The sequence below is a fragment of the Zonotrichia leucophrys genome, chromosome 11, assembly GCF_028769735.1.
Source record: "Zonotrichia leucophrys gambelii isolate GWCS_2022_RI chromosome 11, RI_Zleu_2.0, whole genome shotgun sequence".
Lineage (NCBI taxonomy): Eukaryota > Metazoa > Chordata > Aves > Passeriformes > Passerellidae > Zonotrichia > Zonotrichia leucophrys.
In genome coordinates this window covers 2221220-2281126 of record NC_088181.1, presented here as the reverse complement: position 1 = coordinate 2281126, position 59907 = coordinate 2221220, and the positions used below count along the sequence as shown (strand labels likewise).

Sequence of the window (59907 nt, the reverse complement as noted above, 5' to 3'; positions counted from 1 at the left end):
GTCATTTGAGGTCATGATTGAGGTTACTTCAGGTCATAGGGGTCGTTTGAGGTCATGATTGGGGTTACTTGAGGTCATTGGGGTCATTTGAGGTCATAGGGGTTACTTGAGTTCATTTTATCATTTTTCGTTCATCCAGGGGTTACTTGAGGTCATTTTGAGTCCCTCTTTGGGGTTACTTGAGGTCATTTGAGGCCCTGATTGGGGTTACTTGAGGTCACAGGGGTCATTTGAGGTCATGATTGGGGTTACCTCAGGTCACAGGGGTCATTTGAGGTCATTTGAGGCCCTGATCAGGGTTACTTCAGGTCACAGGGGTTACTTTAGGTCATTGGAGTATTTTTTAATTGATCTGGGGGTAACTTGAGGTCATTTATGTCTCCTTTAATTAATCTGTGTCTCCAGTAATTGGTTGTCCAAATGTGGACACAGGGGTTCCTTGGGGTCATTTGTGTCCCCGTGAATTGATTGTGGGGTCAAATGTGGACACAGGGATTGATTCTTATGAGCTGTGGCCAAATGGGAAGGGACACTTTGGTGTAATGGACCCAACAGTGGCAGTCCAGTCCAGGGGTCCCCAAGGGCTCAGGTGACACCAGGGGCCTGTGGTGTCACCCATCCTTTGCCCTCTGTCCTCTCTGACAGAGGCTGGTTATTAGCTTTATTAATATTTCTTATTAATTAGTAATATTTGCTTATTGTATTAGTATTTATTATCATCTCCTGTAAGCAGCAGCATCTATGGAATTGGTGTTAGCTGTTAATACAATCATCAATAAATTCTACTCTTGGGATTACATTAACAGTTAAATTATCTATTAAATCTATTATCTAAAAAATATCTATTAAAATTATCAAAAAATTACCTATTAAATCTATTAAATTCTATTTACAATATTATCTTTTAGGATCCAGTAGTACAATCATCAAATAGTACAATCATCTATTACAACCTAAAGCTATGATTATTTCTTATAATAAAGAGATTTATTAATATTATAATAATTATATAATTATTGTAATATGTTAATATATTATTATAAGAAATAATTATATATTATAAAAATTATATAATTATTGTACCATATTAATCTATTATTATAAGAATAATAATATAGTTATATATATTTTATATATATATATAATACATAGTTATATATTGTATATATAGTATATATATTATTATATATAGTATATATAGTTATACATATAACATATATAATTTTATATATATCAGACATATAGTTATATATAATATGTTATAATAATTAATATTATATAAAATAATTATATAATATTAATATATTATATATCATTATATAATATATTAATATTATATAATTATTTCTTATAATAAAGTAAATGTATTATTATTGGCAATTAATGTATTATTAACTGCCACGGGGGTATAAATGCATCCTATTGGAACCTCCATGGGATTATGGAATCCCCTTCCCACCCTTCTGTTTGTGGGAGCAAACCCAACTCAGGAATCTTTATTTTTCACACAGAAAAAAAAAAAAAAAAAAAAAAAAAAGCCTTGCAAGTATCAGACCAAAAAAATCCCAACCCCAACCCCTGGAAATGTTCACACAATCCAAATAAAAATATATCCAAGCCAAATCTTTTTGCTGGGACAAAACCCCTGATATGTCCCTGACTGCTCTGTCTCATCTTGATTTTCTTGATTTTGGGGGCTGTGCTGGCTCCAACCTGGCTCCAGCCTTTCAGGTGGGTGCAGAGAGTGAGAAGGTCTCTAAATATCATCCCAGATTTCCAGAAATTTCCCTTGAGGCTGCCAGAGCAGGCAGGGAGGCCCTGCTTTGCAGCCTGATGAACCAGTCCCTCCAAGCCTACAAAAATCAGCAAATCTTTAAGTTCCCTTCCCACCCAAACCACTCCAGGACTCTTTGCCAGCTGCATCAGTGGGTTTTTTTCCCAGTTTCATCCCCAAACTGGGGAGGATGGGAGGATGCAGCCCCAAAGCAGAGGCCCAGCCCTGCATTGCAGATCCTGGCCAGCCCCAGATTCCCTGCAAGCTGCTGCCAGCCCTCCCAGCAGGGCCCTAAATCCACCCGGCCCTCCCTGGCTCCAGCTGGCTGAACAAGCTGGCAACAGCAGAAAGAGAGGAAAAGCCTCTTCTACTGAGGGAAAAAAAAAAGATTGGGAGAAGTCTCCATAAATCCTGAGGCAGTTACTGGTGGAGAGGACTCCCCTCCTCCTGCTCCACACTGCAGCACAAATTATGGCCCCAGCTTCGCTGTTGTTCAGTGATGAACATCTGAAAAGGCTGTGACAGATGAGAGGAGGGATGATTTAACAGCCATAAATCCAGCCAGCTTAGAGGTGTTTTTACAACCAAACCCATCTTGAATCCCCTCTGTTATGAATACTTATCACTCCCAGACACTGCCACAATGGAAAGATTTTTAACAGCTTTAAGAGAGAGGCAATAAAACCCCCAGAGCCGGGCGAGCAGCCGTCCTTTGATCCCTCCCGAGGGAGGGAGAGGGGCTGGGAGCTGCTCCCTGGGCTCAGCCTTGAAGGAGCAGAGCTGCAGCAGCCTCTGGGCTGACCCTGCCTTTAATGGATGGGTGGAATCACCCCAGAGCTGGATCAGCTTTCCCAAAGCTGCTGCGTGGTGTAATTAATGGTGTAATTAACACCGTGCAGGGATGGGGGACAGGGGACAGGCTGTGCCTGTGACATCCAGTACCTTCTCCAGGGGCTCCTCCTGCATTCCCACCTGCCCTGGCACACCTGCAGGGACTTAAACCAAGGCTGCTTCCAGCTGACCCTCTTGGGTGTGGTGACACCACTTTTAAACTTTTTAACAGTAAGGACTAAATTGGCTCAATGGCCACCACCTGAGCAGGACAGGGACACTGTCCCTTGGCACTTCCCAAGCACGACAGGGATGCTGTCCCTTGGCACTTCCCAAGCAGGACAGGTATGTTCTCCCTTGGCACTTCCCAAGCAGGACATGGACACTGTCCCTTGGCATTTCCCAAGCAGGACATGGACACTGTCCCTTGGCACTTCCCAAGCAGGACATGGATGCTGTCCCTTGGCATTTCCCAAGCAGGACAGGGATGTTCTCCCTTGGCACTGCCCCAGCAGGACATGGACACTGTCCCTTGGCATTTCCCAAGTAGGACAGGGATGTTGTCCCTTGGCACTTCCCAGGAGATCTCAGGAGATCTCTTCTCAGGAGATCTCCCAGCTCCAGGGTAACTGGTCATTCATGGATCTCCCACCCTCCCAGGCTGGGATTCAGCAGCCCCAAATCCCATCCCCACTTCCTAAAGTGCCTCCCAAAACAATTCTAAGCAACCCAGGCAGCAAAACCAGGAAAAGGGAGGTGCCAGGGGGCACCTGCTGCAAAGGGCACGTGGAGCTGGGCAAATACCTCAGGAACAAGCCCCTCCCTTTCTATACACACAAACTTATCAGGCACAGCCGGGTGATAAGGAACTCAGCAGGTGGAGGGAACAGAACTGATCCCAGGCCCTTTGTTTTCCACAGCTGAGCAGTCCACGCCCAGGGAAAACACCAGGGAAAACATCCAGGCCTTGGGGCTGGTGGGTTTCCCTCCTGCACAAAGCATTTTTATTTAATTCAATAAAAACAAGGAGCAGGGAAAGCTCCTTCCTCAGAAAAACGTGGCTAGCAAGAGAGAAACCAGCCCTGCAGGACGAGGAACAGGCTCAGCTTGGCCACACAGAGACCTGAGGGGACGTGGACTCTGAATCCTGGGTGGAATGTGACATTCCCAGCCTGCTAACCTAAGGGAACAGCTTTTCTTTTAATAAGATAATACTGAGTAATTGATTTTTAAATACACTGAAATCAAATGTCCCGAGGCCAGAGCAGGATCCCAGCTCTGCCATCAGCTCCGAGGCCGCTGGCAGAGATGGAAAGCACAAGGGAAAAGAAAATAAAAATGAAATCTCCTTCAAGTGCCTCTCTGGCTCCGGGGCAAATGTGAATATCTCTGTAAAAGGTACAACAATTTTTCTCTATTAAAAAATAGATCATCAAAAGGGAGAAACTGGTGGAGGCACCAGAGAACCACTGAGGTCGAACAATGTGGAGAAAATCCATCTGCTTAAAAAACACAACAACAATTGAGAGAAAATATTCATTTCTAAGATAATTTATTCCAATCTCTCTCTCTCTCACATCCCATCCTTCACACAGTCCCAGTCAGGGAGGGTTTATGGCTATTTTTTATTGGATTTTAATTGTTTTTATAGAAAAATACACATGCAAATAATATATATATATACTTCAGCGCTGAACCTTTCTTTTCATGTTGGAAAAAATAATAATAATAATAATAAAGAAATGAAGGAGGATTTGGGAAAGACCTGAGTGGAGACAGAGACAGGGAAGGCCACGGGGATGGGATGCTCCAGGAGCTGCTCATGGTGCAGCACATTTTATCCAGCAGGAAGGGGTTTTTGGGGATGAGGGACCAACATCAGCCCCTGACCTCAACAAAAACCCTTCTTCATTGACTCTGCCCAGGTTTGGGAATGGCCAAGGAAAAATTGGTGCTGGATTTGTCCTTCCTACAAGACGCAGCACGGATCCCATCCCCAGCAGCAAGGGAAGCCCAGCTTAGGTAAAAGCATCACTTTGATGCTTGGAAATTACACCAGAAGCCAAGAACTAGATGGAAAAATTATCCTTTTATGCTATTTCCTATGGGATACAGGGAAAAGGGATTGTTGGAAACCTGGACTTGTATTTTAGGATGATGTTTTTGGGGTGAGACTGTTGGACCCTTGGCTGTGCAGGGCTGGGAGTTTCTGCTCCTTGCAGAGGGGAGCAGTGATGGCCTCGTGTCCCCAGCGATGTCCCTGTGTCCCCAGAGATGTCCCTGTGTCCCCAGCCTCTCTGCAAACACCATGCCAAGGCCCAAGGGATAAAACAGATCTGCAGCCCCTGGAGCAGAGCAGGAGGTGTCCTTTGGACAGGGCTGGTTCAGGTTTGATGGATGAGCAGCTGGAGCAAAGGAGGGGGCAGAGAGGAGCAGCCTGGGGAAGGAGGACATTAATCTACTGCCACAGGATGCCGGGAGGCTTTGGGAAATGTCACAATGCAGCAGCATCCCCGCACTGACAGGGCAGCAGGGAGAGGGATGAGGGATTTTTGTCATCTCCTCCCAAGGCAGGCAGAGCTCCTCTGCCTCTGCCTGCAATCCTGCCCAAGGCCATGGCTTTTTTCCTACTGATCCAGGCTAATGATATGGAGCAAAGTGCTGTGCCTCTGCCCAGAGGTGCAAACCCACACAGGCAGCACGGTGAAGGCTTCCCAAGGGAAGGATTTCCTTCCAGCTCCCAGGGAGGGTGGCAGCAGCGCTCTGCCATCCCCACCTCTGTCCCCAGCAAGGTGCCACCCTGCCCATGTCCCCAGGCAGTGGTGCCACCCTGCAGACAGCACAGAACCTGACTGAGGGGTGGCTGGGGGCAGCCCCAGCTCCTGGCTGTGGTCCCTGCCATCACCTCCAGCATCATCAGCGAGGGGACTCCAGCAGGGAAAGGCAGCCTTGGACCCCTCTGGATTTACCACCAGAGCCCTCATCATGGGCATGCTGCACACACAGCACCTGGGGGCTGCACTGCCACGCTCTTCCTGCCTTCCCCTCGTGTTTTGTTTTGCTTTTTAACCAACCATATTCACTTTTGGGAGCGTCTACTCCGACAATAGAGGCGGGAGGGTCTGGCGAGGGCGGGGGCTGCTTGGCTCCTATGTCTACAGGCTGCCCTGGGGCAGCTCTAGAGTTTGATGGACGATCATGCAGGTTTTATTGCAGCTCGTGGTGTGGTTTGGTTTGTCGGTAGCCCAGCTGCAGTCTCAGGTAGCCCCGGGGTGGGCTCCTCTCCCTCCCCACCTGGCCGGCCGCCGTCTCTGCCTCTGCCCAGCAGCTACTCCGGGGCCATCTGCTCGATGTGGTCACTGAGCAGCTTGTATTGCTCTGGGAAGGAGAGAGAGAAGGGCTCAGGGAGGCTGCTGAAGCACCCCATCCACGCTGCATCCCCCCAGAATTCCGGAATTCCAGCTGCACATCCCTCGGGCTCTGCCCTACCTTCATCCAGGTTGCCGATGGTCGCCTGCTTCTTCAGGAAGTCACTGCAAAGCTTCTTGTTGAGGCCAAAGGCCAGCATGTTGTGGATGAAGGTGCTGAGGGAGGACAGAGATGCTCTGGGTGAGAGAATGGCCGGGCTGCACCTTCTTCCCCCACCTTCCTCTCCCTCCTCACAGCCCCTTGCATGGGATGATGCTCAGCTCGGTCCCTTTGGGTGTTCAACAGAAAGGGCAGGAGTGGTCCCAGGGAGAAGCACCAAAGATGCTCTGCCCCATAAGGGATGTGCCCAGAGGGGGAACAGCTGGGGGGTGTCCCCAGGGGGGTCCCCATGCCCTGCTCACCCCAGCTGCCCGAAGGTGATGTTCTCGTTGAAGCGCAGGCTGTCGTCGCGCTCCTCCTGCGTCATGTGGCACCACTTCTCCCTGCAAGGAACAGGCCAGCCTGGCACCACTCTGTCACCACTGCCACCTCAGCACCCCCTGCCTGCTTCCTCCCACCCTGGGCCGCGCTGCTGGGGGACAGCAAGGCACCAAGAGCCCCTTGGAGCACAGGAGAGCAGGGGTGTTGGATGAGCTCACAGCATGGATCCATCTGCAGAGCTCTTGCTCTGGAGCAAAGCAAGAAATGCCCCAGGAAAAAAAAAAAAAAAAAAAACCAAAAAAAAAAACAAACACTTATTCAGCCTTGGCTTTGCCTGGAAAGGCCCTGATTAAGAGCTAAAAAGAGCATTGGTCCCTCCAGCACAGAGCTCACCGTGGGCATGATGAAGAAGCAGGGATGGCCATCCCAGCATTGCCCTGCTGAAGCCCCCCAGCCTGGGAGGGTGACAGGGGGACACCAGGCCCCTGTCCCTCATCTCCAGCCCCCCAAATCCCTGCCAAGGTGCTCCCCAAACATACCTCCCCCTCAGACAGGAGCTCCCACACCCATCCCCACAGGCCAGCAGTGCCCTGAGGCTGCCCTGGCCCCACTCTGGCTCCCCGCAGCTGCAGCAGCACCTTCAGGGCTGCAGGGTTAAAGCTCTGGGTGTTTGCAACCAGCTCTGGGCAGGGGCAGAGTCCCCACCCCGGGAACGAAGCCTGTGCCACAGGGATGGCACTGGGGTGGTGGCAGCAGGGCTCAGTGCACGCATGCCAGGGAATCTACAGCTCCAGGGTGAAGGCAGCCCCTTCCCAAAAACCAGGTGAGGTCACAGCCAAGGATAGGAGGAGGAGAAGCGAGGAGAAACAGGGATAGGCAGAAGAAAAATGGAGGAGAAGGAAGAGGAGAACACCAGGAGAAGGAAGAAGGGACACTTGTAGCTGGCCAGAACAGCAAGCAGGAGGAGAGAGCTGTGCTGGGGGGAAACTGAGATATAGGAGATCTCACCCAAAATTCAGAGAGGCTGGCTCAGCCCCAGTGTGGCTGGAACTGGGAGAAAATGGGTGGTCAGCCAGGCTGACCCCACAAAGGGAACCAGTCCCCACTAAATCACCCCAACCCAGATGTGCAAAGTGCTGAGCTGAGCCTGCAGCCAGCAGCTCATTGTTTACAGGGCTCTGGAAATGCACACAACATGTTTCAGGGGAAATTTTTTAAATAAAAGAAGGTGTAATTTCTCTCAGATAAAGCTTAGGATAACAAATAAAACCCACTGCCAAATGCAGAGGCTGAAAGGAGAGGGGAAGAATCGAATTAAGGGGCTTTGAAATCTGGAAGCAAAACTTCACAGACCCCACTGGCTCACTTACAGAAGAGGCATGTTTGTAACTCTTTTTTTCCTGCCTTTTTATGTTTTGGAGGAAGGAAGAAGGGAGAAAAAACATTATCAAAGTACCCTACAAAAAATCTGGACGTGTTTCTGGCTTATTACTGGAGAGTAACATGCCTGGGAAGGGAGAAAACCCACATGTGGCTCCACTCAAAGCCTTTGATGTCCACCAGCAGGACAGGAACAGGGATGAGGAACCCCCTGGGCTGTGGGGATGTATTTTGGGGTATCCAGGGAAGCCTTGCTGTGCCTGGAAGTGCTGAGAAGTTTCCATCAACTCCTTTCTCTTCCGGCAGCAGCAAACCCCAGCAGTGACATTTACACCATCCCTCAGCCAGGACATCCCTCAGCCACACAGAAAATTCACTGCCAGGCTTCCAAAACTCCTCATCCCCTTGCTGATGCCATCACCTGGAGGGATTTGCCCCCATTCCCCTCACTCCAAATGAGCAGTGACTGCTCCCAGCTCATGGCCCCAAGGACACGCTCCCAATTGTGACATGCAGCCCTCCCCATCTGCAGTTTTAATTTTGTTAAGGGATGGCAGCAGAAAAGCGCATTAAAAATGGAAAAGGAGCAGCTTTTCCAGCTGGCAAAGGATCCCCAGCACCTCTAAGTGGCGGCAGAAGCCAGGAGCAAGCAGGAAGGACAGGAGAGGGGGATGCTTTCTACACAAAGAGACTCAGTTCATGCCCAAAACCTGCCCAGAGGGATGTTCCCAGAGAAATATCACAGCTTGAAACCATTCAGGCTCCTTTTTAAGAGCCACATGAAAGAGGAGCCGATCTAAACCCCTCAGGCCCTTGGGGAGGGCGATGCTCACGCTCAAACCTCCATGGAGAAAGGGCCTTGCAGTGCCCCCCAAAACACATCCCCACGTCCCCAGGGCAGGATCTGGACCTGAAGGGAGCCTGTGGACACTAAGGAAGGACAGGGAAGGACAGACACACCTCTTCTCCTCTTCCTCCCCAGGGTTCCCTCTGGAGCGGCGGCAGAAACGGGGCCCACAAAGGTGGCGCGAGAAAAGGTCATGCAAGACACAGGGGCGGGGGGAACGGAGAGAGGAGGAGATGGAAGAAGGTTGTTAGAGGCAGAGAGAGAGAGGAAAGAGAGAGAAAAAGAGGAGTTTAGTTGTGATTCCTTCCCCCCCTCCCCTGCCCTCCCCTCCCAGAGGAGGAAAATCCTCCCCAAAGGTCTCGCAAAGGACAAAGCCCAGCCACCCCAGAGATGTCCTGGTCACCCGAGGGATGTCCTGATCACCCCAGAGATGTCCCGGCCACCCCAGAGATGTCCCGGCCACCCCAGAGATGTCCTGATCACCCCAGAGATGTCCTGGCCACCCCAGAGATGTCCCGGCCACCCCAGCACAGAGGTGGCCTCAGCCCCATCCTCATGGATCTTCTGGGCATCTGCCATGGCCAAGGGCTGACCTGGAATTCCAAATCCAGCCCCAATCCCAGCAGGGATTTCAATCCTCAGCTCACTGTAAGGACTCTGCATCCTCTCCAATGACTCGGGGGGGTCACCACCACCTCCCAACCCCCTGAGACACGCAGGATTCTCCAGGCTGCAGCTCCCAAAGCTCCTTTGTCAGCCAGGCTTGCTCCAGCTCAGCCATCAGATTAATTGGGAGAGGCACCGGGAGCAGGGAGCAGCTGCCGGTGGCGTCTGTCCTTGTGAGGCACTTGCTGCTGCTAATTTGGGGCTTAATCAGAGCAAATGCAGTTATGGGCACACTGCTGCTCTGCAGGCTCTTCCCTGCTTGCTTGGGAGAGAAAAAGGAAAGCAATAAAGGGGAAAACAGGGATTGATCTGAGAGCTGAGGCTGGCACAGCATCCCGGGGTGTGAGCCAGGGCTGCTGCGCTCAGCTCGGGGTTTGGGGCACACAGAGGGGGCTGGCAGAGCTCTGAAAGGGGGAAAGGGGCAGCTCCAGGGAGAGCTCAGAGCCTCAGGCACTGCACGGACAGCGGGAGGGGCTGGCTGGGAGTGGGAAACTGCTGCCAGGAGAGGAGGGAGAGGCCGGAGCCCTCACACAGCTCCGGGTGCAGCAAGAGACGGGCACAAGCTTGGTGAGTGTCTCACCCCCTTCTGCACCCCCTGACACGAGCAGCCCCTTCCCTGGCAGGTTTATCACAATTTTGGGGGCTGGCAGTGCCACCATCCCCAGCTTCTCTCCTTGCTGGCTGCTCCTGGCGACAGCTGGGACATCCCCTCCATCCTGGTGGCTGCACCGAGCACCTCCCAGACCCAGTTTGCCACCTCCCTGCTGGCAAACTCAGCACCAGCAGCCCGAGCCCTGGCTGGGATTTCTGAGCACATCTCTAGGGTTTGGTTCCCCCAAAAATGCTGCACAACAAGCAACGACCCCTTCCTGTTCCCAAAGCCCTGCCAGGCTGCAGATCTCACCAGCACTGCCCAGTGCTCCCGGCAGGATTCCAGTGGGAATGGAAAGCAGAGCTTTTCCCCAGGGCTGGACGAGCTCAGGGCTGTTGGGGGGAGCTCCCTGGGGGGCTGGAGGGGACACAGGGTGTCCTTTTCCCACAGGGACGTGTCCTACCTGGTGGTGGGGGATCTCTTCCTGCGCTCACAGTGCACGGCGTCAAAGAAGGCGGCGTTCCAGAAACGGAGGTTGTGCCTGCAGGGAGGGAGGGAATGCTGGGAATGGCTAATTGGGATTTGTAATTAGGAACCACAGAGTGCCCAGAGCAGCTGTGGCTGCCCCTGGATCCCTGGCAGTGCCCAAGGCCAAGTTAGATGGGGCTTGGAGCATCCTGGGACAGTGGAAGGTGTACCTGCCATGGCAGGGTGGGAGGGGATGGAATAATGGGATGGAATAATGGGATGGAATAATGGGATGGAATAATGGGATTTAAGGTCCCTTCCAACCCAAACCACTCCAGGATTCCCCAATCTCACCCATTCTGTCCCCGAGTCCTCCCAAGGGTCAGGGTGGGCCCAACAAACCTGGCAGATTTCTGCACCAGCCCTTTGGTGGCTGCAAACACACTCTCATTAGCACAAGGGATGTGCCAAAGCCAAGGCCAGCTCTGTTAGGGGCACTGGTGACTGTCTGGGGACACATGGACAGCAGGACAGACCCTCCCCAGGCAGGGCCAGCTCATCCAGGGGCTTTACCAGATCGGCTGCTGCTTGAGGTGCATGTACAGGTAGATCTTCTCCCCTTTCTTCTCCTCCTCTGGGCTCTGCAGGGACTCTGTGGGGACACACAGTCACACACCAGCACCTGGGGACTCCCAGATTCCCACCCACGTGTGGATTTTGGTGGCTGAGCAGTGGGATGGGTTGCAAACCAAACACATCCCTGCAATGGGAGGAGGAGCTCTGAGTGCCCTTGGAGGGCAGGGATCAGCCCTGAGGATGGCAGGGATGTCCCAGGAGGACCCTGGAGGGACTGAAACACTTTGGGAGCACTCACAGGTGCTGGGATATTGGTGCACCACCAAAGCCCAGTGACAGTGAGTGCCCAAACCTCTGCAGCCTGTGACACTGAGGACAAGATCCTCGCAGGACGAGAGTTGTGACTGGAATTTCAAAGCCAGCCCCAAGGAATCCCAGCCTTTCCACCCCTCTCTCCTTCCCCAGGGGTGCCTTGGCCATTCCTATTTCACCAGTGCTGGCTGCACTCACCTGTCTTCTTCAGCTTCTCCTTTGGTTTGTCTTCACCTTCTCTGTGGCACAAGAAATCAATGTCAGCTCCACAAATCCTGTCCCCCCAACAACCCATGGCCCCCTGGCAGAGGGAACCTCATTTGAGAGACCGCCTGATCCCATGCCACCATCCCCAGGGCCAGAAAGGTGACAAAGAGACAGTGAAACAGTGACATCCCTCCCCTCAGCACAGAGATGATGCACAAGATCACCAGCTTGGAACCACATAATTCTGTGGCTGTCTCGGTTTTGAGACAAATCAGGAGGAATCAGGACAATGGCCAAGGGAAGCAGGACTCCCAGCCCATGAGGTGACAGTGACTGAGGATGGGACCAGGCTCTGGTGGCCATGGCAGCCCCATGGTGACCCCACACCCCTGGTTCCCATGGTGCCAGCCCAGCCCCACAAGGGAGTGGTACCCACTCGCTCTTTTTGCTGCCAGGACCCTTCAGTTTGGTCTCCAGGCCCCCAAAGAAGCCCTTGACGTTCTCTGTCTTGGCTGAGGTGTTTTTCAGCAGCCTCTCTGCAATGTCCTTCTTCTCAGCCAGCCACGTGTTGGCTGACTTCAGGTACGAGTCGATGCTGCCCGTGGGCTTCTCCTTGGCCTCCAGGGGCAGGGCCTGGGGCTTCCCTGGGGAAAATGTGCCAGGAGCTCAGTGGGCACACGGCCCTGAGTGCTGCCAGCTGCTGGGGACCTGCATCCAGCTCCAGGCTGCAGATGGAACACCCCAGATCCCATCCCAGCTCCTGGAGGTTTTTATTTTTATCCTCCCCGCTCCCATTTTGGATAGAAAATCCAGCCCCCTGTGGAGGAGCAGCCATTGCACACCAAACAATAAACCAAGGTGTTTCTGGGCTGGGGTGCTCACATCCCACCCTGGGGGCTGTCACACACAAATATTCCTTGCTGGAAGTGAGCACAAAGCAGCATCACCACCCCAGCAGGAGCTCTGCCAGGTTTGCATGGATTCTGGGCTCTTTTCCACCCCTCCAACACCTTTCCCATGCACAGGACACATTTTGCAGCAGCAAAACTTCCCCAGGGGCGCAGGCTCCCTTACCTATGTAGTAATAGGTGAAGCACATGGTCATGAGGTTCTTGGCAGGGCTGAAATCATCCATCTGGTGACACCTGGCACGGAGGGAGGGCTCAGTGAGGACACCCCATGATGGGAGCCCACAGAGCTCTGCCCTCAGGGCCTTTTTGGACCCTTCAGTTTGGTCTCCAGTTCCCACCAAGCCCCAGAGTGACCCCAGGAACTTACTCAAAGAGCACGAGGGCGAAGGACTGCATCAGGCGGTAGAAGGTCTGCTCTGAGACACACTTGGAGTTGCAGCGCTGCAGGGACAGAGCCCAGGGTTCAACAGCAGCAGGGACAGAGCCCAGGGTTCACACAGCACAGGGACAGAGCCCAGGTATCACACAGCACAGGGACAGAGCCCAGGTATCACACAGCAGCAGGAACAGCCCCCCAGGACCCCCCCCAAGGCCAGGGAAAAGAGCCCTCATGGCTGAGATTCCCCTCATATTCAGCGTTGTGCCTGTCTGGGTTTGGGGTATTTATTTTTAAGGAATGGGATGTGTCTGAGTGCTGGTGAGATTTAATTTTAAATAAACTGAGTGAATTCTCTCCCACGTTGCACCAAGGGTGCATTTAGCTGCTCAAAATGCATTTATTCACTCCTGTCTGTGGTTCCTCACTTTCCTTGAGTTCCTGCCTTCCAAAAATACTTCTCTGGGGTATGATTCAATCCCCCTGGCCTGAGGCTGTTTCAGGATCCCTGTTCTCCCCAGCACTGCCCTTACCTGGGCGCTCACGTATCTGGCAAACCACTCCCTGCCCTTCCCGTCCTCGCTGCTGCACAACTCCCCAAACCTGGCCTTCTCCTCTTGGTCCAGATCCTCTCTGCAGCAGGGAAAGAATAAAAAACATCATTAAGGCCAAGGATGTGACCTGCACCCCCCGTTGGCATCAGCATGCTGGTGCTGGAGGAAGGCAGAGGAAGGGGAGGAGAGGAGCATCCATTTTGTGATCCCTCGCCTTGTGCTGCTCTTTTCTCCCTCCCTGGCAGGAGGGAAACCAAAGGCAGGGGGAGAAGGGAAGAGCCAAGGACAGCATGAGCAGAAACTGAGCTCCAGAGACAGGCAGGGAGCCCCAGAGCAAAACCAGGCCCTGTTGCTGCTCCTCACGCTCCATTTGCTGCATCCAGCCTGACACGGAGAGCTGGGGGATGCAGGGCTGGGGGCACAGCCAGGGGCTGCCACAGGGTCCCTGGGCACGTGAGGGCCACTGGCACTGCCCTCAGCATCCGTGGGGAGAGGGGATGGGGACAGTGAGCCCCTGGCATGGGAATGGGGACAGAGAAGGGAGGGAAGCTGGGGGTGGGAGATGCGGCCACGAGAGGAGTGCAAGGAAAAAGCCACTGTAGCCATGATATTTTCTGAAAAATCCTTTCCTTAGGATTTTTTCTCCTAAGAAGCTGAGAGGCCTCAGGAACAAAATGTAAACAATGATTATCTGCTGGTGTGGAATGCAACAGGTGCATCTGTGATTGGTCTCATGTGGTTGTTTCTAATTAATGGCCAATCACAGTCAGCTGGCTCGGACACTGTCTGAGACACAAGCCTTTGTTATCATTCTTTCTTTTTCTATTCTTAGCTAGCCTTCTGATGAAATCCTTTCTTCTCTTCTTTTAGTATAGTTTTAATATAATACATCAAGCCTTCTGAAACCTGGAGTCAGATCCTCATCTCTTCCCTCATCCTCAGACCCCTGAAAACACCGTCACAAACCACATCCCCCCGACGCCATGGAGGGGAAGGACAAACTGCTGCTCCTGGGGTGGGACAGCAGACAGATCCACCTCTATCCTGCGGGATGTGCCTGGCCCTGCTCACTCACCCCCCAGTGAAGATCTTCTCCACATAACTCCGCATGAACTCCCTGCGCTCGTCCCGCGGCGCCGACTCCGCGCTCTGGCCGGACGAGAGGGACTCGTTGGATGAGGAGCGCCGGGGGCCGCCCCAGTGCTGGGGAGAGCCCCCCATGTCGTTCTCGCTGTCTGCCGACTCAGTGGCATCGCTCTCCTCCGCAGCCACATCCCCTGTGTCCCCCGTGTCACCGTTGTCATCCCCTCGGTGGCCGTTGTCGCTGGGGGCAGCGGGAGGAGCCGGCTCTGAGGGGTCACAGGCGGGCGTTTCGCTGTCAAAGTCAATGAGGTTCCCTACAGGCACATCCAGAGGGGCCTCCATGGCTCTCCCAGGGGATGTGGCACTGTTGGGGACACTTGCTGTTTGTCCTTTTGTCCCTCACTGGGGCGTTGAGGCCATGGCTGGCAGGATGCTGGCTAAGGCAGGCAGGAGCTGCTGGCAGGGCACGGGTTACCACAGCACATCTGAAAGGCACAAGGAGGGCAAAAGTGAGGACAGGACCCCAGGGAGCCACCACCATGGAGCTTGGGCGAGGCCACCACCCACAATTGTCCCCAAGATGTCTGTCCACAATGCAGGGACAGACAGAGCTGGCTCCTCTCCAGCAGCCACGTGAATCAGCAATCCCATGGAATGCTCACATGCTGCCGGCACCGCTCGAGAGGGTTTTCCATCCTTTAGCCCAGAAAAGGGACAACCGGAGCCTCAGCTCCATATGGCACATTTGGGATGTGACATCTCGTGGCCTGACGGGCAGAACTGGGCTGGCAGGAGCCAGCAGCTGGCAGGACACTGGTGGCTCTGCAGGGCAGCCCTGGCATCCTCCTGTCCCCGGCCTCTCTCTGCTCAGGGCTCTGTCTGACCCCGTTTGGAAATGGGATCATCCCGGGGTGGAGCATCCTGGAGTTTAACACACATTGAGCTGGGAATGGGAAGGGGATGCTGGACACCACAGGAACTGGAATGGGAGGAGGAAACAGAGTTCTGGACTGCAGTTAAGGGGTTTGGCACCCCAGATTGCAAAGGTCCTGCAAGGGAGGTACAGAGAGCACAGGGATGGGGATGGACGGGGATGCTCCAGCACGTGCCCATCCTGGACAAAGGAGGCAAAGACAAGGCCACCCTGAAGCTGCCCCTGTGTCAGAGAGTCACAGAGAACTCCCTGAGGGTGTTTCTGCCCCAGGAAGGGGTGAATTGTAGTGTCTGAAACCCAGCACACACTGCAGCATCCGGGGACAGGAGCAGGGACAGCAGCACAGGTGACAGTGACAAACCCAGGGCACCACGACAGCAGCACTGCCACAGCCCCACTGCCTTCCAGGGAACTGATCCCAGGACACAGACAAGCACCCCCAGAGCAGAAATCCCCCAAAGGACCGATGTCCAGTTCATCAGACAAACAGGAGATGAAGCTGAAAGCAGATCTGACGTGTTTCACCAAGCACAGCACAGTAGGAAAACAACCCTGGGCTGCAGGAGCAGCTGCTCTTCAGCAGCATCCCCCTCCTCCTCCTCCTCTCCTGCAGGGGCCCTGTGGGCACTGGACAGTGAGAGAAACACAGCTCCTTGAGTGGCTGGGACAGCAGGGACAGAGAGAAAAGTCACCTGGGCTGGCAGCTTCTGTGCCAGCTTCCCTCATAGAGGGAAGAGTATCCATCCATCCATCCATCCATGGGCAGAGTTTGGCTCCTGAGAGAGGAGCAGCCCGAGGCTGCAGCACAGCAGGGACTGGCAGTGTTCCCACAGGGATCCAGCCAGCTGCAGCCTGGCTCCATGCCCTGGCAGTGTGACCCATCCCAAAGCATCCCTCCAGCTGCAGGGACCTGCATCCATCCATCCATCCATCCATCCATCCATCCATCCATCCCTTAATCCATTCCCCATCCATCCCTTAATCCATTCCCCATCCATCCATCCATCCATCCATCCATCCATCCATCCATCCATCCATCCCTTAATCCATTCCCCATCCATCCATCCATCCATCCATCCATCCATCCATCCATCCATCCATCCATCCATCCCTTAATCCATTCCCCATCCATCCATCCATCCATCCATCCATCCATCCATCCATCCATCCATCCCTTCCCACTCCCACAGCAGCTGCAGTCCCTGATGCAGAGAAGGCTCCAGGGAGAGCTCAGAGCCCCTTTCAGTACCTAAAGGGGCTCCAGGAGAGCTGGAGAGGGACTTTGGATGAAGGCATGGAGTGACAGGACACAGGGAATGGCTCCCTCTGCCACAGGACAGGGTTGGATGGGACATTGGGAGGGAATTCTTGTGGTGAGGCCCTGAGGAGGACTTGGAGTCCAGCCCAGCAGCCCCAGGAGTGCATCCTGCTCACAGGGGGATGGGAAAGGTTTAACCCCTCACTGCCCAGCTCGTGGTAAAGCCCTGCCCTTGAGTGAAGGCCACCAAGGTGTCCCAAGGCGTTGGCAGCTGCCCAGGCTCCCCCAAAGGCTCTCACCACAGAGCACAGAAGAGCTTCAAACCCAAAACCAGCTGCAGAACCAGCCCTGTCCCCACTCCACAACCTCCTCATTGCTCCAGCAGGACAAATCCAGGGAAGGAATAGCCAAAATTCCAAATGAGAGCCTCAGATCCCACAGCTGGCACCATCCACTCATGGACTCAGCTCAGCTGCACATCCCAGCACTGCCCAGGGGGCTCCCATGCCTGGCTGGGTCAAGTCTGACAGTAATTGAGGGTTCTGCAATAAAAAGGGACTTTTAGGCTGCTTGGGAGCCTTGGTACAACATCATGAGCTTCAGCATCATCCTGAAATTCAGCAAGTCTGACTTTAACCACAAAACTCAACCAGACCAAATGGAGACACCAGCCCAGGAATAAAATCCATGAATGTGCTGAAGCCATGCTGGGAACGCCACAGGAAGCCCATGGTGCCCTGAAACTTTGGGAAATGCCTGATTTTACTAAAAAGAAACGCTGGGGTAGATGTGAATAATTCACCTACAGCTGCACATTGTACAAGCAGCTTTTATCCATGACCTGCCCTTGAATCCAGCATTCCTGGCTGGATCTCCCAGCATCCCTAAGCCGTGCATGGAGTTTTCCCTGGGGGCTTTTTCCAGGTGCTGAGGTCAGGTTTGCTCCAGGCCTCAGCGATTCACACCTGGGCAATGGGATCCAATCCAGTGGAAATCCCAGTGGGGAGCAGGATATGGCCAAGCTGTGTCCCAGCTCTCCTGTCTCTCCAGCCCAATGCTCTGCTCCCAGCCTGTCCCCAGAGCTGGATGACAATCTGAGATAATAATCCCTGTTATCAGCTCGGCTGTGGGTGACACTGCTCCAACCCACACACTGCATCCTGCACAGACAGTGCTCCAGCCTGCAGCTGTCAGGGATGACTAAAAACTGTAATTAAAGCAAAGAAACCCCTGGCTGCCTCCTCCTGGCCTCATCCCTGCAGGCTGGCACCCAGACACGGAGGGCAGGAGCTCTGAGAGCCCTGGGGCCACTCAGCTCACGGAAAGGGGAAAAGCCACAACCGATGTTGCTGCAGGACTCGAATTGGCAGCACAGAGGGGACAACTCTGCTCGTTTGGGCAGAGCCAGAGCTCTGCAGAGCCCTGGCACTGTGTCCATGCCAGGGGCTCCTGCATCCATGCCAGGGCTCCTGCATCCATGCCAGGGCTGCCTGCACCCCGCTGCTGTGCAGGGATGAGGGATGCTCACCTGGGCAGCACCTGACCCCGGCCAGGGCAGGGTTTGTGCCCCGTTCTGCTGCACAGGTGATGCCAACACATCCCACGGCTCTGTGCCAGCTGTGCCAGGGCACAAACCCTTCCCATCCTGCAGGAAAGGGGGCAGAACGCTGATGCCTGCAGAGGAGGCAGCCCTGGGGACAGGCCGGGAGGGGTTTTTGGTGTCACCGCTGCTCGGGGGCTGGCAGAGCGCCACTGCTCGCTGCTGGCATCTCTCCACGCTGCGGCCCTCCCTGGAAACCCTCCCTTGGCCCATCCACCCGGGGGTTTGCAGTGCCCCGACACGGGTCTGGCACGGGGGTGGCACTGCCGGGGACACCCGCTCTGCCCCAGCCCGGCCGGGCTCTGCAGGGCACCCCGGGCACGGCTGAGTGAGCGCCTGCCAAGCAAAACTCCGTGTGCCGGCCGGGAACAGCGTGTGTCCCGCCGGGAACTGGTCAGTCCTGTTCCCGTGTCCCTGCCCCGGGCAGAACACACCGGCACAGCGCACGGACCCGTTCCGTGCCAGAGCCCCAAACGTGCCCCAAATCCGGGGGTACCGCGCTTATCCCGCACCCAGCGCCCCGCTGGATTTAAACACACAAACCTCCTCGTTTAAACTCATCCTGGCGCTTTGGAGAGCTGAAATTTCCCCTGGCTGGGCTGGGCGCAGATCCCGGGGTCGGGATGCGCTCCCGGCTTTATCGGGGAGGCTCCGGCTGTGCCCTGGCCAAGACACAGCCCTGCTGCAGCTCTGCGACCCCGTAAAATAATGCCCTGCATGCCAGGGGGTACCTGAGAGCGGTGCCAGGCGGGGCAGAGACCGCACACACTCGGTGCAAGCCAGGCTCCGCTCCCAGCCCATCCCGAGCCGCACCGGGATCCCAATCCCTGATGGAGGAGGATTTTGGCGTGTGATACGCGTAGGTTTAGAGGATCTATTCCCCATCATCACCTCCTCTCCCGGCCCCAGCGCTGGGAGATCCAGGCGGATCCTTCCCCTCCCCAAGCCCGGCTTTGGCTGGCACGGAGCGCTCCCAAACCATCACCCAGCCCTCGAACCGGAGCCATTTCCCGGCAATCCGAGCCCGGCGAGCTCCCAGCTTGCCCCGCTTCCCTTCCCCGAGCGCTTTTCCCTTTCCCCCGCTGCCATCAGACACCAGATGGCAGCTCCCCATCCGCCTTGCGAGGAGAATTAAATGTCCCTTTAATAAACCCGAGCTGCGCAAGCCGGGCTTTTGTGCGAGCTGCGGTTTCTCCTTTCACACTCCGCAGCCTCGCAGCTCCCACACAGCCACGGCCGCATCCCCAGGGAACCCCAAAACGGGGCGAATTATTCCGCAATTCCCATTTTTACCTGGCTAAAATTCCTCCTGGGAGGGGGGGGCGTACCAGGCTGTGTTTTGGAAATCATCCCCCCAAAAAGCACACGCGTGGATGAGGGGGTTCCCTGCCCCGACCACCCTCAGCCCCTCATTCCCATGGGAAATGGGAAATTGTGCTTCCAGCTCCGGAGGGGGATCCGGGATGGAGCCGGGGGGGACATCGGGATGGAGCCGGAGCTGCAAACGGAGCCGGGGGACACCGGGAGCACCCGGGCACGATGGCTGCACCCCCGGGATGCTGAACCCAAAACCAGCTGGAAAAAAAAGCGGGGTATCCCCTCCCGAGCGGGATATAGGGTCAGAAACACGGATTAAAGCCCAGCCGAGCGCAGGCCTGTCCCCAGGCGGGGTCACGGCGCCATCCTCATCCTCATCCTCCCTCCTCCCTTACCTGCAGCCGGGAGCCCCGCAGCGCCTCGGCTCGCCGCTGCCCCGGCAGCATCCGGCAGGCCGGGGACGGGCGATGCAGGGACGCGGGGACGCTGCTGTCCCTCCTTCCTTCCCTCCCTCCCTCTCTCCGTGCGGAGCTCCGGCGCTCCCGGTGCCCACGCGCGGCTGCGCGCTCAGCGCCGGGAACGGCTCCCGGTGCCACCCGGGCACGCTGCGCTGGCTCACGGAGCCCTTCCCGCGGCACACGGCCAGCCTTTCACACGGGGAGGGATCCCCATCCTCCGCAGCCCGCCTTTCACCCGGGGAGCAATCCCCACCTGGAGAGGGATCCCCATCCTCCCCCAAAACCAGCCCTTGTGAGTCCTATGTTGAGAAATATTAAGGAAAATTAGGTGGGATCCCCATCAGAGAGGAGTTCTCCACGCTGTGCTGGTTCCACAGAGCCCTTCCCACAGCACACAGCTCAGGGAGGGATCCCCACCTGGAGAGGGATCCCCATTCTCCCCCAAAACCAGCTCCTGTGTGCCCTATGCTGAGAAATATTAGGTGGGATCTCCATCATAGAGGAGTTGTCCAGCCTAAAGTAGCTGCACAGGCAAATATGGAAAATATGGATCAAAATAGCATGGGGTACCCATTAAAAGGGGGCCAAAATTATCTTAGGTCCCTGCAGGTGCAGATAGGAAAAATATTGAGGAAAATGAGGTGGGGTCTTCATTAAAGAGGGATTCTCCAGCCCAAACCAATCTAAAGTCCTGGCACATGCAGATATCCCAAATATCAACCCAATATCTTAAAAGAATAAGGTAGGGTTCCCAGAAAAGGGAGATTTTCCAGCCCAAAACAGCCTAACTACCTGCACATGCAGATATCCCAAATATGAACCAGAATAAGGTGGGGTTCACAGGAAAAGGGGGATTCTCCAGCCCAAAACAGCCCATCCAAGCCCCTGTGCACCCTGATATCTGGGACATTCAGCAAAATTAGGCATCATTCACATCAAATTCTCCAGCCCAAACCAGCCTAAGTCCCACCACATGCAGATATCCCAAATATTGACTAAAATAAGATGAGGTCCCCATAAAAGAGACATTCTCCAGCCCAAACCAGCCTAACTACCTGCACATGCAGACATCCCAAATATTGACCAGAACATGGTGGGGTTCCCATAAAAGGGGAATTCTCCAGCCCAAAACTCCTTGTCCAAGCCCCTCTGCACCCTGACATTTGGAATATTAAACCAAAATAAGCAGGATCCCCATCAAAGGGGGATTCTTCACCCTTTTCTCACCTTTAGCTGATTTTCAGGCCTCCCCAGCACTCAGCTCCCTGAGGATTGGGAATTATCTGCTCTGCCCCTGCCCAGCTGAGCCATTTGGGGGAAAAAAGGGATCAGGTGAGATCAGAGGTGGGGAAGCCCCAATGGGGAGGAGGAACTGGGTGGGAGCAGCACCAGGACAGGGCAGTGCTGGGATCTGGATTCTCCTGAGCCTCAGGAGGAAAACTCCAGGGGTTCCATGGGCAGAGATGGGGACAGGGCAAGGCTGAGCCCCTGGGAGGGAAGTCCTGGGCCAGGCAATTTTGGGGTGCTCTCAACAAAAGGGAGTCTCTGACACAAAGAGAAGCAAATGAGCTTGAAGAGGAGGCCACCAAGAGGAGCTCTGCCCTTGCCAGCCCTCCCAAAAGGATCCACGGATCCTTTTAACCCAGAGGGGTCTCCCTGAGGATTTGGTGGAGAGAAGAAGCCCCCATATCAGCACAGGATCCCTGCCCCTGCTCATCCTCCCCTCCCCAGCATCGCCCCAACCCTGAGCAGAGCCCTTTGCTGTGCATCACAGCCTCCCCCATGGGCAGGGCACAGGAGCTGCTGCCCCAGCACACCCTGCAGTCCCACTCTGGTCCCCAGGAATAGCAAAAAGGAGTCAGAGCCACATCCTCCCCCTGTGGAGCAGGGAATTGGTGATGCCAGGGAAACCCTGCTGGGGTGGGGAATGCAGCACCCCTGGCACAGCCTGGCCAAAGCTGAGCTCTGCTGCCCAAGGGCACCCCTGGAAAAGCACCCCAAGCCTCAGCTGGGTGCTGTTCATGCTCTGGAGGTGGGTGAGTCACTCCTGCCACGGAGCATCCTCGTCAAAGGATGGAATTAGTGTGAAACTGCCCATTGTCCCCTCCATCCCCATCATGCTGCACACCCATCATCATCATCATCACCCACAGAGGGAACAGCTCCCTGTGACACAGCTCAGCAGGAACCCAGGAGCATCCCTAATTGCCTGCCTGCCCCGGGTGATTATTGTAATTAAGGCAGACTTCAGGAATTGCAAGTGACAGGGAAAAAACACCCCCAGTCCTTGTTGTTTGGTTGGTTTTATTCTGTTTATTCTGCTCCCGACCCTGGGTTTGCAGCATGGCAGGTGGAAATCCTGGGAGCTCACACGTCCCTGGCACCTGGAGATGTTCCAGCCAGGCTGGGCAGGGCTTGGAGCAGCCTGGGGTGCTGGAAAGGGTTGGAACGGGAAAGGCTTTAAGGTCTCTTCCCACCTAAACCGAAAATTCCCATGGTTGTGTGAGGTTTTGTGCCTCCTCCACCTCAGCTCACAGCCCTGCCTGGGGATTCTTCACCTGAGCAAGGAGAGGAGAGGCCCCCACCAGGGACAGGGTGATGTCCCCACCAGGGACAGGGTGATGTCCCCACCAGGGTGACACCCCACAGCTCAGGGGAAGCAGATTTTGTGGAAGTTCCTGAAGCATTGGGTAATGTTTTGCCTCCCAGCCCTGAGCAGCAGGGCCAGGGGAGGAGCTGCAGACCCAGGAAGGGCTTTGGTGGCAGGAGGGTCCCACAATCTCAGGGTGTCCTGAGCTGGGAATGACCCCAGGGATCATCCAGCCCCTGAGTGAGCCTGTAAAATGCTGCTGTGAGGAATGAGATAACAGCTCTGATAAAAACCTCAAAACCTCTGATAAAACCCCCAAAACTCTGATGAAAACCCCAAACTTCTGATAAAAACCCCAAAGCACCAATGAAAACCCCAAACCTCTGATAAAACCCTAAAGCTCTGATAAAAACCCCCAAAACTCTGATGAAAACCCTGATGAAACCCCAAAGCTCTGATAAAACCCCAATCCCCAGGCCCTGTAACACCCCAGGCCAGGCTGCCCCCATCCCCAAAGAGGGGCAGCTCCTCGGGCAGGGCTGTGCCTGCAGAGCCAAAGCTCCTGCAGAGGGACAGGGACAACCAGAAGCTCCAACAGCACCCACACACAGCCCCAGGGTGGATTCATTTACACCAGGATGAATTAATTTGCATTAATAGCAGGAAACCACCCAAGCCCCCCAAAGAAACTCACCCTCCACCATCTCAGGGCTCAGAGATTTGGCTCAGCCTCCCAAGACAAGGAAGATCTCAGGTTCCTGGTGCTGCTCTGAGCTCCTGGCCCCTCAAACCCAGCACCCAGAGCAGCACAACGCAACCGCAGCGTTGCCTCACCAGGGCTGGTTGTGACACAGCTGCTGCAAACCTGAGCAAAGCTGCTCCTCCACGCTGACCCTCTGCAAATCCCTCCTAATCCAATCCTGTTTGTGGCTTTAAGCTGGACCCTCCCATGCTGGACACCCCAGTTTGCTCCACACTTGGGGAAATCCTGGGATTTTCTCAGTGCTGGGTGAGGATCTGATGCAGGAAAAAGCCCAGTGTCACAGACAGCTTTTATGGAAAATCCTTTCCTTGGGATTTTTCCTCCTGAGAAGCTGAGAATGTAAACAATTATTACCTGCTGCTGTGGAATGCAACAGGTGCATCTGGGATTGGTCTCATGTGGTTGTTTGTAATTAATGGCCAATCACAATCAGCTGGCTCAGACTCTCTGAGAATCACAAGCTTTTGTTATCATTCTTTCTTTTTCTGTTCTTAATAAGCCTTCTGATAAAATCCTTTCTTCTATTATTTTAGTATAGTTTTAATATAACTATATAATATATTATTATATATAATATAAATTATATATTATATATTATATATTATTAATAAATATAATATAATAAATAATATATAATAATATAAATAATATAATAATAAATTATATATAATATTATATAAAACTAATATATATTAGTTATATGTATTATATATAACTAATATATATATTAATAATTAATATAATATAATATAATATAATATAATATAATATAATATAATATAATATAATATAATATAATATAATATAATTAATATGCCTTCTGAAACTCCATGTTCTGAAATCCTCGTCTCTTCCCTCATTCTCAGAGCCCTGTGAACACTGTCACACCCCAGAGCTTCCTTCTCCCCATGTCTGGAGGTGTTTGGGGACAGTGACCTGCACTCCCAGCTCACATCCCACTGGCACAATCCCTGTGTGCCACCTGGGCATGGGAACCCTCCCCCTGTGCCAGCCTGGGAAAGCCCTGCCCTGTGTCCCCAGGGCCAGCAAACATGTGGCACCACAGAGTGACAGGGCAGAGCAGCTCAGCCAGGAGGATGGAAATGCTGGAATCACCCTCAGCCTGCCTGGAATCTGCAGCAAAGTCGTGACACAGAGGAGGCTCAGCCCCAAAATTCCCTTTTTACCTCCTGTGCCCGGAGATGCTCCTTCCAGCGGCGATGCGGGACAGGGACGGACACACAGACAGACACGGGGACGGACACACGGACACTCCTGCCGCTGAGCAATGATTAATTCCAGCTCCGGGTGACAAAGTGAAAGCCAAACAAGGCGAGGCCGGGCTGTCCCCGCTCGCTGCTTTCCCCGGCCCCGGGCGCCGCCCCAGCCCCGGCGGGACTGGAAGGACCTGTCCGGGCTCCTGCGGGGCCGCCGGGCACGGCACCGGCAGGAAAGGCGTGGCACGGGTGTGGCACGGGTGTGGCACGGGTGTGGCACGGGCCAGCAGGGCTGCTGTCACCGCCTCCGGGGCTGCCACACACACCCCGAGCACGGCAAAGGGATGGGGACATGTTGGGGACACGGGGGATGAATCCCACGGCCCAAAGCCCCAAAACTCTGATAAAACCTCAAAGCTCTAATAAAAACCCAAAGCTCTGATGAAAACCCCAAAACTGATAAAACCCCCAAAGCTCTGATGAAACACCAAAGCTAAATTCCCTAGGTCTGCCCAGGGTATGAACACATTTAAGAAAAACCCCAAAGTTCTGATAAAAACCCCAAAGTTCTGATGAAAACCCCAAAGCTTGGATGAAAACCCCAAAGTTCTGATAAAAACCCCAAAGCTAAATTCTCTAGGTCTGCCCAGGGTATGAACACATTTAAGAAAAACCCCAAAGTTCTGATAAAAACCCCAAAGCTCTGATGAAAACTCCAAAGCTCTGATGAAAACTCCAAAGCTCTTATAAAAACCCCAAAGCTCTGAGGAAAACCCCAAATCTAAATTCCCTGGGTCTGCTCAGGGAATGAACACATTATCCCCATCCCATCCCACATTTAATAAAAACCCCAAAGTTCTGATAAAACCCCAAAGCTGTGATGAAAACCCCAAAGCTCTGATAAAAACCCCAAAACTCTGATAAAAACCCCAAAGTTCTGATGAAAACCCCAAAGTTCTATTAAAACCCCAAAGCTAAATCCCCTGGCTCTGCCCAGGGAATGAACACATTTAATCTGTCCTTGAGCCAGGCTGGGCCCGGACACCCCTGACTTGTTCTGGAACCCCAAAATGCTCGAGGAGTAACCCCAGGATCCCCATCCCAAACCCAGAACCTCTGGGATGCCCCAGGGCAGCACAAACAGCACAGCCAGGGGGAGAAAACGGGGGAAAAAACGGGGGAAATGCAGTTTTACATCTCTCTGACATTGAATAACCTTTACTGTCCTCTGAGCAGCAGCTTTTGGCAGCACAGCTGGAAATCCCTCACCTTAGCAAGGAGAGGATTTTCCACAGCTGGATTTCCCTCCAGGCTGGAAAAGCTTTGGCAGCTGCTCCATCCCCTTATCACAGACCCCAAAAAGCTCCAAACCCTGTGGGATGCCAGGGTCGGGGTGGCCCTTCCTGAGCTCTTTGGGATCCCCAGAGCATCCCCAAATTCAGCACGGAAGATTCCAGGGATCGGAGGCGAGGATGAGGCGCTCACCGGGCACGGGGCAGAGGCGAGGAGTTAATGGGGCTGCAATTCCCGCTGCCCCCATCGTCAGGGAGGGAAAACGCAGCCGAGCAGCCCCGCTCGGATGCACAGGGTAATTTGTTTCGGGTTTAATGTCATCCTGCTTCCTGGAGATGGGAAAAGCCTCTGCTTGTATCAGCCTGGGGAAGGTGGGAGCAAAAGGGGGGATTTGGAGGAGTTTTGTGGAGGGAAGAGCTCGGCTGAACCTCTCAGGGCTGAGAGCACCGAGTGAGACATCACCCCTAAAAAATGCCTAAAATCAGCTTCATACGGAAAATCAATGTTTTAGGAAGGGTCTCAGCGAGGTTTTCAGGTTTTCTCCTGCCCACCAAAGTCCCACATTAAAAGCAGCATCATCAAACCCTGCACGGGGCAGTGGCACCCAGCACCAGGACAGCAGAGGGAGGGAGGAATCCCAGTTTTCTCTGGGATTTAATCCTCTCTTGGAGCCCTGAGCTTTGCAGGAGGAGCTCAGGATTTCCCCCAGCCTGATGCGTTTCCTCCTCGGGGCCTCTTGTTTGTGCAGGAACATTTCCTCCTGCAGGAAAAGCCCTGGGATGGGCACTCACACCCCTGCCTTCCCCAGCCTCCAAATCACCTCTAATTCAGGAACCAAATCCCCTCAGATCACCCCCCAAAACCTGCAGGGCTCCCCTGCACCTCCTGCAGATCATCCCCACCTAAACCTGCAGATATTCCCCACCAAAACCTGCAGATCATCCCCACCAAAACCTGCAGATCATCCCCACCAAAACCTGCAGATATTCCCCACCAAAACCTGCAGATATTCCCCACCAAAACCTGCAGAACTCCCCTGCACCTCTTGCAGATCAGCACCACCAAAACCTGCAGATCATCCCCACCAAAACCTGCAGATATTCCCCACCAAAACCTGCAGATCATCACCACCAAAACCTGCAGATCATCCCCACCAAAACCTGCAGATATTCCCCACCAAATCTGCAGATCATCCTCACCTAAACCTGCAGATATCCCCCACGTAAACCTGCAGAACTCCCCTGCACCTCTTGCAGATCAGCACCACCAAAACCTGCAGATCATCCCCACCAAAACCTGCACAGCTCCCTGCACCTCCTGCAATTCATCCCTCCCAAACCCTGCAGATCATCCCCTGCACCTCCTGCTCCTGGCTTTTCATCCTGAGCCCTGCCAGGGTTGGGAATTCCAGCCCAATCTCCAGCTGCTGCTGGAAGAGAGAGAGAAATAATCAAATACAGACCTGGGGGAGGTCGCACAGCAGTGAAACCGCCGGGTTTTCCCTGCAGGGCTGGAACAAGGAAGAGATAAACCACGTTTGCTCCAGAGCACAGGCAAACAACTGCTTATCGCCGGCCTCAAGGCTACTGCAGGGTGTCAGGAAAAGTGCAATTCCTCTCCTCTCCCTGGAAGGGTTCTGGTTTTGGCCCCTGTGTCACAGGGAGCTGGGGCTGGAGAGGAGCCAGCCCTGCAGAGCCCCTTCCCTCCCTGCACACCCCAGGGAAGGGATGGGCTGCAGGGGAAACTGAGGCAGCTCTGGGTCAAGCTGCGGGATCACCCTGGGCTGGCTCACTGAGAAAGATCCAGGGAGAGCCCAGAGGGCCTAAAGAGCTCCAGGAGAGCTGCAGAGGGACTGGGGACAAGGGATGGAGGGACAGGACACAGGAATGGCTCCCACTGCCAGAGGACAGGGATGGATGGGAGATTTGGATTTAGGAACTGTTCCCTGGCAGGATGGGAGGCCTGGCTGTGGGTGCTCCATCCCTGGAAGTGTCCCCAGGACAGGGCTTGGAGCACCCTGGGACACGGAAGGTGTCCCTGCCACGGCAGGGTGGGATGGGGTGAGCTCTGAGGTCCCTCCCAACCCAAACCATGCCAGGATTCTGTGATAACCCAAAGCTCAGCTGCAAAGGGGCAGAGCCAGACTTTGTGCTGGGTTTCCCAGCGACATTCTAGGGGTCATTGGTCATTTTCAGGCTGGAAAATGATGAATCCTGTGTCCCTGAGAGGGACAGAAAAAGCCCCAGCTGGCCTGACCCAGCGCTGGTGAGACACCCCCATGTCCTTCTGCCAGCACATTGGTGACACTCCCTGCACCCCAATCCCCTTGGCCAAAGAGGACGGACCCATCCCTTTCTCCCTCCCTCCCTGGCTCCCCTCCCAGCCCTCCCCAGTGAGCTCCATCTCTGCCCTGCAATGCCCAACCCCAGCAGCCAGCACACGGGAAAAGCCCATTTGGGATGATCCCCCTCTGCCCAAGTGTGAGATCGCTAATTGAGGGTAAAATTCCATCCAGGCTCCCGAAAATAGCCCGATAAATGAGCTCAGCTCTTTGCTGCTTGACTCAGCTAATCCTCCAGCAGCCGCCAGACAGCTTTGATTGCATCTCCTCTCCTTGGGCTCCCTTTAATGCCAAGGCCGAGCCGTGGCAGCTGCAGCAGCTCCCTGCAATTCCTAATCTGCCTTTATTCCTGGCTGCACCGCTGAGCAGAGGCCGGCTCCCGCTCCTGGCGTGATTTATGAATATGGATTTTGCTGGTTAAGCCATTAGGAGCGGTGATGGAGCAATTCCCGGTACATCCTGCACCGCCCGTGCCTCATTTGCAGCTCGCCCCGCAGAACGCTCCCCCTGCAACGCCGCTCTCCATGCAGGGGAGATTATGTTAAAGCTTTGTCTGTAATGCTGTAATTCCACCTCGCCTCCCTGGGCCCTCTCCAATGGGAAACAGGCAGGGAAGGGCTGGGGAGAGGAGGGAGCTCAAACCCAGCGGGAGGAGCTGATGTCCTGCCCCAAAAGGCTGAAGGGAAAGGGTTAAATCCTGTGTCAGCACAGCGGGGACCTGCTCTGGCTGCTTGTGTGCTGCTCCAGTGCCTCCATCCATCCATCCATCCATCCATCCATCCATCCATCCATCCATCCATCCATCCATCCATCCCTCCCTCCTTTAATCCATCCATCCATCCATCCATCCGTCCCTCCCTTCATCCATCCATCCATCCATCCATCCATCCATCCATCCATCCATCCCTCCATCCATCCATCCATCATGGGTGAAATAAGCACACTGTCCATGTGAGAATCCTTGGGAAATGTCCCAAGCAAAGCCAAGTTTTCCCTTCACAGCAAAAACCCTTTGAAAGGTGCACAAGTAATATCCAAGGCCTCTCTTTTCCAGAAAATGAAATTTCCATGTTATTTAGCCAAGAACTCCTAAATGGAGCAGATCCACCCAGCTCATCACTCAGCAGCATCCCCTCGTTTGTTTCTAATTAGCAGGAGCACACAGGGCTGAGCCAGGCAGGTAATGGAGCTCGGGATCCTGGGAGATCAGGAAAAGCACCCTGATGGGCTGGGATTGAGGCACTGGAGCAGGGAATGAGGGGACACTGGCTCTGAGGGCTCAGGGGGGGTGGAAACCAGGACTGAGGGACAGGGGACACACGAGGGACTGCAGCCCTGGTGTCCCCGGGCAGGAATAATTTGGGTTCCTGGAGGTGAGGAGAGGGATGACAAGGTGACAGAAATCCCCAGGGAGAAGCCACCCATGGAGGAAAATGCTTCCAGGAGAGGTAAGATACAACGGGAGAGAGAGGAGGGAATTTGGGGTTGTCCCCCAGGTACTGGAGATGGGATGATGGGAAGTGGTTCACTTGGGATCAGCTGGAGAGGGGCGGGATGTGGGACAGTGGATTGGTGCTGGAGCAGGGACAGAGGGGCTGAGTCCCACCGGAGTGTCCCACAGGCACCTTCAGGGGTCCTGGTTTCAGGTGGCCTCACCCAAGAGCCTCAGGGTGCAGCATTTCCCACGTCTGTGTGGCCCCCAGTGCCACGAGTGCCCACGTAGACCCTGATCCCTTGAGGGTCCATGTCCACATGGATCCTGGTCCCACAAGTGTCTGTGTCTGTACTGATCCAGGTCCCGTGAGTGTCCTTGTGAATCCTGATCCCATGAATGTCTGTGTCCACGCAGATCCCAATCCCACGTGTGTCCGTGCCCATGTCCGTGCCGATCCCAATCCCACTCGTGTCCATGTCCTATTCTGATCCCAATCCCACTCGTGTCCATGTCCATTCCCATCCCAATCCCACTCGTGTCCATGTCCATTCCCATCCCAATCCCACTCGTGTCCATGTCCATTCCCATCCCAATCCCACTCGTGTCCATGTCCATGTCCATTCCCATCCCAATCCCACTCATGTCCATGTCCGTGCCAATCCCAATCCCATGCGTGTCCATGTCCGTGTCCATTCCCATCCAATCCCACTCGTGCCTGTGTCCATTCCCATCCCAATCCCACTCGTGTCCATGTCCGTGTCCATTCCCATCCCAATCCCACTCGTGTCCATGTCCTATTCCGATCCCAATCCCGTGTCCGGTCTCCAGGCGCCCCCTGGCGGACACAGCGCGGCCCAGCCTCGCCCGGCGGATGCGCGGGGAGAATCCCACGGGATTGATCCCACAGGACAGGACTGAACCCCTCAAGACTGAATCCCAAACAACCAAACCCCTCGGGACTGACCCCACAGGGGTTCTGGAGGGACAAAGTGACATTAAACAAGGAGCCACGAGCAGAGCCCGCCACCCACAGAGGCTCAGGACGGCTGGGTCATGGCACAGACAAGGATTAGGAGGAGTTCCTGCCTGAACCTGGCGAGTTCAGAGCTCCACAGCCAGGGTTTGTGTCAAAATCCATCAGCTGCCATGAACTTACCGGCAAAACTGGGCTGCAAAACCCAAAGCACGACATTCCCTCCAGGAAAGGCAGGACAGGGAACACGGGGCAGGCACAGCACCTGCAGCAGCAGGAGGAGGAAAAGCTCCTTGGTGGCAGCTGAGCTCATGGCACAAGCTCTCCCATTTCCACAGGATCCCTTGGAAAAGCAGAGCTGGAGTGGGTGTGAATTGGAAGTGTAGGAAACACAGACAGCTCTCAGCCTGATCCCACAGAGCAGGGGCTGACACCACCACATCCCCCTCCTCATCCCTGGTTTGCTGCCAGCTGATCCCTTTCAGACCAAGTGGAAGAATGGGGGAAAAAATATCCAGGATTTCCTCAGGGTTCCTTTCAGACAGAGAAAGCTGGGCCTGGGAGGGCAGGAGGCTTTGTCAGGGTCTGGGTGCCACTTCTGCCACCCCAAACCTGCTGGGGGAGGGAGCCAGGGACCACAGGCACCCCAAAGGAGAGCACAGAAAACAGGGATAAGGCAGGAATTGGGATTTCACAGCATGAGGTGTGGGATGGGTGTCTGACATCTTCAGAAACCAGAATTGCTCACCCAGCACCCAAACAAGGGAGAATTATTTCCCACCCCAGCAGCTGCACGTCAGGAGGGTGGAACTGGCCCAACATTCTCCTTTGGGACAAAGGGGGGGGAAAAAAAGGAAGCAAACAGAACTAAGTTCACAAAACTTTGCTTTTTATTATTTGAAACTGGAAAAGGCTCCTTGGGTAACAATGATCAGGTGTAAAAGTAACACACAGGGCTTGCTCAGCTTTCCAGAACCTGCAGTGAAGCAGGCCAGGTGTTCATTTTCTACATCCCATTCCTCTCAAAGCCACCAAGAAAAGAGCAGGCAAAACCCCAGCCCTTGGACAGGTGAGGTGGGTAAAATGCAATTTCTCATGTTCCACATGGATATCTGTGGTGGTGCAAGTCCAATGGTTTTCCCCCACTGCCCTCTGTACAAAGCAGGGATTTAAGTTTCACCTTCATTTTTAATACTTTTTATAGAGACTTATCCACACTCAAAACCTACAGGAAATGCCCAGATTAATCCATCAGTGTCATGTTAAAGTGGTGAGTGCAAAATCCACATGGGAAGGGGGAAGGGGGAGTAATCAATGACAAAACAAAAGTGCAGATTGCTTTAATTAAGCTAATGAACACAGTCAGAGCCAAGTGCTCTTTGCCTCAGAAGTTCCAAGGATTGCAATCCCAACAAAAACCAGAACCACACATTTTAGTTCAGCACACAAAGCAGCCAAAGGCCAGGGGCACTCAGAGTTTGGTACCTCTCTCCTCCACTGCACATCCCAAATCATGAATTCCCTGTCCCACTGAAGGGCAGCAGGAGCCTCTGGAGGCTGAGCAGCACCGAGGATCAGTGGCCACGTCAGCAGCCAGCCACAAGACAGAGTTAACACATCACCATTCCCTAAACTAGCAAGTCGAGCCTAAACAACCCATTTCCACACAACACCCAACACTCCCATCGAGTTCCACTAGGTTTAAATGAATAAAAAGCAAGAAGAAGTCATCCTTGTTGAGAGGTGAACAGGAGCCAGCTGTGGATGGGCTTTTCCTGGGAGCTGGCACCTCCAGGCACGTTTGCACACAATTAATTCCCTTTTTCCCCAGCACACATTTCCTAAGGAGCTGCTGTCCCATCCCAGGGCAGCTGTAGGAGCTGACTCCCAAATTCACAAACAATTCCATCCTTTTTCCTCCTCCTCAGTGAAATCCAGCCTGACAAACCCCTGTGGAGGGCAGTGATCCCCCCAGCCTGAGCACAGCACATTCACAGCTCTCAAACCAAGCAAACCAAGTGGAGCTTTGATGTTCCTGTTTTCCAGCTGGCCAAATCCATGTGTTCTGACAGCACAGGGAGCAGGATGGAGCAGAACCCATCCCACACGAACCAGACATTTGTCCCCAAGCCAGAATTCAGCCCCAGGTCTTGCAGTGGCCACTGGGGCTCTGCAACCTCCCTGCAAAAGCTGTTTTCAATCCAAAAGGCTCCTGCCAAGAGTATTCCTACCCCTGACAAGTTGTTTTCCATCCCTGCCAGCACTTCCCACCCATCTGGGCTGAAGGAATCCAGCCAATTGTCCCCAAGATTTCCTGCAGAGCCACCAGGCCGGGGAGACGGCGGCAGCAGAGATTTCTCACCATCTGCAGGGCCCCAGCACACGTTATCCCTGTCAACAGCTCTCACAGGGATCCCAAGGGCTGCAGAAGTGAGGTTTGGGGAAGCAGAGGGGAATCAGGGCTGGAACAGGCTGTACCCAGCACAGCAAAGCCTGGCCTGGCAGCACAGGGAAAGCAGGAGCATCCCCAAACTGCAGATCCCAAATCTGCCTCCCCTTTCCCAAAGGCTCCAGAGTGGGAGTTTTAACTCCGTGTTAATCCTGCTTTGCTCTGGGAGCACTGACAGAGCCATGAACAAAGGAACAGGCACAGGAGCATCCCAGCATTCCCAAATCCATCTGCACTGGATTTCCTCAGCTTTCCTCACCCTCAGCCAAAGCAGAGGGAATTTGCTTCTGAAATGCCACAAAAGCCTGCCAGGCTTGGAGCAGCAGAAGGTGAGAAAAGGCATCAGAGGAATATTAATACAAAATTTGCTATTTCCTTTGCTCCAGACAGAATGGAGCCAGGGGGTAGCTGCAGTTTTCCCTTTAATCAGGAATTATCCTGACATTTTGAGGCCAGCCAGGTGAGTTATAAATAAAGAGATGCCACTACAGGGGCAAGGCAGAGCTGGGAAAATTCCCACAGGGCATCAGCCTCCACCAAAGCCCTTCTCTCCAGGCAGCCAAGCAGGTTTGGCCATCAGGAGACCCCTGGCACTGCCACTGGAAAGGCTCAGAAGGGACAGGCAGCCTGGAGCAGAGCAGATGCACAACCTGTGCCAACAGCAAACAGGTGACACAGGACAGAGGCTACACACAGCTCAGTACCTGGAAGAGACTCAAACCTCAGGTACCTGCAGGGCAATCAATGCAATCTGGATTTTAATCTCCATTTTAAAAAATGAATTGTAATTGAAAAGCTAAAAGCAAAAATTATCAAGTCAGTTGTGTAAAACTTTAGGATTTTTTTTTTTCTTAAAGGGGATATTAAGTGGGGAGGAATCTGCAATCAGAGCTACAGATGCAGCTGAAGAAGAGCTGGTTTTAGGGACAGGCAATGGGAACGGCAGCACAAGGGGACATCTCCCATCCCTTTGGGCTGTCAGACACAAGGCAGAACTGCAGCAGCCCAACAGCAAATTCCAAGCTAAACAGGCCACTGAGACACCAAATAAAGTCCTGATCACAGAATCATTTAGGTTGGGAAAGACCTCTGAGATTGAGTCCATTCATTAACCCAGCACAGAACATCTCCAGTGTCCCAGAAACTGCACCAGACTGGAAACCTCTGTGCAGGCCAGGCAGGAGCAGCACAAGGCTGGGGTGCCCAATTCCAGCTCCAGCCCCTCTCTGCCCACCCAAGGCACACAGAGCAGCCCCTTCCTCCCTCCCTCCCGGCCCTGTGAGATCCCAGCTGGTTCCTCTCTCTGCAGGAAACCCCTCACAACCACCCTGCCTTGCCCAGCTCATTCTCCAGCCTGAAACTGCTCCTCACCCCAACACTGAGGCACTCCTCACAAAGCTGCAGGAAACAAAGCAAAAAGTCACCTTGAAATGCCCAGAGGTTTGGAGAACTCTGTCCAGAGAGAGACAGGAATGAATCCTGTGAGTGACATGAGCTGCTGCTGGAGCCTGGCTTCTCACACAGCTGAGGGAACACATGAGAGCCAGAAAAAGCAAAAAGCCCTTGTGAGAGTGAGAACAAAAGCTGCTCACAGGCACTGGAACCAGGCAGGGACTGAAACTCCTGAAACCTCCCAGAGCAGGTCCAGACACATTCACAGACCTAAAACTGCAGAGCTGTAACAGCAGGGCTTTGTTAGACACTGATCTGGGGAGAAGAGAAGGGACCTGGAGTTTGTCATGACAGCCAGAGGGCAGCTGCAACAAAGGGCTCAGTTAGTGCTGATGGTTTCCAGCACCACTCACTGGCAGGATTTTCCTGCACAGCTAAAGGGAACCTGCTCCCCTGCCTGCAGCACACAACTCCCACCGGAGCTCAGATCTGCCACAAAACCATCTGGGATCAAACAAGTGCAAAAGAAAGGGAAAAATGCTCTGTGAGTGGGGCACAGCACCCACCACTCCCACAGCCACAAGCCACACAGAACAAGGACAACCCCTTGTCACTCTGCACTCTGAAGGGCAAACCTGAGCAGGAATGGCAGCCCTGGGGTCACACAGGACCAGTGGCACCTTCTGCTGCCCAGCTGGAGCCTACTGGGCTCAGCTCACAGCTGGGTCTCTTTTGGCTCCTTCCTGTGCCTTTTCAGACCCACTCTGCAAGAGAAAACCCTTCAGGTACAAGCCAGTCTAACACATCAGAGCTTCTGCAGTTTACACCCATCTCCAGTCCCACACCCCGCTCCTGCAAGGAGAAAAAATCATCTCTGGTCTCAGCCAGACCTGGAGCTCCAGGGACAGCACATCCATCAAGCTCCAGAAGCCAGGCCAATGCTGCACACACTCATCTGCAGTGGGGATCCTGCCCTGGCTGAGGGGATTCTCCAGAGGAAACCACACGCTGCAATTAGCAAGGATGAAGTTATCACACCAACCTCTCCTGGCAATGCTGCACCCACAGAAAGGCTCTGGAGAGGAGGATGTGCTTTGTCACTGCCTGTTCCTCTGTCCAGCTCTGACCAGAAGTTGGTTTTGTCCCGATCCATTCCTGTTTTGCACTAAGGAAGGTGTGTTCCCTCCTCTGCAGGATCCTTCAGCTCTCCAAAGCACAGCCTGGGAAACAAGGACTGCTGGGAAGCAGCGTGGAGTGGCACAGAGGAAAGGGCACTCAGGGAGGGCTGCAGTACAGGGATGTGTGTACATTTGGGGTACAAAGGCTTTATTCAAAGTGCATGCTTCTATCCAGAGGTACCGAGAGCGAGGATCCCCGGCCAGCCCGGCTGGGGAGCGCAGCAGCCTTGGCCACCCCGAGCCCTGTCCTGCACCACAAACACCCATCAAGTAGCCAGGAACTGAATGTTCTTGAGCATCTCATCAAAGGCCTCCTGGGAGGGAGCCTGGGCGTTCTGGAAGGAGACCTTGATGCGGCTGTAGAGGCTGAAGGATTTCAGCTCCAGCCAGATGAAGCCGAAGCGATCGTCGTCGAACAGGACGAACACGCCCGGCGTCCTCTCGGGGCTGGTGAAGCCGTGGCCAGCAATGAGGCCTGTGCCATAAAAACTGCCAGGGGATGAGGACAAAACAGGTGTGAGAACAGGCAGCACCACCCAGTGTTTAGTTACAAATCAGCACAAAACTCTGGTGAAGGCACTCTGACAGAACAGCGAGGTTTACACTCGGTTTTTCTATTAAGACAAGAAACTCCCTGTTGATATTTGCAGGTTCCTGATTTGGGTTATCCTAATTAGCACCTGCACACCAAAGCTGGGTTTTTCAGTAGTTCAGCCCCCAAACCCATCTGAGATTAACTTGAGCAACTCAAGGATCAGCACAGGTTCAATCCTCCCAGGCACGTTGAAAGCGCAAACAGAGAGGCAAAATTCAAGGGAGAGAAAAAATCTAAAAAGCAGAAAAATCTACCAGGACCTGAGGAGGAATAAAGGTCAGGCAAAGCTCTGAGCAAGCAGCAGGTGGAGCAGGGCTTTATCCAAACACAACTGAGCTGTGACAGCAGGAGCCTTCTGGGATTAACCAGCTCTGGGTAGGTTTTTCCACCAGCACAGATGTTTGGCTGAAGGTCACCTGTCTAAGCCTCAGCTTTTGGGCTCTTTTTCCACACTTCATTTAGTGTGCTGCTTCACCAACTCCAGCTCCCATTCAGCACAGCTCTCTGCATGCCTGCACCTCCTGCTTGGGGTGCTCAGCACCTGCCCCAAGGCACCAGAGGCCAGGGAAAGGTGGGAGAGAGCACTGTGTTCCCACAGCCAAGGAACATGAATGACACACATGGGAATGGGAAGCAGCTTCAACAGTTCTAAATATATGAGCTGAGCAGCTCTGGGACATAAAACACACAAAAAAAAAAAGGGGGTGTGTGGAATTCAGGAAAGGTGCCAGCTTCTGCAGTAAATCTAGCAAGGAAGTGGGATGGCAGATGACAGCATGGTGAGAGGGAACAAATCAAAGCCTGGGAAATTGGGCAGCAGAGGCAGGAACCAGAGATTGTGCATTCCACATCCCTGGGAATGTTCAAGGTCAGGTCAGACAGGGCTTGGAGCAACCTGGTCTACTGGAAGGTGTCTCTGCCCCTGGCAGGACTGGAAAAAAAATGGGATTTTAGGTCCCTTTCAACTCCATTCTGGGACTCTGTGAAATCTGAGCCCAAGGGGCTGGGAGATCCACAGGCAGGTAAAGGGCACACAAATACAGGACACACCTCAAAGACTTCCCCTCCCTTTCAAAAATGGATCAGCCACAAAAGCAGCAGTTACCAGACTCGGCAGGTGCGGGGATAATCCTCATTCCTCGATATCACTCCCGTGGGCAGCACGAAGGGCTGGGAAGCTGGGGCCTTGTCCTGGGTCGTCCCCTCTGCCCCAGCTGCAGTCTCTTCCCCCTCAGCTCCCTCTCCTCCCAGGGGGCTGGCAGGCTGGGAGGCAGCCTGCTGGGAATGCTCCTGCTCCTCCTGCCGCTGCTCCCGCTCCTGCTCCTCGCGCCGGACCTGCTCCTGCACCTCGAGCACCATGCGGGACAGCTCGCTGAAGTCACGCAGGGTCTCGATGTCAGGCAGCTGCAGAGGGTGTGCCAGGTCTATCTCCACAGTCTGCTGTCCAGCTGGGATGTTGGGATCTCCCTAGGGACAGGAAGGAACAGCACAGCTGCACACGCCAGTGTTACAGAGCCATCACCTGAGTTTGTTAATAGTTCACCCTGCTCTACAATCACCAAGTTGGCAATAAAAAAAAATCCTGCTTGGATCTTTTCTGCCATCTCTGCTTTCCCCTTCCCAGAAGCAGAATTTTAAATCAAAAGCTGTACTTGCAAAGGTGAAAGAAAGTCAGAGCTGCAGCTGCAGAATCCTCCCTGCAGGGAGGAAAGGAGCTCCCCTGCCTGACTTCAGCCAAGAGCTGCCAACATCTGGTACCTGCTCCTCACACACACACAGGGGATCTCCAGTGACCTGCTACCAGCTGCTCACAGAAAGCAGCTGGAAGGGAGAGGAAAGGAAGGGGGAGCCAGGAGACACTTTGCAGAGCAGGTCCTGGTCACTGTGTGTGTGCTGAGATTCACCCAGTGCCACCAATCCCCACGGGGAACAGCTCCCAGACAGAAACCTCTGCTGCACATTCACTGAGAACACTTCCACAAGCACCTGGGAGACAGGAAAATGCACTCACAGTGATCTTGGTGCCCTTGGCTTTCTTGCCATGGAAGCTGAGCATGACAATCTCCAGCCCGTGGCTCCCGTAGGTGCCTTTGAAGAGGCCTGGCTGGATCAGGTCCTGGGGGCTGCTGGGGGGGAGGTAGATGCGCCGGTACGTCAGGCAGTTGCTGTGCAAGAGAAAAACATCAAAAAATCAAGAAAAAACCCTTCCCAGCAGCACTGTGTTTGCATTCTGCTCCTCCAGCAGCTTGGGGATGTTGTCAAGACAGGCAGGATCTGTGTTTGCAGCAAGCTCAGGATTTGCTTTAGAGCTCCGCAAGCATTTCCTCCCTCCCTCCCTCCCTGCGCTGCTCTCCCCACCATCCTCGTGAGCACAGCAGGAGATTCCTGCAGCAAGGAAACTTCCCCAGCCCTTGAGATTCCCAGAGAACCTGAGAGTGAAGCATATTTAAACATCTGCTACAGTGAGGTGCCTGCTAATAGAAGCATGGAGAGCTGGTTAAAATCCCCAGTTTCTCAGGGACTCTAATTCCTGCACTACAGAGCACACTGACTAATATGGATAATAGCCAGACACTCCTTGGGATCACAGGCATTTGCTCTGTCTTCAAATTAAACAGAGTTAAATGACTCAAAAGCACCTTACTGTGCATAGTTATTGTGTAGAACTTGGAATCCTATTCCTACTGCTGTCATTCCACCTCATCTCCCTGCACAGCTGGGAAGCACTGCAGAGACACAACATTCCTCTGGCTGTGAAAGCCCATGGAAAACCTCATCTTGGGGAAAAATGCTCCAGAGTGTGAAGTTGCAGCAGCCCTTACTCATATTGGCTGGTGTAGATGAACTTCATCAGGATGAGCTCCTGCATGTGTTCGTGGAAAATGTCTTCCAGGGTCCGACCCCACTCCTCCCTCAGCCACGTCCGGAATTCCTGCAGCACCAGGAGAAAAGGGGGAGGATGAGGTCACGTCAGTGATGTGCCCCAGGGTGGCCTCACTGTGTGACAGCACATTTCACTGGCAGAGCCACAGACAGGGCACTTCCTCTGCCAAGGACAGGGAAACGTGGCTGGATTTGGGAACAAGTTTGGAAATAGGCTGAACAAATAGTGATTATGGTGATCACACAATAAACAGGCTCCCCTTCAAAGAAATCCCAGGTAGAAGCATAAACCTCCTCAGAATAGAGGCATGAGCATGGCCTGTCACTGCAAAGTGGCTCATCTACTCTTTCTCTCACAGTAACTCATTTGTGTGCCCACAAGCTGACTCCTGTGCCCTGTCCTGACATGCTCAACATAAAAGAAAAAAGCTTTTGAAAAGCACTGAGGGCTTAGGAGGTTAAATCCTGCTGATTTAATACTGATGCATCTAAATCCAAAGGGTGCTTTGAAAGCATCTCCTGAAGTACCCCAACTGCAGCTCTGACAAGTTAATACCCTGCCATGAGTTGGTGTGATAACAGCTTACACTGAGATAGCAGCCTGCCAAGTGATATTCCAAACCTGCCTCCTTTATCTTCCCAAGCCAGATCCTCCAATTTCCATAAAGCCACGCACACTTAACGTGGTGCTTTGAAAGTATTAAAGCATTTCTCATCTGCTCCAGCACCAGAAAACACTTAACTAAACCTTTCACCCAGCTGTTTCCCATTAGCAGACAGACATTTTCCAGCATTCCTCAGAAAGCAGCTGAAATATCAGATTTGTCACATGGAACCAGCTGGAAGCAAACAGCAGTACCTGGCACAGGTATTCATCCTGCCATTTCTACCTGGCATTTAAACACAGCTCTTTCAGTCAGGAATCTGCCTTGCTGGGCAGAGCTGACACACACAGGAGAAAAAACCAAATGAAGTTTTTAATCCCTCGAGCAAGGCAAGCAGTGGGAAGGTGCCTCACTGAGCAGCAGGTACCCAAGTGCAGCTGGTGCTCACTGTGTCTGAAAGATCTTAATTAAACAGACAGCAATGGCACTGAGATCAGAGCCTGGAGTGCTGCTGACCCTCCCTGGACAGCTCTGCCACCAAAACAGGAGGAAGGTGCTGGGGATCAAAGAGCACCTTGACACAGAACTGCCTGGAACAGGGAATGAGCCAGAAGCTCCCAGCCTGGGGGTTCATCCATGCCCAGTCCCACAGAAATCACAAGGGCAGCAGCTGAGGGCAGATCTCAGAAGGGGACACACAAAGGGGCTCTGGGAGAGCCCTGGCAGAGCACTCACCTCCTGCCTGCCCCCTGACATCCGGTGGTGATCTGTCTGGTTGCACTTGGTGGAGAACTCGTCCTTCTTTACAATCTGTAGTTACCAGGGAGGAGAATTGAACAGGTTACACACCTGTCTAGAGATGCTTGGGATGATGTAGCCAAGACTGCTCTCAGAAAGTGCTTTGCAAAACAAACATTACTGGATTTATTACAACAGAGAAATCATTCACTGCTACAGTGATACAGTGATTCACTGATACAGTGCAGCAGCTACAGAACAGAGAAATAAAAGCAATAAAACCTCAATGCACTCTAATGAAAATAACAGTTTTAAGCTGCTTCCTTATTTCAGCTTCCTCCTTTAAAGAAAACCTGTCAGGAAGCTTTTCAAAGCATCCAATGGATGCTGCATCCCCTTCTCAAGGTCTCACCGTGGAGAGAGCTGCAGAACAGGTCTGTGTCTGCCTGGGCACACTCAGCAGCTGCCCAAGGCCAGCTTACACATCCTGGTGCTCCCAGCCCAACAGAAATCAGCACAACAGCCAGGGAATGGATTCAGAGCAGGGAACAGCCCACACAACTTGTCAGACACATAATGAGAGTAAAGCTGCTGCCCACACACACAGCAGGGTGGTGAAAGCCATATCTCTGAAATAAAATTCTCCCAGCTTCCTGATGGATCCATTTCCAGAGCCAAAGTGCACACAGGGGAGGCAGAGCAGCTCACCTGGATGTGGCCATTATGAGGTCCCTTGTGGCCATACATGCACTCCACCGTGGCACATTTCCTCTCCATCAGGTGGATCCTGAAGAGGGGCTTGAATCTCATGGGATCATCCACGTGAGGGTCGTGAGGGGGCAGGTACATCCAGCCAATGATGAACAAACCATCCACCTGCACAGGGACAGCACACAGAGCCCACAGGATCAGCTTTGCAGGATTCCTCAGGAGTCTGTCTGAGGCCTCTCGTGGCCCAGGAGCTGCAGAACAGTTTGCTGCATTCCCAAACAGCTTTCCAACCATTAACCCAGACCATATGCACTCCCAGGGTGAGGAGGGTTTCTTTACAAGGCTTCCTGCACCACTGGAAAAAGCTCAGGCCTTTATTGCTGCAAATGACTTGCCTGGAGTGCAGCATCCAGAGGGAAAGACCACACAGCAAGTCAGGCTCTAATTGGTTTGAGAGCTCCTGCTGGCAGATATTCTGCTTCCCATGACTATCCCTGTTTTTTAGATGAGGAATTATTTGATTTTATTACTCAGAGAACACAGGAAGCAACTCTCCTCTACTGAGAGGCACAAGTGGCAGCCCCCTTCCTGCACACCTAACAATCCTTTCCCTCAGGATAGAGGAATTTCTCCTATATAGGCAGGATATTCTCCAAACAGAGAGATCTGAGACAAAGTTTTATAAGGTCACAGGGGAAGTATTGATGCAGTTGGATGCCCTCTTACACCAGTTCATGCACAGGAATCCTGCAAAACCCAAAGGCCTCGTGATTTGTTCACTTCAGGCTGGCAGCTGGTGAACCCTGGTGCAGAGAATGAGGGCTGCAGGCAAACTCCTGGCTCAGCCCTCACAGCTCAGAGTCAAATGTTGTTCATTAACTGCTCCCAGCAGCACCAGAGCTGCCAGGCTCCACACATCCTGCACCAGTGTCACACCTGATGCACAAGTCTTAGGGCTGGGGTAAAGGTTTGCCAACCACACAACTGCAAAGCCCTTTGCAAAAGGTTCAGCTGCAGGCAAAGAAAATGAAGTAAATGAACAGATTCCTGTGCCAGCCACTGGAATATCAGTGTCAAACTCTAAATCAAGCCTGATCATGTTTTCTACCTGCTCCTGGGGCTGTTTGGTGTGGAGCTGAAATATAAAAGAATAGTCTGGTGATGATGAGAATGCCAGAACCATTCAGGCTGGAAAACAGCCCCCAGGACCATCCAGTCCAGCCTGTGAGCAATCCCCACCCACAGCAATGAGTGCCACATCCACTCCAGGGATGGGGATTCCTCCCTGAGCAGCCCCCTCCTGTATTTAACAACCTTCCCTATGAAGCAATTCCTCCTGATGCCTAACCTAAGAGAAACCAGGAAAGAACCACGAGGCACCCAAATCACCCACTCAAGGCTGACTGTTCAGACTTCTCACTGCTCTGGGAATGGCTGGCAGGTGTGCAAAGTGTGAAAAAGCAGCTCCCAGCCCCAAGAGGCCCAGGATGAGGCCCTGACTCACCACCACGTTGAGCAGTCCCCCGTAGGGCCCGATGTCCGGCTGCCACAGGCCCAGGATGTGCCGGTAGCGGTGCAGCACTGGGGAAAGGGAGACACTCATCAGCACTTCCAGCCCAGAATTTGGGATTTGGGGAAGGAAATCCCTGCTGCCAGGCTGCATTCACCCAGGAAAAGTGATTGTGGGCAAGCTGAGCCCTCCCCCATGCTCACACACATTTGTGTTCTTTATTCCCGACCCTGTGGAATTCACCTACCTCAGGAATTCCCAACAAACTTTTGCAACACAGGCCCATTAATGCAAATCACACAATATAACCAGAGCTGAAAACAAATAAAAGCATCTGCCACCTCCAGTTACCAAAAATGCACTCAATGCTTCACACTGCAAAGCAACAGAAAACAGGGAAGGGCAGGAAGGCAGGAAGGAACAGGGAAATTGGAGGATTTTGAAAGCATTTCACTGCCTTGTGTAGACAAACTTGGCTCCAGAGTTAAGCATCCCCAGAAACAGGCACTGGCAGCACGGGCAAAGCACTTGGATCACTCCAGCTTGGGAATCTGGTGGTGTGGCCACATCAGTCACGGCCTTAAAAATTCTACAGAAGCAGCTACACCTCAGCAGTGCCCAAAAGCTGCTTCCAAAACCCACTCAAAATCTACTGTAGCAGTTGAGGCTTCCCTGTTTCTCATCTCTTGTCCTTTCAATCCCACCTAAACAGAGGAATATTTTCAGCAAGCAGGAAATAAGGGCTTTTGCAGAATGATCCTAAACCTCCTGTGGTGAGGAAAGCTTAGAGATGGGATCCACCTCCAGTCCTTACACAGCCATTCCTCTGTCCATCTAATTCCCTTCTGTCCTTCTGGTTTCCTCACACAACCAGCAATCCTCACAAGAAGGGATTACACACTCTGGCATTCTGGGCAGGCACAGCAGCATGCAAATTGCTTCCATGAAGAAATTCCTTCTTCCATGGCAGGAAGAAATTTCACTGATTTTTCAATGTCCATGGCCAACTCAGAGGGCCACAGTAACCCACTGTAACCTCCAGGACTGGCTTGAATAACAGGGTTGGGTTTGCATTAATTTAAAACAAGAATTGTGTTTCAGTGCAGCTGCTCCAGCAGCTCTGGTGCATTAATTACTTCAGACAGCAACAACTACAGGAGTGGTTTTATTCCACCAAAAGCAAGAACTTGCCCAGGAGTTCAGGATGGCAGGGAGGGATGTCCAGAGCTGCTGCCAGCTGGCCTGGAGGAGCCTTTTTCCTGGGCAGTAAACAATTTCAGACTGGCCTGGTTTCACCCAGGGAACCAAGGGCAGCACAAACAACTCTAAGGCAAGCAGACAAACCCCATTCCCAGCTCAGCAATTACAAGATAATTAATGGCATGAGCTGCTCCACCCACCACACTCTGCCTTCCACCCTGCCTGCCACAGAGCTGATAAAACCCAGCCTTTTTTAATGTATTATTATTTTTTAGGACAGAAACCTAAGCTGTCCCAGGGGGATGGGGATGTGTCTCCTAGCCCAGCTCCTGTTAGCAGCAATTTCAGGAAACAGAGCTGAGTTCTGAACACAGGAGGCCAAAATAAATGCCATTCACTTCCAGAACTTACTGGGGAAATGCTGGTGCTTGGCCAAAGGCCCAAACAAGTCTCAAAACACAGCTCAGTTTTCAAGCCTGGGCTGTCTCTGAGCTCCAGCAAAACAGCAGCTAATATTAATTGCAGGGAAAACCTGATGAATTCCAGCTCTGGCTGCTCCTGGTAGGACACAGGATGGATCTGGCATCTATTTCCCTTCCTGCTCCTCGAAAGAAAACAGCACTTGGGTTTTTCTCCAAGCTTTTCCACTGCCTGTGCTCAGTCCTGGAGAAGCCTCTTGCCTATCCAAATTTCTGAGTCCACATCCTGCCAAAAGGAGCAAAACCACATCCACTGGATGCTCCAGGACAGCCTAAACCCAGGCTGGATATTCCCCACGTTCCACAAGCAGCTCTGCACACCCTCCAGATGGGAAAGGGGCTTGAATCCAGCTGGGAATGGCCTTGGCAAAGCAGGAATGCCAAGCTCCCACGGACAAAAGGGTGCCTGGGGCATGTCCTGACCAGGAAAGATCCAATCCACTGCAATTCCTGGATGCAGGAAGGTCTCCAGAAGCAAAATGAGCTGGAGCAATGAAAGCAGTGCCCTGGTTGGTGACACCTGGCCTGCTTGTGGAAGAGCTCAGAGTAATCCAGGTGAGCTCAAACCCCTCGGGGTTTAATCCAGGGGAGCTCAGATCACTTTCCCCAGGGGTTTAAGCTCATGACCCTGCATGAACAGGAACTAGGGAAGAGTTGCATGGAAAATCCTGACAGCACAGGAGGGGAAAAAGGGGAAATGGGCCATTGCATCTTAAACCACATGGGCTCAGAACCACTGAATCATTCAGGCTGGAAAACACCTCGAAGATCACCAATTCCAACCATCCAAGCTTTTCCCCAAGACAAAAGGGGCACATCAGAAATTTGGGGCTGCAGCTAAAGAAATAACAGCTGAGGGAACAGCACTAAATGCCACTTAAGTTTGGAGCAAACATCCACTCTCCAAAGGAATCCATCCTGCAGCTTGGATTTGCTTCTCCATCCCACCCAGCTCCAGAAGAGGCATCCCAGGTTGCCAAACCCCAAACTTTGTCCCAGTTGCTGCTGTAGCCCTGCTGCTGGTCCATCCTGACTCACATTAAAGGCAGCACCTCCCCTGCACGGCCCCTCAGCACAGGGAATTCTGCAGCATCCACTGATTAATGTGGGTGAGAAACTCCATTCCCAAGCAGCAGTGGGTTAGGAACTGGAGTCTGCCAGACTCTGCAGACCCAAAGGAGCATCAGAGACAGCTCAACACCCCCTCTAAATAAACACCAAATAGTCCTGGCTTCCTTAATTGATGTAAACTAATCAGTCCTTCCCCCTCAATTCCTGCTGAACACTAACCTCCAAGGGTTTAACTATTCCTCCCTCAACACAACATGAGGAGGGGGAAAAAGGTTATCCAAAGTGAGGAAGGCAAATCACAATGTTTAAAACATTAGCAGAACGTTTCCTAGAGACAGAGATGGTGCTTGAAAGGATTGAGTGTGCAGGGGGGGAATTACTATGGGAACACTCAGCATTTTCCCTGGAAAGGGCTGTGGATTTCACTGGGAACTGTTGCTATAGGACATGAAAGAATATAAGCTCACTACCGTTCTCAAGGTGAAGGAAAAAAGGGAAGTTTATTTTCTGACTCCAATATTTATAGTTTTACAAAAGTGACAGCGGTTGGAGGGTGACAGTGACACCTCTCCAATGACACTGGTCAAACCAACAGTCCATCAACTCTCTCTTCCTCCATAAAGGAATGCAAAACAATGAGTTATTCACATAAAGTGTGTGAGAACGTTCACTACAAGAATGTCAACATCAGAAAGCTTAGAAAATGAGGGGTTTGGAGCACAAGCCATATGAGGAACGACTGAGGGAGCTGGGGTTGTTCAGCCTGGAGAAAAGCAGACTCAGAGGTGACCTTATCACTCTCTTCAACTTCCTGAAGGGTGGCTGTGGTGAGCTGGGGGTCGGTCTCTTTCTCTGGGCAACAACAGACAGAACAAGAGGACACAGCCTCAAGCTGTGCCAAGGGAGATACAGGCTAGAATTAAGGAGGAAGTATTTTACAGAAAGAGTGGTCAAATACTGGAATCATCTACCCAGGGAGGTGATGGAGTCACCATCCCTCGAAGAGTTTTAAAAAAGACTGGATGTGGCGCTTGGTGCCATGATCTAGTTGAGGTGTTAGAACATGGGTTGGACTCGATGATCTTAAAGGTCTCTTCCAACCTAGAATTTCTGTGATTCTGTGAAAATCTTAAAAAACCAGGGTGACAGTGAACCACCACCACAAAGCTCTTTGCCAGCCCAGAGGGAGGCCTCACCTGGCTATGTGAATGCTTTCCTCCAAGAAAGGAGCAATTCCTAATGAGCAGAGTTGTCCGGTTTTCAGCTGTTTGGAGGGCCAGGAAGGGCCCAGGGTGGCCTTGGGACAGCCCGCGTATCAAAGGATGAGAAGAGGCTTCAGTTCTTCTTTCGGTCTTTATGTTTATTAATTGTTTATCTAAAAGATTTTCTCTCGGCCCGACAGAGCTCTGCTCAGCAGCCAGCCATGAGCACACTCTCTGCCCTCCGGGCGTCACCTATCTTTATACCCAGTGTTACGTGTACAATATTTATCATTTTTCCCCAATACCATTTATCTTATTGTCCGGTGCTCTTTCAGTAATGACCAATCCCAAAGTGCCACCATCACCACAGAAGATGGAGGAGAAGAGAAGAAGAAGAAGGACAGGACACGCCCCAATTCCTCCATCTTACTTCTCTAAACCCCCCTGTACAGCAATCACCCTGTGTCTCACCCTCTAATTAACAATCCCTTCACCATTCACCCGGTGAAACCCTCCTGTCCTCATACAGGTGTCGTCTCCTGTGTAGGATCAAAGTCCAGCCACCAGACACTTCTGGAACATTCCAGGACTCCCGAGCCCCCCAAGGGTGCTCTCGGTGACACCTCAGTCCTGAGGTGCTGAGATCCCACACAGAGTGAGAGATGCTCCCCAGGATAGCCCAGCAGCCCCAGTGCCCGCCCTGCTGTCGCTGTCACCCCGCAGGGTCTCGGCGCTCCTGTGACACACTGCAGGCACCCCTGGTGGCAGTCCCTGCTGTGCCAGGGCCAGCCCAGTGCTTTGCCCCGGGGCAGGGCACAGTCCATGCAGCAGCCTGGCGTGCTGGGGGCAGCAGCAGCAGCGGGTACGTACGGCAGGTGTAAACATCTCTGTACTCCATGTGCTCGTAGTCGGGCAGGATTCGCATGAACCGCCCCGACTTCACCCGGGGGTTTATACCTGAACAGACAGAGCAGCGTGAGTGCCAGCAAACTCTGCTCCACTGGCACCAGCCAACACCTCCATGGGCCTGCACCAGCCTCACAGGGAAGCCCAGCTCTCTCCTGACTGTGCTTCCAGGTGTTTCTGTCACCCTCAGCCTCACTGAGCAGGGTTTCTCACACAGAGCTGTTCCCACAGACATTATTTACAAGTGCCATCCAGTGAACTCCAAGTGGGATCAAAGCCCTTCCTCAGACTCTGCACTCCCACCTCAAGAAGTCACTCCATGGGCCTTGCAGCAGTTCTGCTCTCAGGCACCTGAGCTCAGTTCCCATTCTCCCCCAGCATTTCTCACAGAAACACACTCAGGGAATGGAAAATGCAGTAATCCCAAATTAACTCCTCTGCAATTAAAGAGGTTTATGGGACAGTAGAGAAATGGGGTGACACCAGCAGCAAACTGCTCCTGGCACAGGGCAAAGTGCAGAATCTGAGCTGAGGAGCTGAGATGGGGCATCCTGAAAGGCAGGAAGAGCTGCCAGGCATTCCCACTTTGGGGTTACCATCCCTGCCTGGGATTGCTGGGTGGGCACAAACACAGATCCTACACAGAAGGGCAGGAAAGGCCATCTCAGGGCTGCTCTCACACATAAGTGTCACCCTTTCCTAATGGATGCCATGGATTTGAAAACTACTCATGGAAACTTATGTGTGAGACAGATTTATTGCAGGTTGTTGAATAAATAACCTGATTACACTCTGCAAAGCTGGAAACAGTGGGAATGTTTAGGAAAACATCCCACAGGCTCATCCTTTCCTCAGCCATGGCTGGGAGACACTGTCCTGAGCCAGTGAGGCCACTTTTACCCACAACTTGTGCATAAAAAGCACTAAAAATCACTTTAGGATCTCTGAACCATGGAAGATATGTAGTAAAAAGGACTGCAGGTCATGAAGAGCTGAGATCTGGCCTGGTGTGTGCTGTGTGGCTGTCACCACACAAAGATATGGGATTAAATGGGAATTAAGGGAGGCCTCAAGGGTTAGTGGGATTCCTTTGGGGACATTTGTGTGCTGGCTCAGCATCACTCAGCCCTCCCAGCCAGGACAATGAGGCAGTTCCATCCCTAGTGAGGTGTAATAGGGAAAGAGAGATATCAGGTGATGAAATCATTTTCCTGTGGATGCTCAGCAGAGTCTATTAAAGATGGGATTAAAGCCCTTCTACCTGTTCTTCTTCCCACCTTTAAGATCAATGGGTTATTGCTATTTCGGGGTTCTAAAGGGTCCCACACCCACAGACATTCCCAAACACACAGACAGCTCCTGCCAGGCTCTCTTCCTTCAGGGAATGCTCATCCCTTTCCCACTCTCCTACAGCCATTTCCTTTCACTGAGCCCAAAGCTTAGAAAAAATACCTGTTAATTCCTTAGCAAGATCTGAAAACAGCAAACCAGGATGAAAAATCCTCAATAAATTTCATTTAAAAATGAAATTCCATCCTCTTTTCCCACCAAAGGACTGGGAAGCACAGAAATCCCAACTCCTGGTATTAAATAAAACTCCAAACATGTCAACTTCCCAATGAAACCCCTGCAAGTCAGTCTGAGCAACTTCTGCCACCAAAGTTTAATAAATACTCGTCATTTCTGTGCTCTCAGAATTGGCATTAAGCAAGGTTTGGATTGGATTTCTCACTTACGTTTGGCGTAAACGTCTCGGCAGGACACTCCTGTGATCTCCAGCTTCCTCAGGTTCTCACACACCCCATATTCTGCAACAACACAGCAAAAAAGGGTCAACTCTGGCACAGAAAGGTTTGGAGCCTTCACATCAACTACTGAGATCTGATTTGTGCTTTCTTGAAGCTGCCAAAGCACACCAAGAATCTGATTTCTGCTTTAAAAACCGGATGAGATTCTGTTGCAGATTCAAAGCCATTTCAGAAGCAATGGCTGCCACAAACACAGGCAGCAAAGTGCCAGCTGCTCCCATCTCAGCCAGGAGGAGTGTGAGATGTGGGAGACATCCCCATTGCAGCTGGGATTGTGTGCCTGCTCCCAAATCACCGCTGTGTGCAGCAATTATCCTCCCTCACCGAGGGACCCGACAGGGAAAACTGCTTATTAGGATCCTGAAGGAAAGGTCACAGGCTCAAAAAAGAATGAAACACAGACATAAAACAGGCCCCAGCATGTACAAATATGGTTACACTGAAAGCAGATCAGATTGAGACAGGGCTGCTGTGCAGTCAGATGCCTTTGATTGCTTCCAGAACCCCCTGAAAACAAAGGGAGCTGGAGATCTGGGAGCAGCTTTGAAGCAGAAAATGAGATTCTCTTCTTTCATTTTCAGGAAGTCAACGTCAAACTTCTAAGAAACTTCAAAAAAATAAAATAAAAGCAAGTACTAATGTCTTTATGCCAGGAATTCTCAGAAGAGCAGCGGGAGGAATTGAGAGGAGGGAGATCCCAAAAAATCAGCAGTGACAATGCCACCCTGCTGCAGTGACCCTGACAGATCTGAGCACAGAGACATCAAAGACATCAACAGCACAGATCAAACAGCAGCTTCCCTCAGCAGCACAAACACCTGCCAGGTATTTGACACCAAACTGTATCTCTGCAGACCCTCATCAAGCCATGAAACACAAAATTTATCCACAGCTGAGCATCCTTGAATCAACAACTGTGGCTGTGAAGCACCACCTAATGCTGGAAACCTCGGCTTCCAAACATGAGAAAAGCAGGAGTTTCCCTGAATTAATTCAGCCTCCTCCTGTCTGTAAATGCAAGCAAAGGATGAGAGAGGTTTAGTGAGAGCCTGTCTCCAGGGAATACCCATCCTGCACACCCTGGCTAAGCAGCAAGGGTGAGGGAGGCACAACAAACACAGTGCCCTTCACCAAAAAATGCCAAGGGCAGTGGCAGAGTCCCTGCTGGAGGAGGGAGCTCTGAGGGCTCTCAGCCCCAAGGTGGGCTGGGGAAGCAGAGCTGAGCTGGCAGGGAGGAGAGCCCAGCACAAACAAAGCATTCAGGGCTGGGGCTGTGCCAGCTGAGCGCTGCAGAGCCATGGAGAGAGAGGCTGGCAATGCAGAGCCACCCTGGCACAGCCCTGCTGGCTCCAGCTCCCCCCTGCACGTGAGGGGTGAACACATCCAGGGTGTAAACACATCCAGGGGGTGCAGGAACAGTGTGCAATGTCCCCAGCTGACTGGAAAGTCCTTGGAAAAGCGCAGGAACGGCAGGGCTTGGGAACAGGGAACTCTTGTGCACCTGAACAAAACTCACCAGGGATGCCTCAGGTTTTGGCTTTTCTATTTTTCCCATTCTGTGCTGCTTTAGTGTGTGGGTCTGGGTTCACATCAGGGATGCTGAGCTCTGTGCACAGAGCAGGGACACAAAACAATTCCTGCTCCAGCTGGGCACCAAGGACAAATGATCCCAATCTCAGCCCAGGAGCACAAACCCCGTGGGCTGGAGAGAGAAAAACAAGCAGGGTGGGACTGCCTGGGCTAAAGCTGGAATGGGACAATGAACTGCAAGGTGCAAATGGAGCAGAACTGATCCCAGGGAGAGACCCCGGGAGCGCTCGTGCATTTTGGGGCCATTTTGGTTCATCCTGGGTTCATTTTGGGCCATTTGGTTCATCCTGGGTCATTTTGGGACCATTTTGGTTCATCTTGGGTTCATTTTGGGAACCATTTTGGTCATCTGGATTCATTTGAGGCATTTTGCATTTGGTCCATCTTGGGACCATTTGGCATTTTGGTTCACCCTTTGGGTTCATTTTGGGACCATTTGGTTCACCTTGGGTTCATTTAGGGACCATTTTGGTTCCTCTTGGGTGTCATTTGGTGGCCTTGTGCAGCCCAAGTGGGTCATTGGGAAACCTTTCAATAATCCTCGTTTTTCTGTAGTGTACAAACTTGTTGTTCAGCCTGGCATCGAGGACAGTTGAGGACCATCACTGGGCATAGTGGGAACCATTCTGAGTCCTCCCAAATGGATTCCAACAGAAGAGTGACATTCCCTTTCCGCTCCAAATCCTCTAACCCATTTAGGTGATGCCATGGGGACCATCGCCATTCTGGAACCATTTTGGTTCATCTTGGGTTCATTTTGGGACCATTTTGGTTCACCTTGGGTGCAGCCCTGGCTGGGCTCGTGTGCAGCCCAAGGTGGGTCCATTGAGGAGATCCTTTCAATAAATCCCTGCTTTATTCTGTAGCTCTGTACAAACTCTGTTCCAGCTCAGCCCTCCCAAGGCATCAGCAGGACAGGTGAGAGGAGCCCTGGGCACTGCAGGCAAAGGGAGGAGACCCCTGGAGGATCCTCCCCAAATGGAATCTCCAACAGCACCAAGAGTGACATTCCCTCTCCCCACAGCTCCCCAAAACCTCCTCCCTAATCCATAAATCCCTCAAGTGAGTGCCATGGGAGAGCCACCAGCAGCAGTTTCCTCCAAATAACAGCCTGGGAAGGGATTTGATGTCACAGCTCCATGCAAGGGCCCCTGACAACCTGCAGTGAAATTTTATGAGAGCCAAACTGTTACTGAAGTGCTTGTAATTCTAATTTCACCTGGAAAGATTCAAATAAACTCCTTTAAATAATACAAAAATTGAGGATTTCTATATTGCTGCACATTATTTGTCACTAGATATCCAAAAGAGTATTATATTAAAAAAATGCCATCCTAATGTGCTTTAAGACTCATTTTATAACTAATTCTTATCCTGTTTTGGTCAGCAAACAGCTACAGAGAGTGAAAATGCCACAGAGATGGCTGAGCTCCATAAGTGCATTACTGCAGCTCTTCTGACCCAGCTGCTCACACCAGCATGGCCATTTTATGGGAAAAAAAATCAATCTTTTGGCTCACAGTGGCTAAAAAAAACCCTCCAAATATCATAAGCAAGAAAGGCCATCTCCTCTTAACCCAGAAGGCAAGAGGGACATAAATAAACAGCAAGTAGAGCTCCAAGATAATGTGAGAAAAATAAATCTGGTAAGGTTTTCTTTACAGAGAACAGAAATCCCTTTCCAAGAAAGCTCTGAAGGGCTCGAGCTTCCTGGAAAATTCCACTTCAGTGCAATTAAATCTATTTTAAGGAAACGTATCTCAGTGCAAGAGCTCACTGAGTAAAGTATTTTTATTTTAAGGAGTTAATAGACACCAAATTCACACCCTTGGAAAATGGCTGTTTAATCCTGCTGGCAAAGCAAGGATGGAAATTGGTTTTCAGGTTCCCAGTGACCTGGCTGGTTTAAGGAGTGTCATTCCCCAAACACAGGGACATGCTGCTGTTTCCATGGTCACATGCACAGGATTTTAAGGACTTGGAAAAGCAATCTCCATTTGCTGTGAGCTGCACCAACACTTCTGCAAGTGGCATTTGTCATTTGTCATTTATCATTTATCCCCTGCCCTGCTCCAGCACTCCCAGGCCTCACATTCCCTGCTCCTGCCCAACAGAAGCTGTGTCCCCTTCACCCTGCAAGGACCAGTCTGGGGTTTAAAAGGTTGGGAATAACTCTGTGCTCACATCAAAGCCCAAATTCCTGCTTTTCTGCTGCCTTTCCCAGCATGGCAGCCCCAGGGAGCTGCTGGGAGCTGTGTGTGCACATCCACAATTCACAGGAAATGAGGATGTCTGGCAGAGCTTGATTCCCTTCACCATTACTGAACTTCCACTGTGTCCTGGCTAATCAAATCTTCCAATTATCCCTGGATAAATGCATGCTCACAAGGCTGGACATAGAACAGAGAGGATAAAAACTCACTGGATTATTCCAGATAGCACAAAAATGGGAGATTCTCAGGTCAGCAGCTCTGAAGTACCAGCTGGACAAATTTGGAATTGGCTTTTTGTTTCCAAAGGTTGAGCAATCACTTTAAAACACATCCACTCCTCTCCCAAACATTTCTTCAGGGGAAGGCCTGGGGGTAGCATCAAGGAACAGGAGATTTCAATACAGCATTTCTGCAATAAATGCACCCATTTGTGGAAACCCTGAGGCAGAGGAGGGGCAGCTTCAGCTGCAGACAGGTCTGAGACTCTCTGAGGGTGGCTGAGAGTGTAGTGAGGAACTGCCAAGCACTGCCAAGCTGGGGTTTAAAAGCCAGGAAAATCATCAGAGATGAAGAAAAGCCAGACTAACACAGCACACAATGTCTGCACCTCACACCAAAGGAGGTTGGAGCCTTGTGGCCTATGAAAGCCACCTTCACTATGGCACAGCTCTGAAGAAATGGTTCCTGTTGTGGCAGAATTGTGCATCAAACTCCTGCATGGATGCCCTGGAGTCTTTAAGAGCTGAACCTCACCCAAAATTCTCCTCACTGAGTGTACAAACCACAATTCCCACCCTTCTTTCCACACAGCCTGAAGGTCACAAACTTCAGCACCTTGGCTGACATTTTCCAGCAGGCCCAAAAGCTGCTGGAGGTTGTTTTCACAAACAAAAGCTTTTTCTTCCAAGCTCTAGAACTGGTTATTCTGCATTGCTGCTCTGTTCCCAGGTGCTCTGCTGCACTTGCCCTGTTCTGGTCAAAGATGAAAGAAATGAAAGATTAAAAATGGACTATGAGGTGTTAATCAAGGTAGGCCAGGCCACCAGCCAGGGTGACATGACTTTAATTCTGCTCCTGCTGCAGGGATCAGCAATCTCCTATTTATAGAAAACATGGAAGTGACTGCAACCCTCCCCTTGCCAAGGAAGCAATCCAGAGACATTGTTTACCCCAAACAGTTGCAATGCTAAAAGGACACCAGCTCTGCCAGTGTCACACAATTAATTCCCCCTGCTGCATCCCAGGGCTCCAGCAGCAGCAAAAAAACCACTCCACCTTCAGGCAGGCAATGCTCTGGACACTTGGAATAATCACAGCATGTTTTCAGACTGATCTACAGCTGGGCAGAGCAAGACATCAACACTGCAAGGACTGAGGGCTCCATCCAGCTTGGGGCACAGCCAGGCTGCTCCTGTCCAAGAGGGAGGGAAAAAACAGCCAAAACAAAGCACTGCAACAACAGCTTCTCCCAGAGCAGCTCCTCTCTGTTCTCATTATCTCAGGGTTCCTCCCTGCCCCTGCACTGCTGTGCACTCCTAAGAACAGCAGTGCTTTGGCACATGCAGCTGACAGCAAGATGAAGTTTCCCAGTCGCTCCTGGAAGATGGTGCTGGGCTCAAATGATCCTCGTGGATCCCTTCCAGCTCAGGATATTCTGTGATTCCATGATCACCAGGAGTGAACAAACCAGCAGGGCACACGTGCTCTGGTGCTGTTTTTAGGACATGCAGCCTCACAACAAGGCTCAGGCAGACACAAACACACACACCTAAACACTGAGCTCAGATGGAAATTAAAATTGGTTTTGGAAAATATTACAAAAAAATCACATTTTATGTTTGACTATCACACAGTGTATGGCTGTGCAGAAGCACAGCACAGGATATTTTAAGCTTTAAATGTGTATTTATGTACCAACACCTGATGTTTACCTATAAAATAATGCCCAATTTTATCCTTGTGTGTACAACCACTCAAAGTTACAGTCCTACCTCAGCAGAGAATGCAAAGCACCACAAACAGCCTGAGAAGCCCAGCTGAGGAACTGCCTGGAAAACCAGAGCTGGTTAAAAGGTTCAGAATCAGCTTCACCATGGCCAGGAACTGCCCCTTATCTGCTCAGCACAGCCTGGGCACAGGATCCTCCTCAGCCACCAAAGCTCTCTCTGACACTGCTTGGAATGGGTATGTTGGGAAATTGGAGAAATTACATGCAAACAGAATCAAAATTTGGTTTATGCACCTCTCACCTGGCAGTTAGCTAAGGGCCATAGACAAAAGTGTTGTCTTGGTACCTTCCCTTCCTGTCCAGGTTAGTTTTAGCCATACAAATTCCACTGTTTCCTTCATTTCCTTAAATTTCAGCTGAGCTTTATCCATTGGAAAGAAAATCCCCAGAGCAGACATGAATTTGATAAATACATGTAAATCCCCATCAGACCTAATTCAGTAAGTCTTTTTACAAGCCAACCTAGCCTAGAGTTAGAAGCGACATAAATTTCTATATACACATTTTGCCAGGATCATAACCTATTAAAATAATGAATCAGTGAAGTTTTGCAAACCATTCATCAAACACACAAATCTCCACATCACTAGAGAAGTATAAGCAAAGAATTAACACCATTTCATTAGCCTGTCTCCTAAAACCAGTGTTAAATTATTGGGACAATGCTGAACTATGGAATAATGCTTTGGTTTACATTTTCTAGGTGCAGCCTTTGTGCTGTCCAAAGGTTCTTGGATAGTGCTGATAAGGCACAAATTCATTCCTGCAAGGTTTCAGGCATTCCAGCAGATCCCACTGCAGGCAGCCACTGACATTCCCAAATCTCTCATCCCCGTGCCCTCTCTGCTATTAAAAACAGAAAGCGGACAGGAAAATACACATGACTTCATGTGCTGGCAGCAGGAGCCCCTGGCAGGATGGCAGCGCTTGGAGAGAGGATGAGCACAGCAAGGCAGACCTCGGGAGGTGGGACACGGCTGAAATAACAAACAGAGGACACAGAGCACAGCGGTGGGAGGAAGAGGATGAGGAGTAAGGAGGGAGAACCGCAGCATCACAGAGGAAAAAACACCTCCCAGGCCTTCACATTACTGCAGAACAGCATCCTGGCACCGGAGCATTCCTGGAAAACGCACACCTGGACCTGGGACCTCTCCATACTGTGTACTCCCCCAGAGGATGCCCCTACTCAGCCCCGGCCTCTCCGGACCCAGCTCCCGGTGTTTCCCCTGTGGCTCCAGGATCCCCAAGGTCCCCCCTTTCCTCCCCGGTGCAGGTGCTGAGCATTCCCAGTCCTCGGGATTCCCCAAGGACATTCTACATGGAGCCATCACCTCCCAGTGCCTCTGCCCTTCCATTCCTACGGGGGACACGCTCAGCTCGATGCCCTTTGCCTCAAGTCAAGTGCCACCACCAAGGGCCGGTGTCCCAGGGGACCCGATCTCGTCCCCGCACGCGTGGAGCCCTGCGAGCCTCGGCCCCACAGCCCGCACCCCAAATCTGATTTCTGCCCTGCACCTCCAGGCCGCAGCCCCTCAGGGTCCCCAGCCCATCCCCTCCCGCACCCTCACGGCCGCTGCGGCGCTCCCCGCTCAGCCGCGGCCCGGGCGGCCCCTCGGGCGGGCGGTACCTTCGCGGCAGCGCCGCCGCCAGATCGTGTCGGTGCGGAGGATGCGGCGGAAGGTGGTGCAGACCCGGGCCAGGCTGGGCAGGTCGGTACCGGGCAGGGAGCCGAAGATCTGCACCAGGAGCTCCGGGGGCAGCTCCAACAAGGACAGCGGGGCCCGCCCGGCCGGGCCGGCCTCGACAGAAGGCGGCAGCGGCCGCCCGCCCTCAATGCGTTCTGCGGCTTCATCGTCCTCCGTGACGGCCCCACCTCCCGCTTCCTCGGGGTCCGTATCGGTGTCGGGCTCGCTGTCCGCGTTGCCGCGGCGTTGTTCCCTGGCGGCGCCGCGCCGGCGGCAGCCGCGGGCGGGCCCCACGCCGCACAGCCGGGCACACACAGCCATGGCCGCTGCCGCTCTGACGCGGCTCCGGGGCGCGCCACCGTGCCGGCCGCTGCCCGTGCCCGCCGCTGGCCCCGCCCACCGGGGCGCTCCGCCAATCAGCACTGCCCATCCCGCGCTAGGCCGCGCCTACCGCGCGGCTCCTCCAATCAGAGCCTCCGCATCTAGCCGCGCCACGCCCCACGCAGGTAGCGAACTCCTGGCGCACAACCGACACAACCAGCGTGCGCGCCGCCTAGCGGGCGGAGGGACCGTGCGCATGGCGGGGCCGGTGCCCGGTAACCGGCGCGCTGCGGGCCGGTGCGGGGCTGGGGCCGCCTTCGCCGCGTTCCGTCACGCTTCCTGCTCCAGTCCCGTGAAAAAAAGACACTCTCTTCGCTTGGGAATGTCTGGCTCCGGGAGGGGGAGGAAAAAAAAAAAAGGAGGAAACCATCTTTGCCCCGTGTGAGGATCGAACTCACGACCTTCAGATTATGAGACTGACGCGCTACCTACTGCGCTAACGAGGCTCCTCGAGAACCAACCGCGCGCGCACGGCTCTTGTTCTCGGCCTCCGCCTTCCCGGGCCATTCTCCGTCTTCATGTCTTCACCGCCATTCCCGGCGCGCTGCCTGAGAAACCTCTTTCCTTACAAAAATCTCATTTTCTGCACCTCTTTTGATCGTTTCGTTGTTCTTTCCCTCATTCCTTCTTTCCCCTGTTTCTCTGCCAGCCAGACCTCATGTCTTTTTGAAAATGGCTCCTCTTTCCCACAGTGTTCTGCAAGAAATACCTTGGGTTTTGTCTTTTTTTTGTGTTTTTTTATTTCTTTTGGAAATGGCTCCTTTTTATTCCATGTTGTTCCGCAAAACAGCTGCAGAGTCCTTTGGGGTTCTTAAGCATCCTCATCCTGCTGGCCAGGAATAGACTGTGAGGGCTGCGCTGACAACAGGCTCACGAGGAAATCAAATTGCTTCCACATAATTAACACAAATTAGAGGCAGCCTCGTTTGCTGTGAAGAGACGCTGTTCAGTTGGGATTTCTGCAGTGGAATGAGCTCCCTGCTCTCAGAGAGTGCTGAGCACAAGAGGGTCCCCAGTGATGCTGGCTGAAGTGCTGCCCTGAATCCTAATACAGGGCCTCACCCTCAGCGAGGGTCCCACGGATGCAGTCGCCATGACAATCGAGCAACAAATCCCCAAACTGGCAGAAGAAGGGAAAACAGAGATTTAATTGATGCAGAAAGTCTGAGAGCATCGCCCACGAGAATCGCTGCAGGGAGGCTGCTCTGCAGAGCAAGGAGATGGCAGAGGATGAAGGCAGAACACACCTTTGGACACTGTAGAATCCCACAATGGTTTGGGTTGGAAAGGACCTTAAAATCATCCCATTCTAACCCTGCCATGGCAGGGACACCTTCCACTGTCCCAGGGTGCTCCAAGTCCTGTCCTTGGGCACTGGCCGGGATCCAGGGGCAGCCACAGCTGCTCTGGGCACCTCCCCAGGGAACAATTCCTATTCCCAATCTCCCATCCATGGCTGCCCTCTGGCACTGGGAGCCATTCCCTGTGTCCTGTCCCCCCATCCCTTGTCCCCAGTCCCTCTCCAGCTCTCCTGGAGTCCCTTTAGGGGCTCTGAGCTCTCCCTGGAGCTTCTCCTCTCCAGGTGAGCACCCCCAGCTCTGCCAGCCTGGCTCCACAGCAGAGTTTTCCCAGATTTTGGAGCATTTCCCTGGCTCCTCTGGGCTCTCTCCAGCAGCTCCACATCCTCCTGATGCTGAAGGCTCCAGAGCTGGACACAGAGCTCCAGTGGGATTTCATGAGAGCAGAGAAGAGGGGAGCATCACCCTCCTTGTCCTACTGCTCACAGTCCTTCATGGTCTCACCAGAGCAGATGAGATGCTTGAGCTGCCCACAGATTTTGCCAAGGGTCTGATGGGCAGGTGTTATCAGGGCCAGGACACCCTGATTGCCAAGGATCTGGATATGGGATGATGACATGATGAGTTCAGGCTGGCTCATGGTACAAACAACATTGCTCCAGCCCTGGGATGAGTAAATGCTCAGCTTCCCCAGGCTGAACCTCTGCATTCCACCCCCTGACTCTGCCCACAGGCAGGATGAGGTGTCATTTTTAGTGCTGTGCTAATCCTTGGGGCCTCAGTGATGGACAAATGGAGTGCCCACAGCTCTGATTACATTACAAAAAGCTGCTCCAAGCATCTACAGCAAGGCACATGGGCAGTGAGTCATGTAAAGCAAACATCAGAGCTTTGGAGCTGTTTTCCACCTGTAGGGAATCACTGCCTTTCCCCACGTTCCATTATGCTCAGCTGGTACTTAAAGGTTCTGACACAGCTTTCAAAGGCCTTGTCATGTCTGTTTGTTTAGGAAGTGATGGGTTCGTGGAGGGGACAGGGGAAAGCACTGATGGCAAGGATTTTTGTGTGAATGAAACAAAAGATGTCCTGGGTGACATTGCCTGGAGCAGAACCACGGCAGTCTACAGCACACACATGCTTTCCCCTCTTTTGCTTTTATATTTTTATCTGAACTTTTTATTTTTCTCCTTTCTCACTGAATGCTCCTGCTGCCTAATCACCCTACAACCTTCTCCCCTTTCCCTCATCCATCTGACCCCTACAACCTGACACCACAGTCTTGGCTCCGTGGGTGCTGAGCCACATTTCTCATCCATCAGCCTTCCCTTGGCCCACTGACCCCTTTCCTGTCCAAGCCAGCAGAAGGCAGGACTGGAAAGGGCTGTGATGGACAGCCC

At 52.7% G+C, this 59907-nt stretch overlaps 2 protein-coding genes and 1 non-coding gene across 9 annotated transcripts; all 3 read right to left on the bottom strand.

Annotated features, from left to right (window-relative positions):
• Positions 1-4140: 4140 nt before the first annotated feature.
• KIAA0513 (KIAA0513 ortholog) lies at positions 4141-27339 on the bottom strand. Of its 6 annotated transcripts, none has more exons than XM_064722978.1 (13): positions 27319-27339; positions 14419-14911; positions 13323-13422; positions 12781-12854; positions 12577-12647; positions 11939-12146; positions 11494-11534; positions 10981-11059; positions 10403-10480; positions 8795-8824; positions 6436-6516; positions 6095-6189; positions 4141-5983 (listed from the first exon to the last, which is right to left on the bottom strand). In XM_064722978.1, exons 2-13 carry the CDS (start codon positions 14766-14768, stop codon positions 5934-5936), a joined length of 1257 nt encoding a protein of 418 aa, XP_064579048.1. In that variant the 5' UTR covers positions 14769-14911; positions 27319-27339; the 3' UTR covers positions 4141-5933. The 6 variants fall into 6 exon arrangements, with proteins under 6 accessions (XP_064579048.1, XP_064579046.1, XP_064579045.1 ...); XM_064722976.1 differs by lacking the exon at positions 27319-27339 and adding an exon at positions 24534-24664; XM_064722975.1 differs by lacking the exon at positions 27319-27339 and adding an exon at positions 23278-23414.
• Positions 27340-35751: 8412 nt separating this feature from the next.
• On the bottom strand, positions 35752-57183 carry FBXO31 (F-box protein 31). 2 transcript variants are annotated; one of them, XM_064722772.1, is made up of 10 exons: positions 56774-57183; positions 49261-49332; positions 47489-47575; positions 42661-42737; positions 41154-41321; positions 40443-40517; positions 39042-39151; positions 38231-38384; positions 37325-37686; positions 35752-36113 (listed from the first exon to the last, which is right to left on the bottom strand). In XM_064722772.1, exons 1-10 carry the CDS (start codon positions 57150-57152, stop codon positions 35891-35893), a joined length of 1707 nt encoding a protein of 568 aa, XP_064578842.1. In that variant the 5' UTR covers positions 57153-57183; the 3' UTR covers positions 35752-35890. The 2 variants fall into 2 exon arrangements, with proteins under 2 accessions (XP_064578842.1, XP_064578843.1); XM_064722773.1 differs by lacking the exon at positions 47489-47575.
• Positions 57184-57585: 402 nt separating this feature from the next.
• On the bottom strand, positions 57586-57658 carry TRNAM-CAU (transfer RNA methionine (anticodon CAU)). Its single transcript has one exon. It is a non-coding gene; the product is annotated as a tRNA-Met (tRNA).
• Positions 57659-59907: the final 2249 nt, after the last annotated feature.

What these genes read in the sequence shown, in the direction of transcription:
- FBXO31 (XM_064722772.1), bottom strand. Translation starts at nt 57,152, where the DNA reads ATGGCTGTGTGTGCCCGGCTGTGCGGCGTGGGGCCCGCCCGCGGCTGC. An exon ending in GCGGCGGCGCTGCCGCGAAG is followed by an intron (nt 49,333 to 56,773) that starts GTACCGCCCGCC and finishes GTGTTGTTGCAG; the next exon opens with AATATGGGGTGTGTGAGAAC. An exon ending in CCAAGGGCACCAAGATCACT is followed by an intron (nt 37,687 to 38,230) that starts GTGAGTGCATTT and finishes TCCTGTCCCTAG; the next exon opens with GGAGATCCCAACATCCCAGC.
- KIAA0513 (XM_064722978.1), bottom strand. Translation starts at nt 14,768, where the DNA reads ATGGAGGCCCCTCTGGATGTGCCTGTAGGGAACCTCATTGACTTTGAC. An exon ending in CTCAAGCAGCAGCCGATCTG is followed by an intron (nt 10,481 to 10,980) that starts GTAAAGCCCCTG and finishes CCCTCCCTGCAG; the next exon opens with GCACAACCTCCGTTTCTGGA. An exon ending in GGGGAGGAAGAGGAGAAGAG is followed by an intron (nt 6,517 to 8,794) that starts GTGTGTCTGTCC and finishes TGTTCCTTGCAG; the next exon opens with GGAGAAGTGGTGCCACATGA.